The sequence below is a fragment of the Thermobia domestica genome, chromosome 7, assembly GCF_964235325.1.
Source record: "Thermobia domestica chromosome 7, izTheDome1.hap1.1, whole genome shotgun sequence".
Taxonomy (NCBI): Eukaryota; Metazoa; Arthropoda; class Insecta; order Zygentoma; family Lepismatidae; genus Thermobia; species Thermobia domestica.
Window position 1 is genome coordinate 282059340 of NC_137460.1, and position 72089 is coordinate 282131428.

The 72089-nt window shown below is 34.2% G+C and overlaps 1 protein-coding gene across 1 annotated transcript; it reads right to left on the reverse strand.

The window, feature by feature from the left end:
- Positions 1–33116: 33116 nt before the first annotated feature.
- On the reverse strand, positions 33117–37188 carry LOC145689762 (zinc finger MYM-type protein 1-like). The gene is made up of 2 exons (XM_081763965.1): positions 36454–37188; positions 33117–33164 (listed from the first exon to the last, which is right to left on the reverse strand). The coding sequence occupies exons 1-2, from the start codon at positions 37186–37188 to the stop codon at positions 33117–33119; spliced, it is 783 nt and encodes a 260-aa protein (XP_081620091.1).
- Positions 37189–72089: the final 34901 nt, after the last annotated feature.

Consider the following 72089-nt stretch of genomic DNA (forward strand, 5'->3'; position numbering starts at 1 on the left):
TAATTTAGATCTAATACAACTTGTTAAAAAACTTAAGATAAGAAACTTTAGAGGTGTATTTATGAGTGATGAATTGCCTAAACAACGAAGGAAGAATGAGTGTGGTATTGTTAATTTTGATACGTCTAAAAATATAGGAACGCATTGGATTTGTTATTGGAAAAAAGGAAATAGAAAGTGTGTGTTTGATTCATTTGGAGGTAATCCACCAAAAACACTCGTAAAATATCTTGGTCATAATATAAAGTACAATAGCAGCCGTATACAACATTTTAACGAGGTAATTTGTGGTCATTTATGCATTACAGTGTTAAAAATGTTTACAGATGGGTATAGTTTTTCAGAAATTATTAGTCAGGTGAATAGGAATAAGGATATTTGGAGAAGTTATATTTAAGTTTTTATGGGTTTATTTTATGGGCTTAATTCATAAAACGATTATAAATATTTTTTATAATAAAAATGGATAAGATACAATCATATGAATTACAATCCTTTAAACCTAATCAAAAAACAGTTGAGAATTTAAATAAGCCAAACAGGTCTATTGAATTTGATATTGACGTGGGTGATGGATTCATACATCCTTATTATGCTGATATGTATGTAACTTTTGAAATTAGAGGTAGAGATGGTGATGGAGAATATACTACTGGTCAAAATATTAGACTTATTAATAATTTCTTCCCACGTTTGTTTTCTCAAATTCAAATTAGTAAGCATGGTCAGATATTAGATATTATAGATTATCCTGGTTTAACTTCAACAGCTGTAAACACATGTACGATTTCAAAACCAGAGGCAAATCACTATGATGAATGTGGATGGGAAGGAATTACGTGGGCAAGAACAGATGAAGAAATAGTGTTTTTGCTAAGACTTTTACCAGGATTTTGTTCAGATTTTAAAGATATTATGTGGAAAGGAGGTTTGAAATATACATTTAAAAGAAGTGGTTCTGATGATAATGCATTTGCTATTTGGAAAACAAAAAAGCAGGATGGAACATATGAGAATGATCAACCACATCCAGGTAAAATTAAGATTACAAATATGGAGTTAAGAATGCCTATTGTTAATTATGAACCTAACTATGCCACCTTGTTAAGACCTAATATGTTAAAAGAAGGTAAGATTCCTATTTCATTCAATACGTATCAATGTTTGCAGAAATCACTTAGTGGGAAATATTTAGAATTCGATTTAACCACACAATTTAACTCAAGTGAATTTGATATGCCTAATTTTGTGATTGCCTTTTTCCAAACTGATAGAAATGATAATCAAGAAAGAGATTCAAGCTATTTTGATCATTGTAAAGTTCAGAATATTCATTTTCGTAATTCTAGAAATGAATCTTTCCCATTAGAATCTTTAAACTTAGATTTTGCAAAACATAAGTATTTGAAAGTTTATGAAATGTATACGGTATATAAGCGAGCTACAATTGGAAATACTGAGATGTTTTATTATCCTAAGGAATTTTTAGAAAATAGGCCGATGTTCGTAATTAACACAAGCAAGCATAAATCAGTAACTGTAAGTGATAGAACTAATTTGAAACTGACTGTTAATTTTGAAAGTGGTGTACCAGATAAAACAATTTGCTATGTTGTTATGATTGGTAAGAAAAATTTAGAGTATGATGTTGAGAAAGAAAAAATAATTGAGAAGATATAAATCAATTATATGTTTATTAGATTTGTTTAGTTTGTAAGTGTTTTTATGATATTATCATAAAAACTTATTTAATAAAATGACTATTCCAGATAACATTCCACGTGAGAATTTAATTGTGTTAATTGAAGATACTATATTAAATCTTGAGAAGTTATTAATGAAAAACAAAAGGAAGTTCAAGAGAATAAAATGTGTTCATATTACTCTTATTACGTTATCAATTCTATTATCAGCTTCTACAGGGTTCATCAATGTATTTATTCCTGTTACAGTATATTCAATTATTACAACTGCATTTGCTTCGGCTTCTGCTGTTATAACTGGTTTATCTACACGGTTTAATATAGCTTCAAAGAAAGAATATTATAAAAATATGGTGAATCGAATTGGGATGTTTAAAGATGAGCTTAATGTAATTAAGCTCATGAATGGCGAATTAACAGATGAAAATGTAAGAGATATTGTTAACAGAATCAATGACATACTTAACGAAATTCGAGGCTATTAGAAACTGATTTTTAAAAAGTTTTAATATAATAAATACGATGGCGAGTCATATTGAACTTTTAAATAAACTTGGAAGTCTTGAACAAAAACAGGTTATTGGATTAAGAGAATTAGAATTAAATACAGAATATAAGATTGTGAAAATGGAAAAGATTAAAACTAAGTTTGGAAAGAGCATTTTAGTTGAATGTGAAGAGTTTAAGGTATTTCTTCCACCTAGATTTACAAAACACTTAACAGATAAAATGATTGATGAGATCGTTAAAGATGGAATAAAAGTTAATACACTGGTTTAAAAGATAACTATCCAACTGTTGAGTTCTGTATGTGAATCCAAAAAATAATAAAAATGATCAAAAATATGTTGTCAGAAGTAAAAAATGGAGTGAATAGAATGGATCCTCAAAAGAAATTTATACTTACTAATAACTTCAATGTAATTGTGAAAAATGTGCAAACCGAAGTTCAAGTTGTTTTTGATATTAACGGCTGTCTATTCAGTTTGAATTATGATCAGTGGACAGAGTTTAAGAAGTCATTGTTTCCTATAGAGAACGAGGTTAGCAGAAGATTCCATTATCAGTATCCGAACTTGTAACTATTAATATACTAATTTGTAAGTATTATGTAATTATGTAGAATTTAGTTAACTTTTATGGTAAAATCATATAAGTGTTTTATAATTTTATTTTACTAAATTTAGTGATTTTTATAACTAGATTTAGTGATTTTTTTGCTTTTGTAACTAGATTTAGTGATAGAATGCATTAAAAGTTATTATGAGTAAGATAGAAGTTATTTGAGATGTGATAGAATCTATTTGGGAAGTAGGGAGTGCGGTAGAAATTATTAGGGGTAGTTTAGAAGTTATTTGGAGGTAGGGGGATGCGCTATTGTTATTAGGGGTGCGCTATTATTATTGATGGTGTGCTAGATTGTTATTGGAAATGATGAAGTGGCGCAGAATCCCCACCCCACCCCTACTGTTTAGTATTGGGGAGGAGGAAACTAGCAAAAAGTAGGATGATTTACGGAAGAAATGAGTCGAGAGTGGTGTTCAAGTAGTGAAGAAAATATCGAACACAATTATTTTTAGGGCAGTATGGAATTTGTACAAACCATTTATGTGAGAAAAGAACGTGAATTGTTGGTAACGTGCCCTGTGGGGCTCTAACCCGCCTTCACTTTCTTACGCTCGCTGTCTGAATTTAATGTTGGTGACGTAATTTAACGTATGAAACCATACAACCGCATCGGAAAGGAATATCGCAAAAAAGTCGGTGCAAAATCTAGAGCCCCAAAGCTAAACGTAAATGTTGACAAAATGGTGGGACATGTGTCTTCTGGCAGTTACCCAACCTAATTTGTTTATAACAGTTAAAAATTTAATATGTTTATAATATCATTAATAGAGTCAAGTATAGAAAATCCACTTACATATAAATTTAAACCTTTTAGTGGGTTAAAAGTATGTGAACTTACTATACCATTTTTGAAACAAAATTACCTTCATAGAACATATTGTAAATAAATATCCATATAAGAGTACTATATAAATGTAATAAAATATTAATAAAATAGCATAACATCGTTCAGAATATACATTTCAAAGGCTCCTCTGGGGACAACACTAATAATATACTGTTATATAAAAACGAATTCAACTTTGAAATTATAATGTAGCAATAAATTCCCAGAACATTCCAATTTTGGGAATCTTCCCGAATTTTTCCGATAATTTTCCCGAAAAATATCATCCCGGGAATTTACCCATCACTAGGCCATACGCCGAGCAAATGCGGGGATCTGGGGACAGTCCGGTAGCCAGCACAAAATTGTTGGGGGGCGGTAGACGTTAGGGGGCCGATACAACCATATTACAGTTTATCACCATATTATAGTTCAATTACAAGTCTACCGTGAAAATTTTAGGGGGGCAGCAAAAATGTAGGGGAGTCCGGGCTCCAAGACACCCCTTCGATACGGGCCTGTCTGGGGGTGAAGGCCCCAGCTAGCCGAAGGCTAATTCTCAATAAATATAATTATTAACTTAATCATTATGAATGTTGTTTAAGTAAACATATTAATATGATGGGGATTAAAAAAATATCTTATCCTTTTAATTAAGACCTCTACTATGAATAAAGGCGATGACTGTAGCTAGAATTGCGGTTTCGAGAAGAAAGAAGAGGTGGTATGGGACGAGATTAGAAAAGTGTAAGGCGAGAGGTTGGAAGGCACAAAAACTTAGAATTTATGCTATGTGAATTAAGTAAATTCTATGAATCAATAATGCGAAAAAGATAGCTGAAAAATTAAGGACAGGCATTTTGAAGCTAGTCATTGAGTATTAATTACTTCTATATAAAATGAAATGAAGGTTAAAGTTTCGAAATACAATTAAATCAAGAGGAAAATAGAAAAGGAAATTCGTCTCTTTTAAATTAAATGCATGGTCTATGAGTGGAAAAATATCTCAGAATCTTGCAATTCCTTTAAGGTTTTTGGAATCGGATATCAAGAAAAATCACTGCAACTGTTTCACGAAAGATAAATGAGATCCTCGTTGGTATATAAAATAAGATATGTGGCCTTGGTACGCAAGGTCCCAGTTCGATTCCAGCACGTAAAGCATTATAGTGATTCAGACTTCACTTTAACTTTAAAGTCTCGTGTTAGATATCATCGTTAGTGACAAAAGACGTAAATACAAATCAGACTTAGAGATGCGTAGATCAATGAAACATTGGCCCACGACTCACTGAGCAACCACTCTTTGTAATCCACGACCCACCGTGACCCACTGACCCCACCAACCGTGACCCACTCTGATCACCATCACCTATGACCCAGCACCCACCATGACCCAATTTCATTTTATTTGATTTCATTTATTTGCCTGTTTCATTAGCTTACAAAGCATGAGAAATTCTCATGTAAGCATTACAGTTGTGAGAAAGAAAGAAAAAACATACAATATTGTCAAGTACCAGAGGTATACATCATGCATCTTTCTAAAATACAAAACCCCATAATAGAATATATTAAGTATAAAAACATGACAATTTACATCTAATTAGGTAACTGTTTGTACCACACCAGGCATGTACTCACGGGTAAGTATCTGTTACCAACTCTTCAGTTAATGAGTCATTTAAATATTCTTTAATTGTATAATAGCACTTTTCAGTGAGTGGATTATATAAAGTCTTACCAAGAATGGAAGCATTGGTCATACAAATACATAGGAAGTTTATTATACAATCTGACACAGTTCATGTACACGGTTTTGCTTATATGAGCATATTTTTGATGCATCCCAAATATGTCACTACCTTGTCTTGTATTATGGCTATGAACATTTTTGTTAAAGATAAAATGATGCTTGTTTTTCACAGTAAAAAGAATAGATTTATAGATGTATAAGCTGGGGAGTGTTAAAATTTTTGCTTCTCTGAAAACCTTTTTACATGTCGATTTTGTGGGTAACCCAAAATTTATTCTAATCGCTTTTTTTCTTTTTTTCTTTTTTTTTTGCAATCGGAAAGTGCTTAAACTATTTTCAGCAGATCCCCAGTGTATTATGGCGAAGTTAATTAATGAATTAAACTTGGCGTAGTAAAAGCTAAGAAGTGCTTCTCTCGATACAGTACTTTGAAGTTTGTATAAGGCAAAACACACGCTACTTAGTTTCTTGTTTAAAGTGGAGATATGAGCAGACCATGAAAGATCATCACTTATGATTACTCCTAAAAGCTTTGTTATGCAAGAATATTGGAGTAAGTTAGAAGATATTTTTATTCTAAGTGATATACGCGGTTTTCCTGGAAAATGAAAATGTAAGAGAATCGACTTATCATGATTTATAATTAACTTATTCGCTGTTAACCATTTTACTAATTTGTCTGTAAAAATGTCAGATTTCCTCTCAACTTCTATTGATTTTCCTGATATTATCATACTGATGTCATCAGCATATAGAATACATTTTGCTGGATGCATAAATTCTAACAAGTCATTTCTATATATCAGGAAGAGAATAGGACCCAAAATGGAACCTTGAGGAACACCTCTGATTACAGTCGATAAAGACGAACAAGTTGTTTGAAAACCATCTGCAGCTAATTTTGATATTTGTACCGCTTGTTAACTACTGGATAAATAAGAGAGAAACCAGTTGTGAGCTACTCCTCTAATACCATAAGCATACAACTTGCATAAAAGAATAGCATGATCAATTGTATCAAAAGCTTTGGATAAGTCGATGAATAGGCCAACAACATATTTACTGTTTTTTAATTCAAGAGCTATATTGGACATGTAATCAAACAAGGCTGTTTCAATACTTTTCTTATTTTGGAAGCCTTGTTGTGATGGTGATAGTAAGTTACATGACTTCAAAAAATTGCAGAGTCGTGACTTATCACATATTCAAAAATTTTTGAAAACGTTTAAAGAATGGAGACTGGGCGATAATTTCTTACATCATGCATACTCCACTTTTTATGAAGAGGAATTACTTTTGCCACTTTTAACACGGACGGAAAATATCCTTTCTCAAGAGATAGGTTTACTAAATAACAGAGATGATTTACAATGAAAGGAAAACAAAATTTAATAACAGTCACTGCAACTTCATCAAAACCTGAAGATCCCGAATTAGACATCCTACTCAATATTTTCCATAACTCCTCTACTGTTGCTGGAATTAAAAAACTCGTATGTGAATGCATTGGAAATTTCATCGAGTCGTCATAAGTCGCTTGTATGGGGTCAGGTAATGGTACACTATCTAGAAAATAATCATGGAAGACATCTGCAATCCGCTTAGGTTCTTTAATAATTTCGTCCCCAACTTTAACATACTCAAAGTCGCTCTTTTTGTTGTTTGTTCCACCGTTTAAGATTTTCCACATAGTTTTAGCTTTATTAGTAGAATTAAGTATTGTGGAGCTATTTGATAGTAATTGAGCTGTTTTAATTACTCTTCTGTATATTTCCCTGTACTTAAAAATATAATTTCGAAACTTGTGAGGAAGTGATGTATTTATTTTGAGTAATCTATTATATCTAAATAGGTTACTTTTAGAAATTTTAATGCCTTTAGTTAACCACGATTTAGTGGAAGACGTCCGGATTTTACGAGTAACTTTTGGAAACGCCATATTGAAGTAATGTAAGAAAGTTTCAAAGAAGTATTTAAACTTACATTCAGTGTCAGACGTATTATATATGCCATTCCAAGACTCGTGAGAAAGCAAGAAATTTAGATATTCCATATTATGACTTTAGAAAATTCTCTTTGTAACTATGTATACTTTAAACTTAAGAACAGTGGTATTGTTTAAAGTGATTTTTAAAATAATCGCATCATAATCAGAAAAACCGGGATCAAATACTTCAAGGTTATAGGCAAATTGGTTTTTACTAATGATGAACTGATCTAGCGCACTTTTATTATGACGTGTCTGTACATCCACTAGCGCTTGAAGATTGTACACATTCAGCAGATCTCGTAGATGGGATTTCTTTTTTGCTTCCACTATCCAATTTACATTAATATCACCACAGATGATCATTTTTTCAAAGTCTTTTCGTATGAAGTGCAAAAGACTTTCGAGTTTCTTTAAGAAAACAGTAAATATGCCAGATGGCGACCTATAAATGCATATAATACAAGTGTTAACACTTGGTAATGTAATGGCTACAGCTTCAAAGTCAAATTCACAGGTGAATTGTGTAATATCTATTTCAGAAGCTTTTAGACTATTGTGAACAAAGATGTATACACCTCCACGTTCGTGTGAAACGCGAGAGAATTTAGTGATTAGATTAAAGTTTTCAAAATTGACCTCCTTAATAAGTGTATCATTTAGCCAATGTTCACCAAGACAAATAACCTTACATTCTTTCAAATCATCAGCTAAAATCACATCAAAGTATTCGAGTTTATTTTGGATTCCTTGTACATTCTGATGAAAAATACTTATTGTATTAGCTATCTTGGGTTCGGATTTTTCATCTGGTGTGCTAAAAAGTTATATATTTTTCGTTATTTTGTCCGGCTGCAAACGATATTGCTAAGACCTGTACGGGGGAAAGTAAGAGGAATGGGATCCCTGTTCCTGTTCTGAGCCTTAATCATATTACTTAAATTTTCACATACATGACGGTTTCCTAGATTATTCAAATGTAAACCATGATGGGTATGAAATTCTCGTGGAAGACTACATACATCTAATAACTGTACATTTTTAAATCGACTACAAACTTTACTAATGATGCTATTTGTTTTCTGTACTTCTGAGTTAACACAAGAACTCTTCGATATATCATGCCGGTATGGTAGATTAACTACTATTACATTTGTATGAGTAAGAGTGCTGAGTGTAGTCTTCAAAACACGGACATCAACTTCAGACTCATTTTTTGACACTTCATTAGTGCCTCCTATAAGTACAACAGTATCAGTATCTGAGAATGATTTCTGGTCCACACATGAATTTACATCGTTATTTAGTTTTTAAATTTTAAAATAATGTTTTAGTAAAAATAATCCCTTGCTTTTTAGCACAACACAGTATTGATGCATCTCTTAAAAAATCATGTCAAAAAACTGAAAGAAAGAGAGAGAAACACACATCCAGTGGCAAATAGCGTTGCCACTGGATCCATTAGCATTGAGCATACGGCAGAGTTCCTATTTCTTAACATTGGAAAGCATATTTATTCTTGCATCGCTCCTATCCTGTTGTACGGTCTCCATCCAGTTGCGGAGACCTTGGCAACTGCCACTCAGCTTCTGTAATAGTTATGAATTCCTTCACTCACCAGCGATGAAGGCGTGGGTGTTGCGTGGGTCGAGGAAGTTTGGAAGAACAAACCAAAGAACAACAACAACAATAATAATAATAATAATAATAATAATAATAATAATAATAATAGAATAGAATAGAGGGAGTGATATGTAGAGTGTGTCCGAGGTTTTGCTCATAATATTGTTACAATTGAAAATCCTATTGTGCTGTTTTATTGTAAGTGTGTGTTTGAAGAATGTGATGGTGTTTTTGTTCTTAGCCTGTGAGTGATATTATTAATATTAAAATATAACGCTAGTAACAGAAAACGCAAAATGAATTCAGTTTGCAGTCTTCTCAGGACCCCGTTTTCTCGGAGGCCGATGGAGGAGAAGGTTGAAATAAAAAGGTTAGGGCGTCCAACACCAATTTTAACAATCAATCAAACAGTCAAAACAGGTAAAAGACAGTTTCAGCGCTCTTTTAAAATCGAGTATTATAACAACACAGACTGGCTTTGTGGTTGTGAGGGAAAAAATGCTTTATTTTGTTTTCCTTGTTTACTTTTTGGGGGTGAACGTGCTTGGACTGAAATAGGCATAAAATATATTAATCATTTGAGTGAACGAATTAAGGGACACAAAGCTACAAATATCCATATGAAAAATGTATTACAGTTAGCTTTATTTGGTACTGCCAATATAGCTCAGCAGTTAGACAGTGAGTATAGGCGAAATATAGCTTTGCATAACGAAAGAGTGAGACATAATCTTTATATTCTAAATATTATAATTAATTGTGTACGTTTTTGTGGTGCATTTGAATTAGCTTTGCGGGGTCATGACGAGACAGAAGGATCTTCAAACCCAGGTGTTTTCCGTGGCCTCATTGATTTCAGTGCAGAACTTGACACAGCCATGAAAACTCATTTGGAGAAACCTACTGTCTTTAAGGGAACGTCTAAAACGATTCAAAATGAACTTTTAAATATAATGTTAGAAGTTTGCCAGAGCAAAATTTCACAAGAAGTAAAAGAATCAGAATTTTTAGCTGTGATTGCAGACGAAACTAGTGATGTGGCTAATACTTTTCAAATGGCCGTCATTTATCGACATTTAGTGTGTGGAAAACCAGTTGAAAGATTTTGGACTTTCCTCGAACCTCCTAAACACGTTGCAAAAACTTTGGCGTCATGCCTGTTAAAAGAACTTGAAAAACATATGTTAGAGGACACCCCACAGAAATTAATCGCGCAGACGTACGATGGCGCGTCAGTAATGTCCGGAACGTCTGGAGGAGTACAAGCAATTATTAAACAACAGTTTCCAAACGCCGAGTCGTTCATTGTTATGCCCACCAGCTGAATCTAATTATGCTCAATGCTGCTTCAATGGTAAGAAATGTTAGAGTATTTTTTTACACTTTGCAGGGAGTTTGTTCCTTCTTCTCAACAAGTCCACAGCGTACAAAATTACTTGATGATATCGTAAAGAAAAGACTTCCGCGGTCTGTTCCTACGAGATGGAATTTCCAATCACGCGGCGTTAATACAATTTATCTGTACAGAAAAGAAATAATTCAATGTTTGAAACATATTCTAAATAATGAACATATTAAAAATTCGAGCACAATCGAGAAGGCAAGAGCGCACATTGACACGCTTACTAGACACAGCTTTGTGTTTTGGCTAACTCTGTTCCACAAAATTTTACCTCATGTTGACATCTTGTATGGACAGTTCCAAAGAAAGGACATTGATGTGGTAAGTGCTCAAAAGTATGTGTCAGTTTTTGTTGAAAGTGTTGAAAAAATAAGAAACGAAGAAATAGATATTGAGCCTTTAGTTTCGTCGGAGACATCGAAAAGAAGAAAAACTGATAACACACAACTAAACATGGAAGCGAAGGAAGTGTGTGATGGGATTATTAGTAACGTTAAACAAAGATTTAGTTTTACTGGCCATCTTGTGGCGGGCACTTTATTCTGTAATGAAAAGTTTGGAGAATACAGGAAGGAATTTCCAGAACAAATTGTTCAAAACGTTTGCAACTTCTATCCATTTGTCAACGCAAAGCAGCTTCATTTCGAACTTTCCATAATATATAACACTGCCGAGTTTTCATCAATATCTGGACCAGTTAGTTTATTAGAATTTTTCCAGCACAATAACATTGAGAGAAACTTTTCTTAAATAACCAAACTTCTGAAGGTTTTGCTCGTCATTCCAATGACTTCATCGGAGGCAGATAGATGCTTCTCTACCTTAAAGAGAATAAGGACTTTTCTACGGAATACTATGACACAAGAGAGACTATCTGCCCTAGCAATGTTATCTATTGAGAGAGACTTGGTGAACAGCATTCCAGATTTTGACCAACAAGTAATAGAAAAATTTGCAGCTCGAAAACAACGTAGGATGGACTTCCTTTTCAAATAAGGTACGATTTATTTAATTAAATAATTTTGTTTAGCTTTACATATATTCATATTCTTTTTCTTCAATGTTTCCGTAATGCTTTCATGCTGTTTATATTTCCGTGCCTTACAACACATGCTACATTATATTTATCTCTTGTTTAAAAGTGTCGTATATGCATAACGCATAAATGTGCAATGACAGTAATTGTTTACCTTGTTCGGAAGGAAACAGAAAAGATAGGTTAGTTCAGTAATTGTTAATATACAGGTTGGCCCTAAAGTACGTATACACCCCTGCATTGATCAAGTGTAACATTCCAGTTTATGGGATTTATTTGCTTCGACTATTCTGGGATTAAGTTATAAGTAAAAAGACGTTAAGAACAAATAATAAAGGAAACTAAGTCTACCTGTTTGATAACAATAAGAAATGTAATAAAATTCAGTACGGGTCTGTATACCTACTTTTGGGCCACCCTGTACTTAAATCAATAAACATAGCAGTAGAGCTTGGAGGCAAAGACACAAGAGAAGGAAGGTTGGGGGTGGAGTGGAAGTCGCGCGTAAACATGTACCTTTTGATATTGCAACTGCTGGTTTTACAGACCACGAACCGCTACTGAAATTCCGGACTGACACTATTCATTTTAGGAACTCCAAAAACTACAGCGTGGCCCGGAGGCGGGCGTATCCCTAATTGGCATTTTCTAATAGTTTTAGGATTTACCCACATTTGTTCGTTAACATTGCTTGGCATAGTCTGGTAACATTGCTTGGCATTGGCAGGCAATATTGCTATCCATGTGAGCACCGGCGCACTTCGTGATTCACGTGCGCAATTACCTGTATTAGACGTTTCCTGGCCGCTGGATTGGAAGAGGTTTTGCATCTGTACACCAACTCCTTTGCCTGGCCTCCAAGAAGAACCGATCTGACGACAGACTATGTTCTCTGGGGTTTCATAAAACAACAAGTAAGAAACATTCGATATCACCCAACACAGGAATTACGAGTAGCTCTTGAACACGCCTTCAACCTCGTGACAACGGAGTATTTCCGTAAAACATCTCCGAGAACTTGCCGCAGAATTCAGGTGTGTTACGACATGGATGGTGATCATACCATTGTTTATGACTCTTAAGAAGCTTAAGACTAACGGTAACTGTGTACGGACGTTCTACCATAACTAAAACTATACTGTTGAATCTAAAGAGGGGGTACGCCCACTTCCGGACTACCCTGTATGAATTGAACAATAATATCGGTTAATTTAGATATTTTACTTTTCATTTGGTGTGGGCTGAACTTGAAATCCAACAGCTTCGAGATTGTCACTATTCATCTCAGCGTCCCCAAAAACTATCATTCGACCTAATCTAAGTCAATTTAGACATATTGAGCTTTATGCAGAGTCGTTTGGGCGTATAATTAGCATCATACTAAAGGCCTGACTGCTGCGGAAAATGTAGACAAACTCTTTAGTATGGCACTAATCACGCGTGAGAACGACTTTGCATAAGGTCTATTAATTTTATTCCTCTCCCTTCCGAGATGTTGATCGGACCTACCCGTTTTTTCCGGTGTCCTATATTGGAACAATTTTAAGTATGACGCAAATACCGGCTAATTTGGCTACACCGTATCGCAATTAATAATAATAATAATAATAATAATAATAATAATAATAATAATAATAATAATAATAATAATAATAATAATAATAATAATAATAATAATAATAATAATAAATTTTATTGCAGAAACATCTGAGAACATCAGATGTATTACAATCGTCAGAAATAGAAGTTGAAAATTTTAGTTACATATATAACATACCACAATATAAACAAAGATCACTACCTAACAGAAGCGAATATTTTAACTATCAATTTTGAGTTCAAAAAATTCTTCAACACTATATATACAATTATTAATAAGTAATTTCTGTACTTCTTTTTTAAAAGCCCAAAATGGAAGTTCTCTTACAGATATAGGTAGAAAATTATAAAATTTAACTGACATATAGTAAAAGGTCTTTTGTGTCTTACTATATTCACATCTAAATAATCCTAAACAGTTCCTGTTTCTAGTTTGATAAGTATGAGAGTACCCTAACTCATTGTAGATATGTTTGTTTTCCTTAATGTAAAGCAAACATTGGTATATGAAAATTGCAAGTACTGTCATAATTCCTAATTTAACGAAGCTTGACCTACAATGTGCACGACTAGGGAGACCGAGCATTAATCTTACACATATCTTTTGTATTTTCAATAGGCTTTTAATGGAGGACTGAAGACCCCAAAGTATCGTTCCATAACTTAAATGACTGTGAATTTAAGCATAATAAACAGTTTTAAGTACCTTTAAACTTACGCACAATCTCAATCTACGAATAAGATAAACTCCTTTACTAGCTCTAGATTCCACCATAAGGATATGATCGTCCCAGTTCAAATGATTATCAATTAAAAAAACCAAAAAAGAAGCGGAATATTTTTTAAGTTCTGCATTCGAATTTTTGTTATTGTAAGTAAGCACCAAGTCTTTGATCGTATCAGAGTTAATACAAAGCAAGTTGGAAGTACACCAGTCTTTAATAATATCTGAGGTGTTGTTTAATATAGACTGAACTGAGTCTTTTTGTCGTGAGTTAACACAAAATATTGAGATCATCAGCAAATAAATAACTATTAACGAAGGGTGAAGCGACGTTGTATGGGAGGTCATTGATATAAATAATAAAAAGAATCGGACCAAGAATAGATCCCTGAGGTACTCCGTATCTGACAGGCAGCAGATTAGACTCTTCCCCTTCATAAACAACTCTTTGATATCGTCCATTTAAATACGAATGAAGAAGTGACAGAGCTGCATTATCAAAGCCATAGAATTCTAGTTTTTGCAACAAAATATCATGAGACACCGTATCAAATGCTTTTGATAGATCATATAGTTTTACATGAACAAAGTTTTTACTGTCCAACCCAGAAATACAATTTACCAAAAATGAGACAGCAGCCTTAACAGTTCCTAGTCCAGATCTATAACCAAATTGAGAATTACTAAATAAATTATTATGTTCAAAATAGTCAACAATCTGCTCATTCAAAACAATCTCAAAAACTTTAGATATAACTGGAACCAGTGAAATTGGTCTATAGTTATCAAGAGAAGACTTATTTCCTTTCTTCATTATAGGTACTACTTTCACTAATTTAAAGCATTCAGGAAAATGGCAGTCTAATATACAAGAGTTTATAATGTGAGTTAAAGGTTCCTTTATAAAATGTACTCCATATTTTAACATAATAGGACTCAGATTATAAATATCCTCACATCTACTGCTACTCATTTTAATAATCGCTTTCTCAACATCTTTTACTTCAATTGGATGAAAATTAAACGTAGTGATAGGTTTAGACAATTTATTTAAATAAAAATCTGAATCATTATTATGAGGATATGATGAAACTTCCCTCAGTATCTCTTCAATTTTGTTAACAAAAAAGTTATTAAATTCAGAGGCATCCAGCTGGTTATCAGAGATTTTTATGTTATTGTATATAGGATAACTTTCTTTTTTTACGATATTCCACATTGCTTTAGACTTATTGCCAGAGTTGTTGATGGTTTTATCATTAACCTTAATTCTAGTTTCTCTCACTAGTTTATATAATTTTTTCTTACTAATTTTATATAAATTCTTTATGACACTTGAGCCAGTACTACTATAATAGTCATAATAAAATTTACAGTTTGCTTTGAGACTATCAATTTCTTTACTCTTAACTCTAGTAGCTTTCGGTTTAGTCGGCTTGCCAATAACGTATTTTACAGGAAACGCACTTTCAGTTGAGAACGACATTACAGACATAAAAAATTCTAGTTTATCCTTAACATCTTGCAAGGAGCTATACATAAAGTTCCAGTCAACTGATGATAGTACCTCTTGAAATCTTGTTATGTTTTCTTCTCTCATTAAGCCAACCCTTAAGCTGCATTTATTGTTACTAGTCTTACCTGTTACATTGAGAAAATTCACCTCAGATTTAAGTAAAACCGCGCAGTGATCAGAGACAGCAGTTTGAACTATCAATAGACCTGTCGATTACAGTGATTATATTGTCAATACAACTACCACCTCCAAATTTAGGCCTGGTAATATCAGTAGTAACAATAGCTAGATTGAATGAAGAGAACACATTATTTAACGTAATACTTTCTATGTTGTTTTCCAACTTAAAATCAACATTAAAATCCCCACATAAAATAATATTGGAGTTAAAAGTATTTAAATGCTCTAGAAGATTGTTCATTCTGTCAATAAATAACTTTAAATCTTTACATTCAACATTTGGTCTGTATACAGCTGCAACAATAGTGTTAATATCAGGCAAGTATGATGCTGTAACCTCAAAGACCATTTCAATAGACATGGTATTTACACTAAGGTTAGGCCTATGAGAATATATATTTTTAATAAAGATAGCATATCCCCCATGTTTCCTTATGGGTCTACAGTAGCTGTTACTCAATTCATATCCGTTGAGGACATAAAAATTAATTTCCCTAGGATGAAGCCAATGCTCAAAACAAGACATACAAAATCAACATTCAGATTAGAAACATAATCTTCAACTATAGCGAATTTATTAGCTAATCCTTGGATATTCCATGAAAAAGTTACTGCTTCATTAGGCCTACATTGATTAATAATATTACTACTTTCTATATGTACAGACGTATTGAATGAGTTAACATTTTGATCTAGATCTATCCTAAAAAAGAATTGGTTTTAACATTCAGAGGAATAGGGTCAGATTCACATTTGGCAATTTTGTTAACTGCCTCTAAGATCTTATCACTAACAAATCTTTTACCCAATCTATTAAGATGAAATCCGTGGACAGTATGAAATTTGCTCCCCAAGTTACTAATATCTATGTAGGTGACATTTCTAAAGTGTTTACAAATTTTATACATTACATTATTTGCTTTGTCTCCCTCTTTATTGATTATGGACCACGACGGTAAATCGTGCCGTCGAGGCACAGAAAAGACACACACTAGCCTGGCATTTCTAAGTTCATACAATTTCCTTCTCAAAGAAGACAAAAGATCCTTAGTTTCATTTTTAGCAACGTCGTTGGTTCCTGCAAGTAGAACTGGAATATCCGTTACATTCTGTACCAACACATCTGCTGTCACATCGGAGAATTTAGCCCCGGTTGATGACTATGTGTTAAGATATTGGAGTAAACACCTCTTCCTTGACTGTCAGAATATAAACAGATTTTCATAGGTCGAGTTTCGCAGTTTGACTACATCTTCTTAATCTCACTACTTGGCCGTCGTACCGTATTTCCATCTTCTTCTGCTTCAGTAGGCAAATCTGATAATGGGTCAAATCTATTTTTTAAGGGTGGGAAGTTGACACTATTAACCTTAAATTTAGTGTTTTTTGAGGCTTTGTAAGGGACAGTTTCCCATCGTCTAGGGTTTACTGACTTTTGGTGTGCAGTCATGTTTTCACTCCTTTCTTCAGATATACATATTGTATTCTTCCTTAACTCTTCATTCTCATTTTTCAGAACTCTTATGTCATTTTCTAATATCTCAATAATTTTCAGGAGAGATGCTTCACTATTCTTATTAGTATCGTCCGCCACCAACCCATAATTTTGAGCTTCCGTCTTACACTTTGGACAAAACCACTGCTCATTTTCAGCTGGTAAATCATTTTCATCAACTCCGGCACAACGAAAATGATTCCATTTATCACAAATGATACCATTCCTTACTATTCTACAACACTTCGCACACTTAATATCTAAAACAATTCGACTCTTAGGAGATAGTGAACAAGACGTGTCTTGACTAATAGGGGCCATATTAGTAGGTTCTGGCTACCTGTATTCACTGTAAACTAGGCAAAAAGCATAACAGTACACATTTAAGATTTAAGATCCTTTATCTTGGGAACCACTAAATTGGATTTTAATGAAACCTCTTTTATTTTGGAGTTTAAAAGCGGCAGACTTCACTCAATTTTTCCCATATTTTTTCAATAGTAAACTTTTAGTACTGTAACACTTCAAAAATTATAATGTTATTCTTACGAGATAAACACTTATCAACAAAATTATACCGTATTTATAGGAAACAATGTCGTTTCTTTCCAAAATTGCGGATAATATCCACTGAGTGCTCGTACACAATATACCAAGTTTTCATTTCGATTCATATTCAGTTAACTTAAAAAAAATCACCGCTCACAAATGTAAACAATGGGTCTGCGTCATCCACCCAATCAGCTTAATTACTACACCGAAGCACCACACCTTCACATACTGGCCGCCATTAGTTGGGAAAGCGCCAACTGCATTCACAAGGGATATAATGAAGAGGTGATGTAATTGTTTCCTGCTCTATTAGTTTTTGCATTTGGCGATGGTGACGTCATTCTCAAAGAAATTTTTACATGCACCATGGGGGAAATAAAGTAAATAAAATATTCATTATTTTTATATTTTTGTATGTTTGTTGCCTTAAATAACTTGATTAATAGTTGCTTCCAGTCATATTGAAAGCTATAAGGAAAGTAATAGTTATAACTTCTACAGTGTAATCTAAATTACAATGTTCACATAATGGAACACCAGGAGAGAATGTGTCCATTAATTTCATTATTGTAAAATTTTATTTCTGTATCAACTAGGAATGTATTTTACTGTTTTATTCAAATATAAAAGCCTTTGTTTTCTTGCTTTATGTACGGTTTCTTAGTTTATATTAATTTTAGTGATGGGCAGTGGGAATATTTCTGGTGGGAAGGAATTTAGAAATGGGAATATTCCCGGGTTTTTTCCTTGACCTATAAATTCCCGGGAAGGAATTTATTTCGAACTTTTTACTTTATCTTCCAAATTATAAGAACCATATGACTAATTACTTTACTTTACTATATGATTATTTACTTCTAGGTTTTAAAGAATTTGTAGGTTAAAAATTTAACATTCTTTGACTGTACTTTATATAACTAATAATATGATTTTTTAAGTTCCATTTGAATTTGCACTAAAAAGTAAGCTAATTGTTAATATTGTGGGGCCAAAACTAGCAAATAGTACAAACCGTAAAGATAAGTGCAAGTGATTTAGTGAGAAAAGAAAGTGCATTGTTGGTTACAAAGATATAAAACAACGTGCCGTGCGGAGCTCTAACCCGCCTTCACTCGCCAACGCTCGCTCTGTAATGCCGTCTGAATTTAATGTTGGTAAGTTAATTTAACGTACGAAACCATAAAAGAACCGCATCGGAATAGAATATCGCAAAAAAGTAGGTGCAAAAGCTGGCCCTTAATGCTAGACAATAGCCAAAATCAGCAAAGTACTAATTTACAAATGATGAAAAGGAACCATTAAGTAAACTTAGAATTAAGTAAACTTATGTAGAAATAGAGATGAAGTACTATTAATAAACCCTGAACCACCGTTAGTAATAGACGTCGGTCTGTCTCCTCTCTCTGACTCGAATTTCTGAAGAGGTACTCGGACTTCTCTTACATGTGAATTAACGCACGGAATTTCGAGAAATGGGCAGGAGGAAAGGTCGTGTGTGGTAATGTAACATGCAAAACTATAAAGATAAGAAAGCATCTTGCAAATATTGTGAACATACATATTTATGCGCAAATGTTGACCAAATTGTTTATAGCATTTAAAAATTTAATATGTTTATAATATCAGTAGTAGAGTCAAGTTTAGCAAATCCACTTAGATATAAATTTAAACTGTTTAGCGGTTTAAAAGTATTAGGACTTACCATATAAGTTTTTCACACATATTTAATTGATAGAACATGTTGTAAATAAATATACATTTATGCGTACTCTCTAAATATAATAAAGTGTTAATAAAGTAACATAGTACGGTTTAGAATACACATTTTAAAGAATCCTCTGTGGACAATAGTAATAATATGCTGTGATATAAAAATTAATTCCACTTTGAAATCAATATAGTAATAGAATGCAATTTTCTTTCTGATTACACATAAATTCCCGAATAAGTTCCCATTTTGGGAATCTTCCCAGGAATATTCCCAGGGAATATTCCTGAAAAATATCTTCCCGGGAATTTACCCATCACTAATTAATTTCCTTTCAATGTACAGCGGCGCAAACACTGATAACGGGGAGGGATGAAGTATAGCTTTGGGTGTGAGAATGTGTTAAATTGACCTTATGCGAGGTCAGTTGTTCGCTTCAAACGACATATTTCTGACTTTCCCATGCTGGTATAATGACTTATATAATATGTTTTGGTACATATTACGGGCACGACACGAAAAATGAAATCTTAATACAGTAGCAACATTATAAAGTTTTGTTGCAAGATCTAATTTGTGACGAATCTGACGAATATTGTCCGTGAATTCCGATTTGTAAGTGATACGTTTACCGCTTGCGGTTTCAACATAAGAATAAGGAGCGGAGATGGAACCCATGCTTGGAACGCTGAATCTATATCAACAAATAATTTCTTGTTATCGCTTACCGTTTTGCTCTATGTAAATTGGATGTGTGATAAGGAGCAATGCAGAATGACTGGATGAAGTAGCTACAATCATTGGCATAAGTCACTGTTCAATCTGTAATATTATCCACGCTGTACTCAGATTTCGGAATGTATGTGCCAGGATGGTATCACGCCAGTTGATAGACGAACTCAAGCAGCGATGTGTTGATGTGTCACGATATTTTGCTACGAGGTAAACGAGAAGGTAGTGACTTTCAGAAGAGATTCGTTACTGGGTATGAAACATGGGTGCACTACTACACTACTACGGAAGTAAGAAAGCGAGCATGCAATGGCAGTATCCATTATCGGACACAACCATCTACAGGGAAGTTAGTACTTTCTTCTGGAACCAAACAGGTGACATTTTGGAGCGTTACAGCATAGGGAACGCATAGTCAATAATATCCTTTATTCCGATCTCCAAAAAGGTCCTAAACTTATTATACGAAGTAATACGGACTTCTGAAAAAAATTTCCTCTATAACATAACAATACTCGGCCTCATACTACTGCCTGTGCAATGGCTGCGATCATTGAAAATATTCATTTCATCCTCTTTCGTACGGAATCTCGCCTCAGTGGTGAAAGGCACTAAAGGTAAAGAAGTTGCAATCTGATGAAGAGGTGCAACGAATGGTGTATGACTGATTGCGTATCCAATCAAAAAAAAAAAAAAAGATCTTTAGAGGCATTGGGACACTTTGGAAGTAATGGGAAACTTATATTGAGCGTAGAGTGGATTATGTAGAAAAATAAAATTCATTTGTTCCATGCTCTCTCAGTATTTTCATTTTTTAAAAAAATTTTAAAGGTTTTTTGACACCTCGTAACACTAGAAAATTGTTGTTTCCGTAAGTACCGGATATGAAAGTGGAGATACGATTTTAACAACCGGTTCCAAGAACCTGAGAAATTTTAATAACCGGTTCGGGCGAACTAGGTGAATGACACCATTGAGTAAAACAATAGACCCGTACGCTCTGTCAACGATCAGGCTATGAGCGTCCGCAGTGGAGGCAAGGGGACAATCGCTTTACCCTGAATTTTCGAAAGGTATTTGGTTGTTTCAAAACGCTTTTACCCAGAAACACACATGAAGGAACATTATATTTGGTTACACCTGCTAGAATATTTAATATAGACCTATTTATTGTAGTCCACAAAGATATGCAATATGCCTGAATAATAACTGTTTTGCATCATTCGTTATGCGCATCAATGTATGTTGATCTTTTGCCCCTTTCCCGGCCTTGGGAAAATCCTGCGGGTGTTTCTAGATAAAAGTGTTCTTATTCTAGACTGTTATTATCTTCAGGTGTGCATAGTATCAAGTATGAACCAGTACTAAAAGATAGCGTGACATTGTTTTGAATATATGCCACTATAAACAAGAATCACAGAATTCATACTTGAGCTTATTATTGTTGAAGATCATGTGATATATGAAGTACAGCAATCAAGGTTTAAAAGCAAATACTTGCAAAACACATGGAGAAATGAAGTAGGTTAAATATACTAGTAGATTTTAATAAAATTAGCTGTAAATAGCTTCGTAGGTAGATCACCTCTGGCGCACAAGATCGCTGGTTCGATCCCACTTTTCGCCAGGAAGACTTTCTGTAGGACCCATAGTGTGCGTGGATTTTCTCGGTGTTTTCCCACTTCCTTCAGTCCACCATTTCGATAATCATCATCACTGCTCCTTTTAGATTCAGACTATATATAATCGTGGAATATTAAACTAGAAAATTTCAAATAGCGCCTTCGGCACCCTAACACCCGTACTAATCGCGTAGTTTTACTCGCTGCGAGAACTTATGCAGAGTCATTCTGACGCGTGATTACTAAAGAGTTCGACTAACATATGTTTCGTACAGTAGTCAGGCCTTTAGTATGACGCTAATCATACATCAAAACGACTCTGCATAAAGCCCTATCTCAGTTTCCTTATTCCACCTGGATTGTGGAACAAATCTGTATGTAAGTAAGCAACCTAGTAAAAGTTGGTGATAGTTTTCATTTAACATAGCCATGTTTGGTCCAGAAAACTCTGGAATTTTAGCCCTACCTCAGTTTCCTCATTCCACCTGGATTGTGGAACATATCTGTATGTAAGTAAGCAACCTAGTAAAAGTTGGTGATAGTTTTCATTTAATGTGGCCATGTTTAGTCCAGAAAACTCTGGAAGTTTATCCATAATCCGGTAGCCACTCCAAAATTGTAGAGGGGCTCGGCTAAAGCTAAAGGGTGCTCGATCCATCAATATTATAATTCATTTGCAAGCCTACGGTGAAAATGTTAGGGGGGCCCGGTCCGCCTAGACCCCCCTGGATACGGGCCTGATGATTATGTCATCTAAAGTAAAGTTACACTAAGGCATTCAACTTACAAAATATATTTCCTGGGGAACACAACTTACAAAATGCTTGCACGGGAATACAACTGACAAAATACCACGCTTGAAGGAACTAAGTCTGTTTTGTTGAAAATATCGGATTTGTTTAATGGTTTTGTATTTGGATACTTATTATTGTATGTGGACATCTAGTTATAGATAAACATATATCTTTGTAATTTGCAAAGAAAATTTTACCATGCAAGTAGTTTTCGTTACCCTAAATGCAGTTTGAGTCGAATTTTGCCCAAAAAACGCTGGAATGTTAGCCATGATATTTAAGCCCTTAAAGTAAAACTGCTCTAAGGATTGCAACTTCGCCTATAAAATAACATTTTTGAACCTACTAAGAATATGTTTTGTCCTATCTACCTAGGTAATGATTTTGTATTTGTACACGTATCCTTAATCTGCACCGTAAAGGCATCTAATTACAAATAAATGTATAACGTTTAACTGCCGTTTTTTAAGAAACTATTACCATAGAAATGATATGATTTCCCCCTAAATGCAAACTGAGATGCTCTTTGACCAAAAAAACAAGAGAATTTTAGCCATGATATATTAAATCTCTAAAGTAGAGAAATGTTTTACACCAAGGATCACAACTAGGCTTATAAAACACCATTTTTGAGCGTACTGAGAGTCTGTTTTGTCCAAAATATGAAATTTATGTAATGATTTTGTATTAGTATAGGCATTCTTAATCTGCACCGTAAAGACATCTAGTTTGAGAGATACACATAACGTTTCATAAGTTAAAAATCACTTTTTATCAAAGAATATAATTAATTCATATTTTAAAGGAGGCAGTATTGAGTAAAATGGAAATAAAAGCTCTCATTTCTCTTTGTTGTAAATCATGTATAAAATGCGGCCGTGTCTAAACACTTTTCTATCCGTAACTCATGTGGCAACATCGCATGTATCGCAATGAGCTTTGCCATCTAGTGAGAAAGTTTTACCCTAAAGGTGTCTAGCGATCCAGCTTAATACTCTTAGAAAGATATCAGTGTTTGCGCCGCTGTACATTGGAAGCAAATTAATATAAACTGAGAAACCGTACATAAAGCAAGGAAACAAAGGTATTTATATTTGAGTAAAACAGTAAAATACATTCCTAGTTGATACAGAAATAAAATTTTACAATAATGAAATTAATGGACCCATTCTCTCCTGGTGTTCCATTATTTGAACATTGTAATTTAGATTACACTGTACAAGTTATAACTATTATTAATACTTTCCTTATAGCTTTCAATATGACTGGAAGCAACTATTAATCAAGTTATTTAAGGCAACAAACAAACAAAAATATAAAAATAATGAATATTTTATTTAATTTATTTCCTCCATGGTGCATGTAAAAATTTCTTTGAGAATGACGTCACCATCGCCAGATGCAAAAACTAATAGAGCAGGAAACAATCACCTTTTCATTACATCCCTTCTGAATGCAGTTGACCCTTTCTGAACTAATTGTGATACGGTGTAGCCAGATCATCCGGTATTTGCGACATACTGAAAATTGTTCCAATACAGGAACACCGGGAAAAAACGGGTAGGTCCGATCAACGTCTCGGAAGGGAGAGGAATAAAATTAATAGGCCTTATGCAGAGTTGTTCTCACGCGTGATTAGTGCCATACTAAAGAGTTTGTCTACGTTTTCTGCAGCAGTCAGGCCTTTAGTATGTTGCTAATTATACGCCCAAACGACTCTGCATAAAGCTCAATATGTCTAAATTGACTTAGATTAGGTCGAATGATAGTTTTCGGGGACGCTGAGATGAATAATGACAATCTCGAGCTGTTGGAGTTCAAGTTCAGCCCACTCCAAGCGAAAAGTAAAATATCCAAATTAACCGATATTATTGTTCAATTCATACAGGGTAGTCCGGAAGTGGGCGTACCCTCTCTTTAGATTCAACAGTATTGCGTTAGTTATGGTAGAATGTCTGTACACAGTTACCATAAGTTTTAAGCGTCTTAAGAGTTATAAACATCGGTATGACCACCATCCATGTCGTAACACACCTGAATTCTGCGCCAAGTTCTTGGGGATGTTTTGCAGAGATACTCCGTAGTCACGAGGGTGAAGACGTATTCAAGAGCTGCTCGTAATTCCTGCGTTGTGTGATATCGAGTGTTTCTTGCTTGTTGCTTTGTGAACCCCAGAGAACATTGTCTGGTGTCGAACAGATCGGTACTTCTTGGAGGCCAGGCAAAGGGAGTTGGTGTACGGATGCAAAACCTCTTCCAATCCAGCGGCAAGGAAACATCTGATACAGGTAATTGCGCACGTGGATCACGAAGTCCGCTCGTGCTCACATGGATAGCAATGTTGCTAGACAATGCCAAGCAATGTTAACGAACAAATGTGGGTAAATCCTAAAACTATTAGAAAAGACCAATTAGGGATAAGCCCACCTCCGGACTACGCTGTAGTTTTTGGAGTCCCTAAAATGAATAGTGTCAGTCCCGAATTTGTTCAGTCATTTAACTCTCATACTGTTTCGTTTAATTTAATGTTATTTGTTTGTCTTTAAAACCAGTGGTCGAAGGGAGAAGGTATGCAGTGGTATGCCATATCGCCTCTGGTTTTTCATTAATGAAGATATACCGTCTCTGGTTTTTCAGTGATCAAGTGACAAATATTCTGGTTTACTAACAGCGTTAAATAGCCGGTTAAGTTCGTGATCCCTGGATCTACTACATATTAATTTAATTGAAGGTCAAAACTATTTTTCGAGATCACCTAGTATTAGTATTTTCAACATGGTAGGAAGTTAGTATTTTTATCTAATGCCTACTTTTTTCTATCTATCCTGAGTTACCCTTAGTGTTTTGCAACAAACATCCTGATTGAATTATGGAACATTTTCGTATCACTCTTAAAAGATTGGTCAGAATTTAGAGAATTTATTGACGAAAACTTTCAGTTTTATTTGCTGATCTGAAATATCATCTACCAATTAAGTGGATAACTAGGTTGGGTGGTCCGGGTCAGCCACAATTGAAAGAAAATTAATTGAGAAACTGAAACTACAGTGCATCGCATTTCATCCACTATTTTCTTTTATAATAATTGCTGAAGCTTGTGTTTATTACGTGGAACGTTCAGAACACAAAGCACCAAGCCATAGAGTTCCCAAAAAATAGAGATATAATTTGTACTGTAAGCTTCATTACTTTGAAGTTTTAAGTTTGTTCGTTTCCCTTTATGAAATGAATATTTTACAGTTTCCTTCCCTTTATGTTGGGGTAGTTTACGTTAATTTGGAACTTTCAAACTTCATCCTTTTTTCCACTGAAAAGTTTTGCAATTCAACAGAGAAATAATTACGTGTGATAATTAAATTGAATAATTTGGTCCGTGAAAACCACTTTATCATTTTTTTATCGTAAAGGTCTCATCCACCGGTATTGTAACAAAGGGTGTTTGAACGACTGACCGCAGAAATTCAAACTCCGTCAAATGATAATTTCATAGCCATGCTTTATTAAAGCGTAAACTCTTTAGTCAGTGGAGAGAATTGGGTGATGGGTCAGAGTAGGTGATGGTGATCAGAGTGGGTCACGGTTGGTGGTGAGTCAGTGAGTCACGGTTGGGGGTGAGTCAGTGGGTGACGGTGGGTCGCGGGGCAAGTGGGTCGTGGGTCACAATGAGCGGGTGCTCAGTGGGTGGTGGGAAAATGTTTCATTGATCTACGCACCTCTGATTCTGATTTGTATTTACGTCTTTTGTCACTGACGATGATATCTAACACGAGACTTTAAAGTTAAAGTGAAGTCTGAATCACTATAATGGTTTACGTGCTGGAATAGAACCGGGACCTTGCGTACCAAGACCACATATCTAATTTATATACATACGTGGATCTCATTTATCTTTCGTGAAACAGTTGCAGTGATTTTTCTTGATATCCGATTCCAAAAACCTTAAAGAAATTGCAGGATTCTGAGATATTTTTCCACTTATAGACCATCCATTTAATTGAAAAGAGACGAATTTCCTTTTCTATTTTCCTCTTGATTTAATTGTATTTCGAAACTTTAACCTTCATTTCATTTTATATAGAAGTAATTAATACTCAATGACTAGCTTCAAAATGCCTGTCCTTAATTTTTCAGCTATCTTTTTCGCATTATTGATTCATAGAATTTACTTAATTCACATAGCATAAATTCTAAGTTTTTGTGCCTTCCAACCTCTCGCCTTACACTTTTCTAATCTCGTCCCATACCACCTCTTCTTTCTTCTCGAAACGGCAATTCTAGCTACAGTCATTGCCTTTATTCATAGTAGAGGTCTTAATTAAAAGGATAAGATATCCTTTTAATCTCCATCATATTAATATGTTTACTTAAACAACTTTCAGAATAATTATATTTATTGAGAACTATCCTTCAGCTAGCTAAGGACCTTCACCACAGACAAGCCCGTATCGACGGGGTGTCTTGGAGCCCGAACTCCCCTACATTTTTGCTGCACCCCTAAAATTTTCACGGTAGACTTGCAAATGAACTATAATATGGTGATAAACTGTAATATGGTTGTATCGGCCTCCTAACTTCTACCGCCCCCCAACATTTTTGGGCTGGCTGCCGGACTGCCCCCAGATCCCCGGATTTGCTCGGCGTATGGCCTAGTGATGGGTAAATTCCCGGGAAGATATTTTTCGGGAATATTCCCGGGAAGATTACCAAAGTGGGAATTTATCCGGGAATTTATGTCCAATCAGAAAGAACATTGCATTTTATTATTATATTACGATTTCAAAGTTGAATTAATTTTTATATCACAGCATATGATTACTGTTGTCCACAGAGCATTCTTTAAAATGTATATTCTGAACGGTAAAATGTTACTTTATTAACACTTTATTACATTTAGAGAGTACGCATAAATGTATATTTATTTACAATATGTTCTATCAATTAAATATGTTTGAAAAAAATATATACTAACAGTTTAAATTTATATCTAAGTATTTTTGCTCAACTTGACTCTATTACTGATATTATAAACATGTTAAATTTATAAATGTTATAAACCAATTTGATTGGGTAAATGGTAGAAGATACATGTCTCACCAATTTATCAACATTTGCTCATACATATTTATGGTCACAAAATTTCCAAGATACTTACTTATCTTTATATTTTAGCACGAAACTATGCCATACACGACCTTTTATTTTACCCATTTCTCGAAATTCCATGAGTTAATTCACATGTAAAAGAAGTCCGAGTACCTCTTTAGAAATTCGAGTCAGAGAGAGGAGACAGACAGACGTCCATTACTAATGGTGGTTCAGGGTTTATTAACAGTACTTCCATCTCTATTTCTACATAATTCTAAATTACTTTACAAAATGGTTCCTTTTCATCATTTGTAAATTAGTACTTTGCTAATTTGGCTGTTCTTTAGCATTGGAGAGCAGCTTTTGCACCTACTTTTTGCGATATTCTATTCCGATGCTGTTGTTTTATGGTTTCATACGTTAAGTTACGTTACCAACATTAAGTTCAGACAGCGTTGCAGAGCGAGCGTTAGCGAATGAAGACGGGTGAGAGCCCCCCATGGCACGTTGTTTTCTATCTTCGTTACCAGCAATTCACTTTCTTTTCTCATATAAAACACTTCCAGTTACCTTTCCGTTTTGTATAAATCCCCTACTGCCCTAAAAAAATGTGTTCGATACATTCTTGACTACTTGAACTTCACTATCAATTCATTTCTTCCGTAAATCATCCTACCTTTTCCTAGTTTTGCCCCCCTCAATTCTAAACAATTACCTTACTTTTTAGTGCAAATGAAATGGAACTTAAAAATCATATTATTAGTTATATAAAGTACCTTCAAATAATTTTAAATTTTTTAACCTGCAAATTCTTTAAAACCTAGAAGCAGGGCCGGATTTAATATTTTGGCGCCCCTAGGCCCAATAATTTTTTTCCGCCCCCTAGTCTGGTTAAAGTTACTTTCCTAAAAACCTTTATTAAAAATATATCAGGTCTATATGTTAATTGCATAAACACCAATCCACGATGCAAATAGTTTAACTTTACCAACAATTATTTGTTCCAATGAACTTCAAAATCAGAATGCTTTATTAGCCTGATATTTTAAAATCAATTCAAAAAATATGTTAAGTTATGGCAATTTATTTTTATTTCTAGTTATTTTATTTTTTTTCTCTCGGCCGTTCGCCCCCTGGGAGCTTGCGCCCACAGGCCCGGGCCTATTGGGAAATCCGGCCCTGCCTAGAAGTAAACCATAATATATTAAAATAAAGTAATTAGTCATATGGTTCTTATAATTTAGAAGATAAAATTAAGAAATGAAAATAAATTCCTTCCCGGGAATTTATAGGCCAGGGAAAAAACCCGGGAATATTCCCACTGCCCATCACTAGTATGGCATAGTGATGGGTAAATTTTCGGGAAGATATTTTTCGGGGAAATTCCCTGGGAATATTTCTGGAAAGTTCCCAAAGTGGGAATTTATGTACAATCACAAAGAAAATTGCATTTTATTACTATATTATAATTTCAAAGTTGAATTCGTTTTTATATAACAGTATATTACATTAGTTAAGAAAGGTTTTGTTACATAAAAGGAAATACCTGTTCTTAAAGGAACTTTTTGCGCTGAATTCGAATTTGCACTCGGTTTTTCTCCATCACGTACGATTTTCCCGTAACAGAGGGATTTTCGGGAAAATCCCTCAAAAATTTCCCTTTTCGTTTATTTTACACCCCAAGATCTTGTCCCCTTGCATATACTAACATAGAAATTATACCTAAGTATACTTTGATTCATATTTAACAAACCCTCCAAGTTTCGTAATAATCGCTTTATTCTTTCTAGAGAAATAAATATGTTTGTATGTATACTGTGTGTACTGTTCATTGCACCTTATAGTAATGCTTTCAGATCTCTTAAGGGGACATTTGCCATTTTGAGATTTACTAATATTAATGCATTACTCATGTTCTGTCTGCATGAAAACACGATTTCATTGACTATATGTTGATTAAAAGTGATTTTATACAAAATTAAATCTTAAATCTTAAATCTTAAATGTGTACTGTTATGCTTTTTGCCTAGTTTACAGTGAATACAGGTAGCCAGAACCTACTAATATGGCCCCCATTAGTCAAGACACGTCTTGTTCACTATCGAATTGAGTCGAATTGTTTTAGATATTAAGTGTGCGAAGTGTTGTAGAATAGTAAGGAATGGTATCATTTGTGATAATTGTGATAAATGGAATCATTTTCGTTGTGCCAGAGTTGATGAAAATGATTTACCAGCTGAAAATGAGCAGTGGTTTTGTCCAAAGTGTAAGACGGAAGCTCAAAATTATGGGTTGGTGACGGACGATACTAATAAGAATAGTGAAGCATCTCTCCTGAAAATTATTGAGATATTAGAAAATGACATAAGAGTTCTGAAAAATGAGAATGAAGAGTTAAGGAAGAATACAATATGTATATCTGAAGAAAGGAATGAAAGCATGACTGCACACCAAAAGTCAGTAAACCCTAGACGATGGGAAACTGTCCCTTACAAAGAATCAAAAAACACTAAATTTAAGGTTAATAGTGTCAACTTCCCACCCTTAAAAAATAGATTTGACCCATTATCAGATTTGCCTACTGAAGCAGAAGAAGATGGAAATACGGTACGACGGCCAAGTAGTGAGATTAAGAAGATGTAGTCAAACTGCGAAACTCGACCTATGAAAATCTGTTTATATTCTGACAGTCAGGGAAGAGGTGTTTACTCCAATATCTTAACACATAGTCATCAACCGGGGCTAAATTCTCCGATGTGACAGCAGATGTGTTGGTACAGAATGTAACGGATATTCCAGTTCTACTTGCAGGAACCAACGACGTTGCTAAAAATGAAACTAAGGATCTTTTGCCTTCTTTGAGAAGGAAATTGTATGAACTTAGAAATGCCAGGCTAGTGTGTGTCTTTTCTATGCCTCGACGGCACGATTTACCGTCGTGGTCCATAATCAATAAAGAGGGAGACAAAGCAAATAATGAAATGTATAAAATTTGTAAACACTTTAGAAATGTCACCTACATAGATATTAGTAACTTGGGGAGCAAATTTCATACTGTCCACGGATTTCATCTTAATAGATTGGGTAAAAGATTTGTTAGTAATAAGATTTTAGAGGGAGTTAACAAAATTGCCTAATGTGAATCTGACCCTATTCCTCTGAATGTTAAAACCAATTCTTTTTTAGGATAGATCTAGATCAAAATGTTAACTCATTCAATACGTCTGTACATATAGAAAGTAGTAATATTATTAATCAATGTAGGCCTAATGAAGCAGTAACTTTTTCATGGAATATCCAAGGATTAGCTAATAAATTCGCTATAGTTGAAGATTATGTTTCTAATCTGAATGTTGATTTTGTATGTCTTGTTGAGCATTGGCTTCATCCTAGGGAAATTAATTTTTATGTCCTCAAGGGATATGAATTGAGTAACAGCTACTGTAGACCCATAAGGAAACATGGGGGATATGCTATCTTTATTAAAAATATATATTCTCATAGGCCTATCCTTAGTGTAAATACCATGTCTATTGAAATGGTCTTTGAGGTTACAGCATCATACTTGCCTGATATTAACACTATTGTTGCAGCTGTATACAGACCAAATGTTGAATGTAAAGATTTTAAGTTATTTATTGACAGAATGAACAATCTTCTAGAGCATTTAAATACCTTTAACTCCAATATTATTTTATGTGGGAATTTTAATGTTGATTTTAAGTTGGAAAACAACATAGAAAGTATTACGTTAAATAATGTGTTCTCTTCATTCAATCTAGCTATTGTTACTACTGATATTACCAGGCCTAAATTTGGAGGTAGTAGTTGTATTGACAATATAATCACTGTAATCGACAGGTCTATTGATAGTTCAATCGTAAAAACTGCTGTCTCTGATCACTGGGCGGTTTTACTTAAATCTGAGGTGAATTTTCTCAATGTAACAGATAAGACTAGTAACAATAAATGCAGGTTAAGGGTTGGCTTAATGAGAGAAGAAAACATAACAAGATTTCAAGAGGTACTATCATCAGTTGATTGGAACTTTATGTATAGCTCCTTGCAAGATGTTAAGGATAAACTAGAATTTTTTATGTCTGTAATGTCGTTCTCAACTGAAAGTGCGTTTCCTGTAAAATACGTTATTGGCAAGCCGACTAAACCGAAAGCTACTAGAGTTAAGAGTAAAGAAATTGATAGTCTCAAAGCAAAATGTAAATTTTATTATGACTATTATAGTAGTACTGGCTCAAGTGTCATAAAGAATTTATATAAAATTAGTAAGAAAAAGTTATATAAACTAGTGAGAGAAACTAGAATTAAGGTTAATGATAAAACCATCAACAACTCTGGCAATAAGTCTAAAGCAATGTGGAATATCGTAAAAAAAGAAATTTATCCTATATACAATAACATAAAAATCTCTGATAACCAGCTGGATGCCTCTGAATTTAATAACTTTTTTGTTAACAAAATTGAAGAGATACTGAGGGAAGTTTCATCATATCCTCATAATAATGATTCAGATTTTTATTTAAATAAATTGTCTAAACCTATCACTACGTTTAATTTTCATCCAATTGAAGTAAAAGATGTTGAGAAAGCGATTATTAAAATGAGTAGCAGTAGATGTGAGGATATTTATAATCTGAGTCCTATTATGTTAAAATATGGAGTACATTTTATAAAGGAACCTTTAACTCACATTATAAACTCTTGTATATTAGACTGCCATTTTCCTGAATGCTTTAAATTAGTGAAAGTAGTACCTATAATGAAGAAAGGAAATAAGTCTTCTCTTGATAACTATAGACCAATTTCACTGGTTCCAGTTATATCTAAAGTTTTTGAGATTGTTTTGAATGAGCAGATTGTTGACTATTTTGAACATAATAATTTATTTAGTAATTCTCAATTTGGTTATAGATCTGGACTAGGAACTGTTAAGGCTGCTGTCTCATTTTTGGTAAATTGTATTTCTGGGTTGGACAGTAAAAACTTTGTTCATGTAAAACTATATGATCTATCAAAAGCATTTGATACGGTGTCTCATGATATTTTGTTGCAAAAACTAGAATTCTATGGTTTTGATAATGCAGCTCTGTCACTTCTTCATTCGTATTTAAATGGACGATATCAAAGAGTTGTTTATGAAGGGGAAGAGTCTAATCTGCTGCCTGTCAGATACGGAGTACCTCAGGGATCTATTCTTGGTCCGATTCTTTTTATTATTTATATCAATGACCTCCCATACAACGTCGCTTCACCCTTCGTTAATAGTTATTTATTTGCTGATGATCTCAATATTTTGTGTTAACTCACGACAAAAAGACTCAGTTCAGTCTATATTAAACAACACCTCAGATATTATTAAAGACTGGTGTACTTCCAACTTGCTTTGTATTAACTCTGATACGATCAAAGACTTGGTGCTTACTTACAATAACAAAAATTCGAATGCAGAACTTAAAAAATATTCCGCTTCTTTTTTGGTTTTTTTAATTGATAATCATTTGAACTGGGACGATCATATCCTTATGGTGGAATCTAGAGCTAGTAAAGGAGTTTATCTTATTCGTAGATTGAGATTGTGCGTAAGTTTAAAGGTACTTAAAACTGTTTATTATGCTTAAATTCACAGTCATTTAAGTTATGGAACGATACTTTGGGGTCATCAGTCCTCCATTAAAAGCCTATTGAAAATACAAAAGATATGTGTAAGATTAATGCTCGGTCTCCCTAGTCGTGCACATTGTAGGTCAAGCTTCGTTAAATTAGGAATTATGACAGTACTTGCAATTTTCATATACCAATGTTTGCTTTACATTAAGGAAAACAAACATATCTACAATGAGTTAGGGTACTCTCATACTTATCAAACTAGAAACAGGAACTGTTTAGGATTATTTAGATGTGAATATAGTAAGACACAAAAGACCTTTTACTATATGTCAGTTAAATTTTATAATTTTCTACCTATATCTGTAAGAGAACTTCCATTTTGGGCTTTTAAAAAAGAAGTACAGAAATTACTTATTAATAATTGTATATATAGTGTTGAAGAATTTTTTGAACTCAAAATTGATAGTTAAAATATTCGCTTCTGTTAGGTAGTGATCTTTGTTTATATTGTGGTATGTTATATATGTAACTAAAATTTTCAACTTCTATTTCTGACGATTGTAATACATCTGATGTTCTCAGATGTTTCTGCAATAAAATTTATTATTATTATTATTATTATTATTATTATTATTATTATTATTATTATTATTATTATTATTATTATTATTATTATTATTATTATTATTATTATTATTATTAATTGCGATACGGTGTAGCCAAATTAGCCGGTATTTGCGTCATACTTAAAATTGTTCCAATATAGGACACCGGGAAAAAACGGGTAGGTCCGACCAACATCTCGGAAGGGAGAGAAATAAAATTAATAGGCCTTATGCAGAGTCGTTCTCACGCGTGATTAGTGCCATACTAAAGAGTTTGTCTACGTTTTCCGCAGTAGTCAGGCATTTAGTATGATGCTAATTATATGTCCAAATGACTGCATAAGGCTCAATATGTCTAAATTGACTTAGATTAGGTCGAATGATAGTTTTCGGGGACGCTGAGATGAATAGTGACAATCTCGATGCTGTTGAAGTTCAAGTTCAGCCCACACCAAATGAAAAGTAAAATATCTAAATTAACCGATATCATTGTTCAATTCATACAGGGTAGTCCGGAAGTGGGCGTAACCCCCTTTAGTTTCAACAGTATAGTGTTAGTTATGGTAGAACGTCCGTACACAGTTACCGTTAGTCTTAAGCTTCTTAAGAGTCATAAACAATGGTATGATCACCATCCATGTCGTAACACACCTGAATTCTGCGGCAAGTTCTCGGAGATGTTTTACGGAAATACTCCGTTGTCACGAGGTTGAAGGCGTGTTCAAGAGCTACTCGTAATTCCTGTGTTGGGTGATATCGAATGTTTCTTACTTGTTGTTTTATGAAACCCCAGAGAACATAGTCTGTCGTCAGATCGGTTCTTCTTGGAGGCCACGCAAAGGAGTTGGTGTACAGATGCAAAACCTCTTCCAATCCAGCGGCCAGGAAACGTCTAATACAGGTAATTGCGCACGTGAATCACGAAGTGCGCCGGTGCTCACATGGATAGCAATATTGCCTGCCAATGCCAAGCAATGTTACCAGACTATGCCAAGCAATGTTAACGAACAAATGTGGGTAAATCCTAAAACTATTAGAAAATGCCAATTAGGGATACGCCCGCCTCCGGGCCACGCTGTAGTTTTTGGAGTTCCTAAAATGAATAGTGTCAGTCCGGAATTTCAGTAGCCGTTCGTGGTCTGTAAAACCAGCAGTTGCAATATCAAAAGGTACATGTTTACGCGCGACTTCCACTCCACCCCCAACCTTCCTTCTCTTGTGTCTTTGCCTCCAAGCTCTACTGCTATGTTTATTGATTTAAGTACAGGGTGGCCCAAAAGTAGGTATACAGACCCGTACTGAATTTTATTACATTTCTTATTGTTATCAAACAGGTAGACTTAGTTTCCTTTATTATTTGTTCTTAACGTCTTTTTACTTATAACTTAAGCCCAGAATAGTCGAAGCAAATAAATCCATAAACTGGAATGTTACACTTGATCAATGCAGGGGTGTATACGTACTTTAGGGCCAACCTGTATATTAACAATTACTGAACTAACCTATCTTTTCTGTTTCCTTCCGAACAAGGTAAACAATTACTGTCATTGCAGATTTATACGTTATGCATATACGACACTTTTAAACAAGAGATAAATATAATGTAGCATGTGTTGTAAGGCACGGAAATATAAACAGCATGAAAGCATTACGGAAACATTGAAGAAAAAGAATATGAATATATGTAAAGCTAAACAAAATTATTTAATTAAATAAATCGTACCTTATTTGAAAAGGAAGTCCATCCTACGTTGTTTCGAGCTGCAAATTTTTCTATTACTTGTTGGTCAAAATCTGGAATGCTGTTCACCAAGTCTCTCTCAATAGATAACATTGCTAGGGCAGATAGTCTCTCTTGTGTCATAGTATTCCGTAGAAAAGTCCTTATTCTCTTTAGGGTAGAGAAGCATCTCTCTGCCTCCGATGAAGTCATTGGAATAACGAGCAAAACCTTCAGAAAATTGCTTATTTAAGAAAAGTTTCTCTCAATGTTATTGTGCTGGAAAAATTCTAATGAACTAACTGGTGCAGATATTGATGAAAACTCGGCAGTGTTATATATTATGGAAAGTTCGAAATGAAGCTGCTTTGCATAGAAGTTGCAAACGTTTTGAACAATTTGTTCTGGAAATTCCTTCCTGTATTCTCCAAACTTTTCATTACAGAATAAAGTGCCCGCCACAAAATGGCCAGTAAAACTAAATCTGTGTTTAACGTTACTAATAATCCCATCACACACTTCCTTCGCTTCCATGTTTAGTTGTGTGTTATCAGTTTCTCTTCTTTTCGATGTCTCCGATGAAACTAAAGGCTCAATATCTATTTCTTCGTTTCTTATTTTTTCAACACTTTCAACAAAAACTGACACATACTTTTGAGCACTTACCACATCAATGTCCTTTCTTTGGAACTGTCCATACAAGATGTCAACACGAGGTAAAATTTTGTGGAACAGAGTTAGCCAAAGCACAAAGCTGTGTCTAGTAAGCGTGTCAATGTGCGCTCTTGCCTTCTCGATTGTGCTCGAATTTTTAATATGTTCATTATTTAGAATATGTTTCAAACATTGAATAATTTCTTTTCTGTACAGATAAATTGTATTAACGCCGCGTGATTGGAAATTCCATCTCGTAGGAACAGACCGGGGAAGTCTTTTCTTTACGATATCATCAAGTAATTTTGTACGCTGTGGACTTGTTGAGAAGAAGGAACAAACTCCCTGCAAAGTGTCAAAAAATACTCTAACATTTCTTACCACTGAAGCAGCATTGAGCATAATTAGATTCAACTGGTGGGCATAACAATGAACGTACTCGGCGTTTGGAAACTGTTGTTTAATAATTGCTTGTACTCCTCCAGACGTTCCGGACATTACTGACGCGCCATCGTACGTCTGCGCGATTAATTTCTGTGGGGTCTCCTCTAACCTATGTTTTTCAAGTTCTTTTAACAGGCATGACGCCAAAGTTTTTGCAACGTGTTTAGGAGGTTCGAGGAAAGTCCAAAATCTTTCAACTGGTTTTCCATTTACTACATGTCGATAAATGACGGCCATTTGAAAAGTATTAGCCACATCACTAGTTTGGTCTGCAATCATAGCTAAAAATTCTGATTCTTTTACTTCTTGTGAGATTTTGTTCTGGCAAACTTCTAACATTATATTTAAAAGTTCATTTTGAATCGTTTTAGATGTTCCCTTAAAGACAGTAGCTTTCTCCAAATGAGTTTTCACGGCTGTGTCAAGTTCTGCACTGAAATCAATGAGGCCACGGAAAACACCTGGGTTTGAAGATACTTCTGTCTCGTCATGACCCCGCAACGCTAATTCAAATTCACCACAGAAACGTACACAATTAATTATAATATTTAGAATATAAAGATTATGTCTTACTCTTTCGTTATGCAAAGCTATATTTCGCCTATACTCACTGTCTAACTGCTGAGCTATATTGGCTGTACCAAATAAAGCTAACTGTAATACATTTTTCATATGGATATTTGTAGCTTTGTGTCCCTTAATTCGTTCACTCAAATGATTAATATCTTTTATGCCTATTTCAGTCCAAGCACGTTCACCCCCAAAAAGTAAACAAGGAAAACAAAATAAAGCATTTTTTTCCCTCACAACCACAAAGCCAGTCTGTGTTGTTATAATACTCGATTTTGAAAGAGCGCTGAAACTGTCTCTTACCTGTTTTGACTGTTTGATTGATTGTTAAAATTGGTGTTGGACGCCCTAACCTTTTTATTTCAACCTTCTCCTCCATCAGCCTACGAGAAAACGGGGTCCTGAGAAGACTGCAAACTGAATTCATTTTGAGTTTTCTGTTACTAGCGTTATATTTTAATATTAATAATATCACTCACAGGATAAGAACAAAAACACCATCACATTCTTCAAACACACACTTACATTAAAACAGCACAATAGGATTTTCAATTGTAACAATATTATGAGCAAACCCTCGGACACACTCTACATATCACTCCCTCTATTCTATTATTATTATTATTATTATTATTATTATTATTATTATTATTATTATTATTATTATTATCATTATTATTATTATTATTGTTGTTCTTTGGTTTGTTCTTCCAAACTGCCTCGACCCACGCAACACCCACGCCTTCATCGCTGGTGAGTGAAGGAATTATAACTATTACAGAAGCTGAGTGGCAGTTGCCAAGGTCTCCGCAACTGGATGGAGACCGTACAACAGGATAGGAGCGATGCAAGAATAAATATGCTTTCCAATGTTAAGAAATAGGAACTCTGCCGTATGCTCAATGCTAATGGATCCAGTGGCAACGCTATTTGCCACTGGATGTGTGTTTCTCTCTCTTTCTTTCAGTTTTTTGACATGATTTTTTAAGAGATGCATCAATACTGTGTTGTGCTAAAAAGCAAGGGATTATTTTTTACGAAAACATTATTTTAAAATTAAAAAAAAATCTTTGGAGGTAAAAATCATTTACAGTTGCACAACCGTGCAACATATAGTACCAGCTGCCACTGCCGAATTCGTTCAGTCGTTTAGCTCTCATACTGTTTCGTTTAATTTAGTGTTATTTATTTGTCTTTAAAAGCAGTTGTCGAAGGGAGAAGGTATGCGATGGTATGCCATATCGCCTCTGGTTTTTCAGTAATTAGGACATACCGTCTCTGGTTTTTCAGTTATCAAGTGACAAATTTTCTGATTTACTAACAGCGTTTAATAACGGGTTAAGTTCGTGATCCCTGGATCCACTACATATTAATTTTATTGAAAGTCAGAAATATTTTTCGAGATCATCTAGTATTAGTATTTTCAACATGGTAGGAAGTTAGTATTTTTATCTAATGCCTACTTTTTTTAACAATCTTGAGTTACTCTTAGTGTTTTGCAACAAACATCCTGATTGAATTATGGAACATTTTTGTATCACTCTTAAAAGATTGGTCAGAATTTAAAGAATTTATTGACGAAAACTTTCCGTTCTATTTGCTGATCTGAAATATCATCTACCAATTAAATGGATAACTAGGTTGGGTTGTCTGGATCAGCCACATTTGAAATAGAATTAATTAAGAAACTGAAACTACAGTGCATCGCATTTTATCCACTAAATTCTTTTATAATTGCTGAAGCTTCTGTTTATTACATGGAACGTTCAGAGCACAAAGCATCAAGCCATAGAGTTCCTAGAAAATAGGGATATAATTTGTACTGTAAGCTTCAATACTTAGAAATTTTAAGTTTATTCGTTTAGTTTAATGAAATGAATATTTTTACAGTTTTCTTCCCTTTATGTTGGGCTAGTTTACGTAGATTTGGAACTTTCAAACTTCATCCTTTTTTCCACTGAAAAGTTTTGCAATTCAACAGGGAGATAATTACGTGGGATAATTAGATTGAATAATTTGGTCCGTGACAACCACTTTATCATTTTTTTTTTTATCGTAAAGGTCTCATCCACCGGTATTGTAACAAAGGGTGTTTGAACGACTGACCGCAGAAATTCAAACTCCGTCAAATGATAATTTCATAGCCATGTTTTATTAAAGCATAAACTCTTTAGTCAGTGGAGAGAATTGCTTGAATCTTAGGTCAGAGTTGATGACGTTGGATTTTGGTGGGTAGTAAATTGGATAGTCAAGGTGGCGGACAGTGTTTTGGACAGTATAAATGGGTCCCATATGTCAGGTAATTTTACAGTTAATACTAAATATAGTAAATGAAAAAGAGTATTGAAAAACGGCATAAAGTGTGAAAGATGCAAGGAGTTCTTTCATTTTGGCAAGTGCAGTTCAGTTGACAAATATTCCAATATTGTAAGCTGGTCTTGCATGTCGTGTGGTAGCTGTGAAAAAACAAATGACAATCAACTTAGTGAGGTATCAATTTCAGCTGAGTTTGTTTCAAATCTTCTTGAGGAACTACATTCATTACGTAAAGTTGTCGAACTCTTAGTGCAAGATATCCAGCAACTGCAACGCCAAGATCAATTTCAACAATTGGGTCAAGAATCGTTTAGTACAAGGCAAAATAGAAAGACCTGGAGCGACATCGTAAGGATTACGGCCAAAGTCCTAAATGCTACTAGTGAACCTAATAACAGCGCGAAGATACCATCTTTTTCCAGTTGGAAATCACAATATAGTGGAAATACTAGCCCTCCGAAAATCATTTGTAGCCCTACCCACAACGCAAGTGCAAGACCAAATTGCCAATGGAGTGTCAAAGCTGCAGAAAGACACGACACTGTGTGAACTCAAATACTATGGGTAAACTACTGGGTAATAAAGTGTCAGGTCTTCAATACGATTATAATATTGAAACAAAAAACAGATTCAGTGAGTTAAGTGGCCAGTGTGATAGTGTAAAGCAAGTTAGCCTAGGAAATAGGCCTATTCAAGTGCGACGTGTAGATCGTTTAAACCAGCAGGATCGCCCAAGATTTCCGTCACAGGATTCAAGCAGTAAGCCATGTTTTGGTGTTGAAAATGGAAACTCAATTTCAGTAAATCGGGTAAAAAAAAAAAGTGCAAGGGAAGGTGTTCATTGTCGGAGATAGTCACGGTCGTGGTCTTGCTTCCAGATTAATGCAGAAGTGTGATGATATGAACGTAGTAGGTATTGTTAAGCCTGGTGCAAAACTAAAAATGAAATTAAATCTTTGAGTTTTACGTCCCACGGTTATGCCGGTTAGGCTAAAGGAGACGGTGATGATGAGAGATGAGTGGAATGGTGGAATGAAGAAAGTGGGAGGAAACGGGAGAACCCCGAGAAAACCCACGAGCACGGTGTTTGTCCACCACAAAGTTCACTTGGCGGGGGCTGGGATCGAACCCGGGACCCCAAGCACCAGAGGTGAACGCTCTACCACTGAGCCACCGCGCCCCCATGGTGCAAAACTAAATAACGTTGTAAATTCATGTGTGGACCAGAAATCATTCTCAGATACTGATACTGTTGTACTTATAGGAGGCACTAATGATGTGTCAAAAAATGAGTCTGAAGATGCTGTCCGTGTTTTGAAGACTACACTCAGCACTCTTACTCATACAAATGTAATAGTAGTTAATCTACCATACCGGCATGATATATCGAAGAATTCTTGTGTTAACTCAGAAGTACATAAAACAAATAGCATCATTAGTAAAGTTTGTAGTCGATTTATAAATGTACAGTTATTAGATGTATGTAGTCTTCCACGAGAATTTCATACCCATCATGGTTTACATTTGAATAATCTAGGAAACCGTCATGTATGTGAAAATTTAAGTAATATGATTAAGGCTTAGAACAGGAACAGGGATCCCATTCCTCTTACTTTCCCCCGTACAGGTCTTAGCAATGATAATACAGTATCGTTTGCAGCCGGAAAAAATAACGAAAAATATATAACTTTTTTAGCACACCAGATGAAAAATCCGAACCCAAGATAGCTAATACAGTAAGTATTTTTCATCAGAATGTAAAAGGGATCCAGAATAAACTCGAATAGTTTGATGTGCTTTTAGCTGATGATTTGAAAGAATGTAAGGTTATTTGTCTTGGTGAACATTGGCTAAATGATACACTTATTAAGGAGGTCAATTTTGAAAACTTTAATCTTATCACTAAATTCTCTCGCGTTTCACACGAACGTGGAGGTGTATACATCTTTGTTCACAATAGTCTAAAAGCTTCTGAAATAGATATTACAAAATTCACCTGTGAATTTGGCTTTGAAGCTGTAGCCATTACATTACCAAGTGTTAACATTTGTATTATATGCATTTATAGGTCGCCATCCGGCATATTTACTGTTTTCTTAAAGAAACTCGAAAGTCTTTTGCACTTCATACTAAAAGACTTTGAAAAAATGATCATCTGTGGTGATATTAATGTAAATTGGATAGTGGAAGCAAAAAAGAAGTCCGATCTACGAGATCTGCTGAATGTGTACAATCTCCAAGCGCTAGTGGATGTATCGACACGTCATAATAAAAGTGCGCTAGATCAGTTCATCATTAGTAAAAACCAATTTGCCTATAACCTTGAAGTATTTGATCCCGGTTTCTCTGATCATGATGCGATTATTTTAAAAATCACTTTAAACAATACCACTGTTCTTAAGTTTAAAGTATACATAGTTACAAAGAGAATTTTCTCCAGTCATAATATGGAATATCTAAATTTCTTGCTTTCTCACGAGTCTTGGAATGGCATATATAATACGTCTGACACTGAATGTAAGTTTAAATACTTCTTTGAAACTTTCTTACATTACTTCAATATGGCGTTTCCAAAAGTTACTCGTAAAATCCGGACGTCTTCCACTAAATCGTGGTTAACTAAAGGCATTAAAATTTCTAAAAGTAACCTATTTAGATATAATAGATTACTCAAAATAAATACATCACTTCCTCACAAGTTTCGAAATTATATTTTTAAGTACAGGGAAATATACAGAAGAGTAATTAAAACAGCTCAATTACTATCAAATAGCTCCACAATACTTAATTCTACTAATAAAGCTAAAACTATGTGGAAAATCTTAAACGGTGGAACAAACAACAAAAAGAGCGACTTTGAGTATGTTAAAGTTGGGGACGAAATTATTAAAGAACCTAAGCGGATTGCAGATGTCTTCCATGATTATTTTCTAGATAGTGTACCATTACCTGACCCCATACAAGCGACTTATGACGACTCGATGAAATTTCCAATGCATTCACATACGAGTTTTTTAATTCCAGCAACAGTAGAGGAGTTATGGAAAATATTGAGTAGGATGTCTAATTCGGGATCTTCAGGTTTTGATGAAGTTGCAGTGACTGTTATTAAATTTTGTTTTCCTTTCATTGTAAATCATCTCTGTTATTTAGTAAACCTATCTCTTGAGAAAGGATATTTTCCGTTCGTGTTAAAAGTGGCAAAAGTAATTCCTCTCCATAAAAAGGGGAGTATGCATGATGTAAGAAATTATCGCCCAGTCTCCATTCTTTCCACGTTTTCAAAAATTTTTGAATATGTGATAAGCCACGACTCTGCAATTTTTTGAAGTCATGTAACTTACTATCACCATCACAACAAGGCTTCCAAAATAAGAAAAGTATTGAAACAGCCTTGTTTGATTACATGTCCAATATAGCTCTTGAATTAAAAAACAGTAAATATGTTGTTGGCCTATTCATCGACTTATCCAAAGCTTTTGATACAATTGATTATGCTATTCTTTTAAGCAAGTTGTATGCTTATGGTATTAGAGGAGTAGCTCACAACTGGTTTCTCTCTTATTTATCCAGTAGGCAACAAGCGGTACAAATATCAAAATTAGCTGCAGATGGTTTTCAAACAACTTGTTCGTCTTTATCGACTGTAATCAGAGGTGTTCCTCAAGGTTCCATTTTGGGCCCTATTCTCTTCCTGATATATAGAAATGACTTGTTAGAATTTATGCATCCAGCAAAATGTATTCTATATGCTGATGACATCAGTATGATAATATCAGGAAAATCAATAGAAGAAGTTGAGAGGAAATCTGACATTTTTACAGACAAATTAGTAAAATGGTTAACAGCGAATAAGTTAATTATAAATCATGATAAGTCGATTCTCTTACATTTTCATTTTCCAGGAAAACCGCGTATATCACTTAGAATAAAAATATCTTCTAACTTACTCCAATATTCTTGCATAACAAAGCTTTTAGGTGTAATCATAAGTGATGATCTTTCATGGTCTGCTCATATCTCCACTTTAAACAAGAAACTAAGTAGCGTGTGTTTTGCCTTATACAAACTTCAAAGTACTGTATCGAGAGAAGCACTTCTTAGCTTTTACTACGTCAAGTTTAATTCATTAATTAACTTCGGCATAATACAATGGGGATCTGCTGAAAATAGTTTAAGCACTTTCCGATTGCAAAAAAAAAAAAAAAAAAAAAAAAAGCGATTAGAATAAATTTTGGGTTACCCACAAAATCGACATGTAAAAAGGTTTTCAGAGAAGCAAAAATTTTAACACTCCCCAGCTTATACATCTATAAATCTATTCTTTTTACTGTGAAAAACAAGCATCATTTTATCTTTAACAAAAATGTTCATAGCCATAATACAAGACAAGGTAGTGACATATTTGGGATGCATCAAAAATATGCTCATATAAGCAAAACCGTGTACATGAATTGTGTCAGATTGTATAATAAACTTCCTATGTACTTGTATGACCAATGTTTCCATTCTTGGTAAGAGTTTATATAATCTACTCACTGAAAAGTGCTATTATACAGTTAAAGAATATTTAAATGACTCATTAACTGAAGAGTTGGTAACAGATACCCGTGAGTACCCGTGAGTACATGCCTTGTGTGGTACAAACAGTTACCTAATTAGATGTAAATTGTCATGTTTTTATACTTAATATATTCTATTATGTGGTTTTGTATTTTAGAAAGATGCATGATATATACCTCTGGTACTTGACAATATTGTATGTTTTTTTCTTTCTTTCTCACAACTGTAATGCTTACATGAGAATTTCTCATGCTTTGTAAGCTAATGAAACAGGCAAATAAATGAAATCAAATGAAATGAAATTGGGTCATTGTAGGTGCTGGGTCATAGTAGGTGATGGTGATCAGAGTGGGTCACGGTTGGTGGGGTCAGTGGGTCACGGTGGGTCGTGGATTACAAAGAGTGGTTGCTCAGTGAGTCGTGGGCCAATGTTTCATTGATCTACGCATCTCTGAGTCTGATTTGTATTTACGTCTTTTGTCACTAACGATGATATCTAACACGAGATTTTAAAGTTAAAGTGAAGTCTGAACCACTATAATGCTTTACGTGCTGGAATCGAACTGGGACCTTGCGTACCAAGGCCACATATTTTATTTTATATACCAACGAGGATCTCATTTATCTTTCGTGAAACAGTTGCAGTGATTTTTCTTGATATCCGATTCCAAAAACCTTAAAGGAATTGCAAGATTCTGAGTTATTTTTCCACTCATAGACCATGCATTTAATTGAAAAGAGACGAATTTCCTTTTCTATTTTCCTCTTGATTTAATTGTATTTCGAAACTTTAACCTTCATTTCATTTTATACAGAAGTAATTAATACTCAATGACTAGCTTCAAAATGCCTGTCCTTAATTTTTCAGCTATCTTTTTCGCATTATTGATTCATAGAACTTACTTAATTCACATAGCATAAATTCTAAGTTTTTGTGCCTTCCAACCTCTCGCCTTACACTTTTCTAATCTCGTCCCATACCACCTCTTCTTTCTTCTCGAAACCGCAATTCTAGCTACAGTCATTGCCATTATTCATAGTAGAGGTCTTAATTAAAAGGATAAGATATCCTTTTAATCCCCATCATATTAATATGTTTACTTAAACAACATTCATAATGATTAAGTTAATAATTATATTTATTGAGAATTAGCCTTCGGCTAGCTGGGGCCTTCACCCCCAGACAGGCCCGTATCGAAGGGGTGTCTTGGAGCCCGGACTCCCCTACATTTTTGCTGCCCCCTAAAATTTTCACGGTAGACTTGTAATTGAACTATAACATGGTGATAAACTGTAATAAAGTTGTATCGGCCCCCTAACTTCTACCGCCCCCCAACATTTTTGTGCTGGCTACCGAACTGTCCTCAGATCCGCGCATTTGCTCGGCGTATGGCCTAGTGATGGGTAAATTCCCGGGAAGATATTTTTCGGGAAAATTATCGGAAAAATTCGGGAAGATTCCCCAAATGGGAATGTTCTGGGAATTTATTACTACATTATAATTTCAAAGTTGAATTCGTTTTTATATAACAGTATATTATTAGTGTTGTCCCCAGAGGAGCCTTTAAAATGTATATTCTGAACGATGTTATGCTATTTTATTAATATTTTATTACATTTATATAGTACTCATATATGGATATTTATTTACAATATGTTCTATGAAGGTAATTTTGTTTCAAAAATGGTGTAGTAAGTTCACATACTTTTAACCCACTAAAAGGTTTAAATTTATATGTAAGTGGATTTTCTATACTTGACTCTATTAATGATATTATAAACATATTAAATTTTTAAATGTTATAAACAAATTAGGTTGGGTAACTGCCAGAAGACACGTCTCACCATTTTGTCAACATTTACGTTTAGCTTTGGGGCTCTAGATTTTGCACCGACTTTTTTGCGATATTCTTTTCCGATGCGGTTGTATGGTTTCATACGTTAAATTACGTCACCAACATTAAATTCGGACAGCGAGCGTAAGAAAGTGAAGGCGGGTTAGAGCCCCACAGGGCACGTTACCAACAATTCACGTTCTTTTCTCACATAAATCATTTCCACTTACCTTTATGGTTTGTACAAATTCCCTACTGCCCTAAAAAGAATTGTGTTCGATATTTTCTTCACTACTTGAACACCACTCTCGACACATTTCTTCCGTAAATCATCCTACTTTTTGCTAGTTTCCTCCTCCCCAATACTAAACAATTACCCTACTTTAGTGCAAATGGAAATGGAACTTAAAAAATCACATTATTAGTTATATAAGTATACTCAAAGAATTATAAATTTTTTAACCTCCAAATTCTTTAAAGCCTAGAAGTAAATCATAATATATTAAAATAAGATAATTAGTCATATGGTTCTTATACTTTGGAAGATAACATGAAGAAATGGAAATAAATACCTTCCCGGGAATTTATAGGCCAGGAAAAAACACAGGAATATTCTCATTTTTTAAATTTTTCCTCCCATCGGGAGTATTTCCAGTGCCCATCACTAATATGGCCTAGCTCCTATTAACTCTATCATATCTCTAATCTTAAGGAATTTGAAACAAGGCCATATTGTTATTACAATATCAATCTCGACCCATATTTCTTCTGTTCAAATAGAAACCGAAAAACGCTGAAACAAACATTTAACTAACATGTCTCTACCCTTAAGTGTTTTCGAGATATGGCCGGGTTATTTTAACAATTACAACTCTCATCTTTCTTCTACTCGCCTTTTTCTTCCCTAGTAAGGGAAATGATGGAACACGTCTTTAATTATTTCAGCCTTAATACCTGCACCATATTATACTAATTAATAGTAATTTTAGCTGCTTTAATTGCTGCTTAACTATTAAAAAGCTATAATTGCGTTGTGAACTTAAATTTGTTTAATAGTCAATCCCACGTCCATTTAGACAGCCACTCCACCTTTTCAGACTCAATCGGAAATGGTCTTAAGTTTTTTACATCGTTTGTACAGAAATATGCAGGCGAAAGTTTCGTTTGTAGACAATTAGGGGCGCTGCCAGAACGAAAACAAAGTGGGTGGCTGTCTCAATGGTAGCCCCCCAAATCCCAATTCAGTCACAAATTGTCGCAATCGTTTGTACACCGTTTGTACAGAAATGTGCAGGCGAAAGTTTCGGTTGTACACAATTAGGGGCGCCGCCACGACGAAAACAAAGTGGGGGCTGTCTGAATCGTAGCCCCTCCATCATGTTCAATTAAATCACAAATTGTTGCAATCGCTTGTACGTCATTTGTAGAGAAATGTGCAGGCGAAAATTTTGTTTGTACACAATTAGGGACGTCCCCAGAATGAAAACAAAGTGGGTGGCTGTCTGAATGGTAGCTCCCTCGCCATGTCCAATTCAATCACAAATTGTCACAATCGTTTGTACACCGTTTGTACAGAAATGTGCAGGCAAAAGTTTCGTTTGTACACAATTAGGAGCGGCGCCAGAATGAAAACAATCCGGGGACTGTTTAAATGGTAGAAACATTAAGAAAATGTGTCACATTCTTTGGAGTATTTACTAACAAGACTTTGTACACACTATTGTGTCGATTGGTATGTTTACACTATCGTGTGATTCACTAATGGATCTTATTTTAATAATGATGGAATCTAATTTTTTCTTTAGTTTGTACACAATTAGGGGCGCCACTAGAAGTAAAACAAAGAGAGGGGCTGTCTAAATGGTAGCCAGCCCACCATGTCCAATTCAATCCCAAATTTTCGTAATCGTTTCTACATTGTTTGTACAGAAATGTGCAGCCGAAATTTTTGTTTGTACACAATTAGGGCAGGGTCATTAAAGTCTTGTTAGGAAGGGCAGGGAGGGGCATTCCCCCCCCCCCCCGAGTTTGAGATGTATATAGATTTTATCAATAGAATAGTAGTAAATCAGTGAAAAACGCGAAATTTTACTTATATCGAGTGGTTTTGGCCCCCCCAAGCAAAATCAGAAATGACGCTCCTGAATAAGGGGCGCCGACAGAACTAAAAACAAAGTTGGGGCCCTCCAAATGGTAGCCCGCCTACATGTACAATTCAATCATAAATTGTCGTATTCGTTTGTACATCGTTTGTACAGAAATGTGCAGGCGAAATTTTCGTTTGTACACAATTAAGAGCGCCGCCAGAATGAAAACAATCCGGGGACTGTTTAAATGGTAGAAACATTAAAAAAATGTGTCACATTCTTTGGAGTATTTACTAACAAGACTTTGTACACACTATTGTGTCGATTGGTATGTTCACACTATCGTGTGATTCACTAAATGGATCTTATTTTAACGATGGTGGAATCTAAAGTTTTTTCTTTTTATATTTATATTTATTCTTACAATCATTATTTGTGAATTAGTTTATCACTCCTCAGCTCTTATTATTAAACTTATTCATTATTTCTTACGTGAGCTGAATCCTTATGAGAAAAAATGCAAGTTTTAATTTCTAACTTGAGCAGAAACCTCTATCCTCATCTCGTACAGAAAATTGGTAATTGGAAGATATAACAAATTCACAAAGTAGACTTTTAAAGAGAAAATTATAAGACAGTATCTTGTTTTATTTGAACATCTTGATTAAACTCATTTTGCAAAAACTATAGAATGCATGGTGAAGTATTTTGGTGCATTCAGCATTATGATTTACGAGTACGGTTGCCAACTGGCCGGTATTTCACCCGCCTAGCCGGGAATATTGCTGTGATTTTGATTAAGGGCGTTGGCACTCTACTCAGAATTACTAAAGAACGCAATTTAACGAAATGGTTTGAGTATATAACATTATAGCAATATATTTAGTAGCAGTAATGATAAATTTTATGTTTATATAATCAATATGCGCTTATATAATTAATTAAAGTTTGTTCTAATATAGTGAAATAATTAATAAAAATTTCGTTCCGAAACTTGAATATGTTATTCCCTTATTATTATTGATTAGAATCAAATGGTATTAATTTTTTCTTGAAGCTTGATTTGTTTTTAATTATCTTAAGAACTAGATTTTGGAATGCTAAATTCCACTAAACTGCACACCACAGCGCAAATCCGTTTTTTGATTACTTATATTTGTCGAAAGACGCCAGCAATCTTCAACATCTATATATCATTCTAAACACTAAAATGTCTTCTTCCTTTCGATATTATACATCATCATGTATTACCAACGTACTTTATGTATTTCGAGAATAAATGCGCAAAGTGTTAACATTTTAACCCTTAAACGGTCAACGTGAGTCCAATGGACTCATTGCGTATAATTTTTATCGAGCTGCGATTTATTTCTTACTCAATAGATGTTTCTTTTTAGATATACTATCGGTAGGTAATGTAAAGTGTGAATACAATTTGGAATTAAAAAAATATACATTATGGTAGGTTTTAAAAATATATTTCTAATTTTGTAACACAAAAGGCCAACATGAGTTCAATGGACTGATTACTAAATTGCTTCATATATATGGGTTCCCAGTGGTGATATAGGTAATTGTCTTTAAATTATTAATTATATGACACATTTGTATCAGTTGATTCTTGTTGTGGTGCAGATTGTGGAAGTGTTAGTTTATGTTAGTGCTAATGGAAGTGCATAAATGGCTGCTTCTTCAAATATTGTATAAGTAAATCGCCAGTTCTTGGGGATGAAAACGAAGACATCATGTGCAGTGAACTTAAATATAGCGGAAGTGATTGCAAAAGTGAAGCATTAGAAGTTTCTGATACGATTGGTAATTCTGAGCTTGAAGATGTTGGTAATCGGTGCCAAAGTAATGAAAAGGTTTTATATGTAAAGGACGGAACCACATAATATTCTGAACCTTCTTGACCACAGAGGACGAAATCTCAGAACATCATCAGGAACGAGTAAATAAGGTTCCTTTTTCCAAATAAAATAATCGAAGATCCCTTAGATGCTCTGTTATTATTTATTCAAGACGATATGTGAAGACTATCGTTCGGTATACCCATGAAGAAGCAACATGCAGAATCAGTGGAAGCCAGAATGAGAAAGAATTGAAGTATTTACTTGGACTTTTGTATACTTGAAGTATACTACTCGTCTCAAAGCCAAAGATAGAACTGCTATGGGACAAAAAGTATGGACCACCAATATTTCGCGGTGCGATGAGTAAAAACAGGTTCAAGTACTTGTGCATATTTATCCTATTTGATGACAAAACAACAAGAAGTGACAGAAGAAATAAAGATAAACTGGCGTCAATACGGGAAGTTTGGGAAAGAATGAACCAATGCTTGAAAACCCTGGGAAAAATTTGAATCTTGACGAACAGCTTGTTCCATTCGCAGGTAGATGTCTATTTACGCAATATATGCCGTTGAAACCAGGTAAGTGTGGGATGAAGGTATGATGAAAAGCAGATTCCAAAACACACTATCCTTTCATGGTACACTTTACGTTAGGAAAGAAAATAACAACCAAAACCTTGGGACAAAACGCGGTCTTGCATTTGGCGGAGTCTCCTCTGGGAGTAAAAAAAATATCACATGCAATAATTATTTCACACATTTTGATCTCGCCAACACAGTGCTTTGTAATGGCCTTACACTAGTGGCAACACCGAAAAACAAAAGACGTTCGTTCCACCCGAATTCTTACCAAACTGAAGGAAGGAAGAGACCAATTGGCCCATGAATATCCATGGCAAAGAAAGACTAATATATTACCATTTATTTTTTATGAATATGCTTGATGTATGCGCTGTTGCAGCCTATTCGTCTGGAGTTGCAGCCTATCCTGATCGGGAGACTTCTAGAAAGAATATTCTTACTGCAATAGCAGAAAGTCTCATCCAGCCACATATTGGCAATAGACGTGCTGTAGGTTTTGACAAATCAATCCATTCTGTGGCTGCCGAGTTCGAAACTATTGATATAGGCTACTGCATGTTACCAACATAATGTTGGAGAAAGAAAGAAGAAAATATTTTTTTACTTGAGTGATGCGCGAAAAGCACAATTGCAAAGGCAAACATGCAGGACCTGCCAAAAGCATGTGTGTCCTGAAGATTCGGTTGTTCTTAGATACTGCAAAAAACGTAAATCAACAAACAAGTAAAAAGAAGCATGTTCATCAGTAGTTCCAGGAAATTACTAGAACATTCAAAACCAGCAATTGAAGAGCTCAATTCCAAAAGAGCCTAAGTCAAGAAAGTAAACTTTTCAGGAGACGATATTTTGGGAGCTTCCAACATTCTATTTCCCTGAAAGAGAAGTAATCTACGTAAAAGAAAATATTAATACTCTACGTTTTGTAAGGTAACGGTGAAGTTATAATATATATCAAGAGTTTTATAAGTGTTTGTAGGCATGAGTCCAAAATAACTTCAGAGAATGCTGTTGACTAAGGACATTTTATGCAATAACTCAGTTTTCTTTTGCCTACAACTAATTTGATTTATGTAGTTTTGGAACCCACCCCTTCAATTGCATTACTTATATTGTTTCTAATAACTTACAGTACTTTGTGAAAAGTGTTTCTTCAAAGTCTAGTAGTTAGCAAAAGTTGTTTCAACTAAAATTTATAATTACACTACTTTTTAAACAATACAAGAAAAATAATTTTAATTTCCAAGAAAATTTTACAGCAGATGGCAACACTGAGGAGCTTGTAAACACTATAAGAATACCTGGTTGCTATACTTGCATGTTCCGTCGAAAATACTTTAAAATATTATACGAAATAACACTCAATAACACAATATAAGGTCTGATAACACGATATCAACAGTGTGAGTCCATTGGACTCACCTTGGCTGTTTAAGTTAGGAAAATAGGTTGGCCGTTGTAGGGTTAAAAGAAACATCTGTACGCTAGCGCCACTCGCATTTTCGACGGGATGTTCTACAACTACAAGGTCCTATTATCACCTATTTCGCAGTGTAGCTAACGAGTTGAAGGTGTTACCAATCAGGCATGAACTAATATACTGCAAATACATAATGGCTCGTAAATGACCTTTAACAAAAAACAGAAAACGAAATAAGCGCTCAAAATCTGCTCGAGGCGCCGCTAAACGTCGCAAAACTGAAATTGTTGTTTCTGTTGATGATTCTTCTCCATGTTATCAAGAACAAGGAACTGCTGAAGATTCAAGACAGCATGATGAAAGGTAAGATTATGTATATATATAAGTTTCGTGTTACTGGAGTATGTTAGTAGATAACTCTTTATATTCGTTTCACTTATTATTTAATGTACGTATATTTACATTATTTTTGTCTCTCTTGTTTTTTAATTGTTTTGTTTTCGTTGTTTAGCATCTGTTCTCAGTACCTACCAGTTTCTATATACAATCTGTAATATATTGACTCACTATTTAGACTGGGACGGAATATTGTACTACATTTAATACTCTCTCACTGCAAACCAAACAAGGGTACCAGTGTATTGTAAGTTATTTCAATAAATTAGAGTGCTAAGAACAGTGGCTCGCAAGGATACCCGTGAACCGTAAGTCATACCAGGGGGGTCTATGGTTTATCTTCGAAATCTTGGTTTACGTAGGTACAATATTTGTCAATTGGGATCGGACAGTAAGCAAGATATAAATAATGTTGACGATTAAATAATATAATAATATTCACATGTGAGAATCATTTTCGTTCTGAAATATTCCATGGTACGTATAAAATTTGTGTGTGTCATTTTGTTCGATCTTTAGCACAATATAATAAAAATTTAATGTTAATGGACTATAGATTTTGTGGAATTAATTATGATGATGATACATATCATGACAAAGAGCGATGTATATGAATATCATGTTGATTAAAGAGAAGAAGTACGATTATAATTACTAGACACTTGGTCCTCAAACATATTTGTCAAATAAAATATTTACTTTTGCAAAACTGAGATAGGCAGCTTCAGAACTGCGTAAACTGACTAGCAACTAGTTATATAATGCAGTATAACTATATGGATATTGTTCATGGGTGAACAACTTGACACTATCCCTCCTCTCCCTAATTTATTTCTAGTATAAAAGAACTCTTTCGAAAATAATAATTTTAACAACTAACCTAAACTAACGGTTTGAGGTGAAAAATCTTAAAATCGGACGGGTAAGTGTGAAGTTGTCCCGCCCCTTATTCCATTAGTTTTCATAATTAAAAGTATGTTTATTAGAAGCAAACAGCAATACAGCCACAAGTGCCCCTTACAAGAAAGAAAAAAATTACATAGGGCTCATGCAAATAGAATAACATAATACAACTGATTGTACAAAAATGAATAAAAAAGAAAATATTTATTGAAAACAAAACATAAAACATGCAGTATCTTTTACAAACTGGAAATAAAAAAAACAGTAATGAAAAAAGAAGCATGATTAACATGCATATATATAAAAAAGGTATAGCATATAGGATTATACAAAGTAAAATTCAAAATTGGATTATTATTAACCATGTAGTTTTAGCTGTTTACAAAATAATAAAAGAAAAAAATAAAAATACACTTTGTAGCTGTTAATACAATATGAAAATAAATATTTCTAAATTAAACGCTTCGGTAAAATACATAGATTAACAAGGCTAATAATAATAATAATGACACAAATACAAAATCCATGATCAAGTTTCTTTATTATTATTATTTCATACAATATACATAGTAAAGAAGGAATTAAACATAGAAAAAAAGAAAAGATGATAGGGAAATGAAAACGAGAAAACAAAACAAAACTTACAAAAATAAATAAAAAAATATTTCAAATGGCACCTACAAACTTACTGAATGACATCCAGAAATATAAAAAATACGAATCGTGTGTATCTGTTTATAATTAAAAAATTCTTACAATTTGGCTTTAAAAAATACTATATATATATATATATATATATATATATATATATATATATATAACAAATCCACACAATATTTAAAAGAATACAAAACCGAATTAACCCTTTTACAGAGGAAGTCGACTTTTGTCGACAGAACCAAATTTCCTTAACATGCGAATGTCGACTATAGTCGACGTGTTAAAATTTGTTTGTCCGTATCTTGGCTTTGTCGAGAGTAGTCGCCAAGGTTGTACCGTTCATTTTTGTTTGTGTTCTATTGTTTTCGATAAACAATAGAAATCACACAGAAATCCTTTGGCGACTACAATCGACAAACCCAAGATACAGACAAATTTTAACACGTCGACTATAATCGACATTCGCAGGTTAGGGAATTTTTTTTCCGTCGCCTTCCACAGTGAAAGGGTTAAGAGAATTAGTTGCAAGCCTAAAGACGTTAAGACATTTCGTAATTTATTTAAAAAATTAAAAAAATAATTCGCGCACCTTCTTGAATTTCTTATGAAACAAATCTAGAACTGGATAAAAGTTATTAGCTGTTTCTATACTTTTATATATAGAAGACCTAGTTAGATATTTACTAGTAAACGGAACAAACTTCCTAATATTTCTGTGAGCAGTGCCGCTCACAGAGGGGATGTATGGCGCAAGCTGCGCCATTGAGAAAAATTTTGGGGGGGGATTTTACTCTACTTTCGAACTAGCAATTTTACTGTCGGAATAGCATTAAAACATGATTTTGAGAAGCTAATTTTCAAAAATTTTCCGGGGTAAACCCCCGTTCCCCCTGCTTCGATACTCGATGAATGAAGTACCGCGAAAGTAGCCGTATGAAAGGAAAGGTTGGTTCGTTTTAAGAGAGAAGGGCCGCCCACAGGTTTGTTGAATATGTCTGGTTTTCCATACCTAACAATATTATACCAGATACTTCTGTCATTACAAGCAACGAGTTGCTCAGCAGAGAGGATTATGAGTAAAGTAAAGATTGTAAAAAATAGACTAAGAAGCAGCATGGGAGATGTATGGCTCTCCGACATGCTTATCCTTTCTTCCGAAAAAGACATTTTAGAATGCATTCCCAACAGCGATATTATAGACAAATTTGCTTTGTCGAGTGAGGAATGAAAAAAAATATTACTCTATAAAGGACATCAGGGGTAGGTTAATGTCACCACCACGACCAGTAATAATTTAATTTAACAAAATCTTTCCTGTAAAAAAACAAGTATGAGCGGCCTCAAAAAGAAGTGAAATCACAAAAATGAGCGCCAAGTTCTGGTGAACAACAGTTACAAACACTCAAGGAATCACTTTAAAATTTAGATTTGAAACTTGCCTATGTTGTCTGTTGAAAATTATAAAGTAGTTTGACATAATTGTGAGCTAGTGGTAACCATACAGACAACAACCAAGTTTCAAATCTAAATTTGAAGTGAGCCAGTGAGTGTTTGTAACTGTTGTCCACCAGAACTTGGCGCCTATTTTTGTGATTTCAATTCTTTTTAAGGCCACTCGTACTTGGCTCTTTTACAGGAATGTTTTTTGTTGGATATCACTTCTTTTTGTAGGCTAATTTCGAGGATAACATTTTCTTTTGGTATCAAACTCAATAACTTGTAACTTGCGTCTTACTTTTCATGTACAAGGCAATTATATCAATATTTTGTAAAGAAAAAAATAATACTACTAATTGTAAAAAAATACCTGTGCCATACACAGTGTGTAGAAGTTTTTATACCCTTCAATATCCTTATAGAACATATTTAGTATTGTACACTACCGACACTACTAATGAAAGTAATGCCATTTTTATAATTACTACTACCCCTACTACTACTACAAGCATTTTATAATACTACTACAGGAAATAAAAACAACAACAAAAATAACAATTACTAGTACTATAAAAACTACTGCTACACTGGGCAATTGTTTTTAGAGGACTTGAGTTTTAAGGAGGGAAGAGATTATTAGTTTTGGGGGGAGTGCGCCATAAGCTTTGGGGGGGATGGGCATCCCTGTCTATGAGAAATTTTTAAAGAAAAAATTCTCCAGAACAAAATCTCCATGCAGAATTACATGAATATAATAATAATAATAATAATAATAATAATAATAATAATAATAATAATAATAATAATAATAATAATAATAATAATAATAATAATAATAATAATAATAATAATAATAATAATAATAATAATAATAATAATAATAATAATAATAATAATAATCTCATCTATCAGTTATGAGTACATCCTATCTCGCAAAACGGTGGGGCAAGCAGATGAACCAAGAATTTCTCTGCTTTGCACATCACGTGACTGACTAGCTTCGGGTTAGGATTCCAAGAATTGAGAAGAAGCAAGCAAACGAGGGAATCGGGGAAACGAGCAATTTGTGTTTCACAGAGGGTTTTCACATTGGAATTGGCATGTCATTTCTACTCCCCCTCCTGCCGGATTGGTTTTCCTCATTCTTGCTCCGCCAAAATGTTTCTAAGTATTGACTCAGCCGCGGGCATTTCAGGTGCCATAGTAGGGTATTTGTTTCGCTTTCTTTCTTTCTTTCAAGGCATGCTAAAAACGCCAGAGTCACCACGAAAAGTAGTGCATTTCATATATTGTAGCTACAAATGAGTGTATTCTCCATGTTAGCATGCGTCTCTATCCTCTCATCTGTTTTATAGTTTTAGTCGTCTTGATCCACCATTTTATTTTCAACGTCGACCAAGTGTTCACATCGGGAATCATATTCACAAGACCCCGCATCGTAGGCTATGACTTGAATGATTTTTTTTCCTAAAATTTATTTACATGTTGTACTATAGCAAGCAATTTATGCAGCTATTTAATTCACTTGGGTACTTTCTAGCGGAAAAAAGTTGTGAAGAAGCCAAGGATGTAGCTAGGGGGAACACGGGGTCCAAATCTTGACTTGCCTTCCAAATATTTAAACTAGTACATAAATACTAGTTTGCTAATTATACTACTAGTTTAGTATATATGCCCCCCACCCAAATCAGAACTCTGGCTTCGTTCCTGGTAGAAACTAAAAAAAATGTAATTGTTGAGCATTTTGAACGTCCGAAAACGTGATTCACAAAAAAAAAAAAAAAAAAAAAAATTGACGCGCAGTTACCAGCTCTGATGATAATTGTATCACAAAAGTGGTATAATAGAAGAAAAAATTCATTTCTCAGTGGGATCCAACTTTTCCAACTTCTAAAACGTGGAATTTGCTATTTATTTTTCCATAGGAGTATTTTTTTTTTCATTTCCTCAGAATTTTCTGGGATTGGTTGGGTATGAACCATAAGACCCCCGTCCATCTGCACGTCTCTATATATATCACGTAGCTATCATTGTATCACAGTGATGCCTCTGAAACTTCTGGATTAATTTTAGACTTCCAAACTATGTTATACATAAGAAATTGAAGTCCTTTAGAATGGCTGTGTCCGTCCGTCTGTCTATCTGTCTGTCTGTCAACAGGTATCATAGCAAAAACGGTAAGAGCTATTTTCATACAATTTAAGCGGTAAAATCTATCGATAAGTGGTTTTCGGAAATCGATTCAGCTTCCCATGAACAGATTCCATCTCCTTCAACAACCTCCTACTTAATCCGGAAGTGGTCGATTTTTACCACTTCCTGTTTCAACAGTAATAGTCATAACCCAGAAACCATAATAGCTAGCGTCAAATGGTTCTCAGAAATCGATTCAAAGTGTAAAGGAAACAAAACACTTCGACTTCTGTATTTCCACTAAAACCGGAAGTGGTAGAAATTCACTACTACTTCCGGTTTCAATATTGATTTTCATTGATATAAAACTGTGAGTTATCGACAAGCAGTTTTCAGAAATCGATTCAGCATCCTAAGAATATGTCCTATCTCCTTCACCAATCTTCAAGTTAAACCGGAAGCTATACAAATCGGCCACTTCCGGTTTCAATAGTATTTGTCATAACTCAAAAACGGTTAGAGGTATCGACAAGAGGTTTCTAAGAATCGATTCATCGTTCCAAGAATAGGTACAATCTCCTTCGACAATCTTCTATTTAAACCAGAAGTGGTAGAAATTAACTACTTCCGGTCTCTACTATTTCCAGTTTTACTATGTAATTTGTATAGTTTGGAAGTCTACCGTAGTTTCACACTGTGGAACGATACTCCCTTGTTTCTTCTTTTTCAGAGACGATCATGAATCGCAGAATTGATATGTCATGTTCCACTAATTGAAATCAAGCTAAATTCTTTTAAAATTCTTATAATTTATGTGTGGATGGATACACATTAAGTAAGTAGAGAAAATTACGAGAATTTCTGGGAGGCTATCAGTTCTGTGGATTCATGTAATTATAAAATATGTTTCAACTCTACGATTCCAGGTTGTATCGAAACTACGTTTTTACATATTTCGCAAACATATACCTCGACAAAGATAATTTTGAAGGATATGTTTAATGAACATTCCTTTTAATGTTTGTAGGAAAAGTAGCTATTTGTGCTTACAAATTTCAGTTCACCCTGTCCTGTTTCAAGAATTCTTTACATTATTTTTCGTATTAGGTCAGTTCAGATGAAAGAACTTCAATTGATGTATCCTCCCGCGGACAACATGGAAATTCGACTTATGAAGAACATCGCCGCAACCGTCTAACGTCATCCATCTTCCATAAAGTTGTGAAATGTAAAGATCACACTTCGTGCCATGTGTTGGTGTAAGACATTTTACACAAGAGAAATTTATCGACACCATCAATAGAATACGGAAGAAATCATGAAGATGTTGCTCCACGAAAGTTTGCGGAGGAGAAGAATGTGACAGTAGAGAAATGAGGATTATATATTGATTCTAAGTATAGTTTCTTAGCTTCTAGTCCAGATGGTAAGAAATATTTTTCAACTTCTTTGTTGATATAATATAATAAGTGTTTAAGTCTAATAAGTGCTGTTTGTTCAGTGTGCTATAATTAGAGGTATAATTAGAGGACTGAATCTGAACGAAACCAAACCACTTCCTTTTGGAAAAGGGACAGACAGATTATTATATTACTTTTTTTTAAAAAAAAAATCTATTTTCATTCTTGTCTATCAATTAATTCTCTTCTAATCATATTTCAGGATATGTAGTAGAAGATGATGCGCCAGTGGAAGTAAAGTGTGTTCCTTCACTCAGAAATAAGGATGTCACTGAAGAGAAAGAAAAAGACAGGGGCATTTTTTCTTAGAGCCATTCCAGACGGAACTATAGGACTAAATACTAACAGCGACTACTACTATCAAATTCAGGGCCAGTTAAATATTACCAAATTAGACAAATGCTTTTTAGTTGTATACATTGATGATAAATCACCTTTACACATTGTGGAAGTAAGAAGAGATGAAGAATTATGGGGAAATGTAATGCTACCGAAACTTACAGGTTTTTTAAAGAGGATATGCTTCCTGAGATAGTAGATTCTATGGTACAACGTGGGATGCCCTATAGAGACCCGGAATGTATCCTAAGTGCTTAAAGCAAGATCGCCAAGAAAAAAGACAATGATCGAGCAAAGATGAAATAGGTGTAATAATGTACATACTTACTGCAACGAATTTGTGTTCTAAATAATCGTGTTTAGCATGTGTATATGATTATTGTTACTATTATTGTATATTTGCAGTTCGTTAATTACTGTTGTGATGTTTTATAATACTGCTTCTATCGTGTTATTCGAAATGCTGGAAAATGCCATGATTTATTGGATCATGGTTAGGAAATATATAAATATTGTAAATATTTTCTTAATAATGTAAACTTGTATTGTGTTTATTTGTTGTTCTTTGTATTATAGTTGCGCTGTGTATGTATTTGAATTTGTTCATGTTGATGTACTTGTTAATATTGAATAAAGTAACTTAGGGTATTATTATATGACATAAAGACTCAAAATAGAGAACTAAGAATGATCTAAATAGTGTAAATAATTTATAAAATGAAAATTACCATTGCAATACTTTATTTTTACTCAAATATTCTGTTACATATTTTTTATTCATATAGACTCTTATGTACTTATGTTACACTCAAATAACTGCTTAACATTACTTAAATTTCCAAGTTCCAAGTTTTTAAATGTAGTTTATAATGTAGTAACAGTATTCTTGTGCTGAATAACCAAACAATCATAACATTATTTGTATTTTAGCATAAATAAAGAAATCGCTAATCTGACCAGCCCCAAGCAAGTCTGGAAAAGCAGCCAACAAGACATTGTACCAGTGTTTCTCAAACTGTGTGGTAACAACTCCCAAAATCGGTAAAATATCAAGGAGTTTGTAAGTTTAAAAATATTCATTCGTAAATGACTTTGTGACATTAGTGTTATACAAAGAGGAGACGTCGTAACTTTTACTGACTTCTAAAGATGATCTAGAGATAAATTGTTTGAGAATCACTGTGTTACACATTCTTGACGGTCACAAGCCCGGTGAATGCTGAGGGACAGTTGCCGATTGCTTTTCCTGTCATTTGTATTTTGTGTATATCTTTATGTAGAGAGGATAGAAGGGTAGTAGCGAGCGCGAGGTACGTACGTCAAGGAAGAATGAACATCTCCGCTCTATAGGACGAGTTTTCTGGAGTGAGTGACAGCTTCTACACGGGGAGGGACCGCGTGTTGAACAGAAGGATGGGTAGATCACCATTGAAAGAACTCCCCCGCAGGGGTTAGTGCTATAGATATAGACTGCTGCTGCTACAAAAGTATTCTTCTAATTACTTGGTTCTCAAGACAAGTTTTTGGGCCATTCTTTTTCCCTGAAATCCCATCCTTTCAATTCGTATTTGATGCTTTTGTATTTCAAGGCGACAGAAGAGGTTTCTATGGCTTTTTTTATATTGTCGTTTTAAAATTTTATTAAATTTGATAAATAATAACAAATGATATATATAAAACCGGAGTAAACAGACAACGGTGTATGGCCAGCACCGGCCCCAACCATGGGTTTTCTCAGAATTTTGTCTGGGATTCTGTATTTTTGCTGGGGGAGTTTGGATATTGATGCATGTAGCAACAACATAACGTAAACGAAATTACATGTGTGATAAAATAAGGCCAAAAAAATCTCTAACAAGTAAACCTTCTCCAAAAAATACTTTTCATGGCGTGATCGAGGGCTATTTCAGAATTGACTATCTCTACAGTGTACCCCTGTAGTTTTCAATTAAAGTTTCTAACATTTCTTCATACATTTACCCAGGGACGTACGCAGAGGGTGGGTTCTGGGGGTCCGGACCCCCCCCCCCGAAATTCTGTCTTTTTTCTAAATTTAGTCTAACTTTAGGGGCAATTTTACACATTTTAATATAATTTAACCTCGGACCTCCCGAAATGGTTTGGACCCCTCCGAAAATAAATTCCTGCTTACGTCTCTGAGGCCAAAACATTAGCAAATACAGATACTTTATCTTTAAGGGTGATATAAAAGGTTATATATTTTTCTCTGTATCCATCGATGAATTATGGCAACAACCGTTGAAACTATTGAAAGAGATCAACGTGAAGTTTCCACCACAGCAAGCATATATAGCAGGCACGTATCCAGGGGGGGCCTGGGGGCTCATGTCCCCTCCGAAACTGAAGCACGTTTTTAATAAACATACTTTTACGCTTTTGAGATTCTTTTGTTTCAAATTACTTCGAGTCTGTCAAAATTTTGGGCAATGTGTTTCGTCTTCTTTTAAGTCTAAGAACATACCGTGATGCCATTGCCCCTTGGTGGAATAAAAAAACACTTTTAAATAGGATTAAAATTTCGTTTCTGTTCTGTTTACAAATTTAAATGTAATGGAACTAAACACTCAGTGTTTTCTTATTATTGTTATATGCTAGAGCAGACATTTTCCTTAGTTACATATCTCTCGGAAATATTTGTTTGACTTTCTTTGTGCCACAATACAGTTCCTTCAAACTAAACTGGTTCTTATAATGAAAAGTAAGGAAAAGTTTAAGCAAGAATAGAACTCTTGCATTATATTATTATTATTATTATTATTTTGAAAACAAATTGATATTTCAAAACATTAGAATTACGTGCTTACGAGACTTCCCCTTGTCACCCCCTCCCCAGCGAAAAGAAAACCTGGATAAGTGCTTAATATATAGTGATTAAATTCCCATCAAATCAAATAAGTTCTCATGTATCTGACCTTGATACATGGATACATGTATTCAAACTGCAGACCAGGAGAGCATAACGTGTTCTACAAGATAAAATTTTGAGATGACCAATTTGACATCACATCACAAACTCAGGATTGTGAAGACAAGGGACGTACGTAGGGAGTGAGTGCTGGGGGTTCGGACCCCCAATATCCCGACACTTTTGTAAATTTAGTCTAATTTTAGGGGCAAATTTACAAAGTTTAATATAATTATTATCCGTTAACATAATTATTATATTTTCCGTACGGTAATCGGGTTTGGATGTACATCTGCGGACAGCCAAATTACTGTACAATTTCCATCTCCAAATCGAACAAAATCTGTTTTTAAATACTTTAGTATTTTATTTCGTAACAGAAGAAAAGACTTGATGGGTTGAAAATATATAAATATTGGAAACAGAAGGAAGAAGTTAAAGGGTTACTTACAAAAATAAAAATAAAAATAACGTATTACGCTCATTGGTACGCGTTTTCGTGCACACAGAAATAATAATAATAATAATAATAATAATAATAATAATAATAATAATAAAACGTATCAGATACTCCAGAGAAACACATTATATACCAAGCAATGCAGAACAAGTAATCATTTCAAGACTTCAGTGTCTTTTAAGGCAAGTTCTGCATACAGAGGCCAATTAACCAGAATAAACACCTTTGTTCAGGCTTTTGATTCAAATGAAGGGAGAAGCCGCGGGTGCTCAGAGATAGAGCGTTCACCTCTGGTGAATGGGGTCCCTGGTTCGATCCCAACTCGCGCCATATGAACTTTGTGGTGGACAAACACAGTGTGCATGTTTTTCTCGGGGTTCTTCCACTTTCTTCATTCCACCATTTCATTCATTTCTCATCATCATCGTCTCCTTTAGCCTAACCGGCATAACCGTAGGACGCAAAACTCAAAGATTTCCAAATGAAGGCACTATCGAAGAAATGTGTGCACGCTTAAAACATCTAAATAGCATCTGGTCAAAGCAGGAGGAGGTGCAAGATACTATTGAGACTAATCAAATTGAACCCGGAGCAGAAGAAAACGTCCGTGCAGTGATTGAAAATACTGTATATATTGTATTTTTCTTTAAAGACCTCAATACAAGCACTTGTTTCAAAGCATGAAAATAAATTCTACTGTTTTGCAAAATTTGATCCGCCATATTGGATCCACTATTTTGAAGATTTCAATTAGGATATCAAGTTCGTGATCAGTGAGGTCAAAAACCACAGCATGCCCATTTTTGCACACACTGAAAGTGATTTTGAATTTTGGCCACGTTTTTAGCATTTCGTAGCACTTGCGTCTTCGCAACACACAGGACAGCTCTTTAAAAACAGTACTGTATTGCGAAAATTAGTACGTCTGGTCACCCTATGCTAGTCAGACGAATTTCGTAACGGAGAATTTGGTGCAATCATTGAAACTCAAATAGTATATACAATATATTCCAATTCGAGGTATAAATCAAGCAATATCTAATAGAAAGTCCTCTGTGACATTCATATGTTAACACATTTTCATTGAATATAAATTGTTCAGTTTTCCCTCATATTAGCGGTAAAAGTGTGCTGGAACACAAGAGGACGCCGTCCCCAACCTCCAAAAAATATGTACGGCGTCCCCCAGTTCCTAAAAAATTACAATGGGTTAAGATAATCAGGGCTTGTCCATCACAAAGTTCACATGGCGATGGCTGGGATCGAACCAGGGACCCCAAGCTCAAGAGGTGGGGTCCGATAGTTATGCCTCTGGGCCTGTTCCATACATGACAAGTTAATTAAGGGACAATATTGACATATCTCAAAGCCGTACGAATAAATATAACTTCTAGGGCAACTACTAATACGGAGTTTTTTTAAACTGAAATTGGCCCACGACTCATTTTTGTTTGTGCTGTTTATGTAATATAATGAACCTGCTTGATACTTCATTTATAATTTCATGTTCGTATCGTATATGGTTGAAAAATATATTGTCTTCAATTGTATCCCCCTCGAACGGCGGGGAGCTACCCTGGGGAGAAGTTGCCCTCCTGTCCTCCACAAGTTAAGACCCTAATAGAATCCACTACTTATGAACATTGTTTCTAGCATTTTCATTTTATTTAGTGAAGATATATCGAACCTGAGACCTCTACCACTAAGCCACTGCGCTCCCTACAATCGTAATCGAGTTCTTGATATACATTAGGGGGTCGGTGAAAGTAAGCAGAAGGGTAACAAATAGAATCGAAGTTAATAAACAGGTTGGGCTAGGTAGCACCATTTAAATCACTTTCTTTGATGCCCCCTCGTAATTTTACATGCCGGAGACGCCAGTGCGCGGGAACATACTATAACCGCATCTTTTTCACGCGCAGCAACAACTAACATATGTAACACAACATATAGAATTTATGACAATTTGAAATGTATATGAATAGTATTATATTAACTCACCACATGTATATAGCTCTTCCACTTCTAAGGCCACGATTCTTCATGTTGCACATGGAATACTATTAGCTGGTTAATATTTAGTTTATTCGTCGTCTTCCCCACAATGAACACTTACAAATCATGTTTTCGTGATATTTGCAACTGTACTAGCAACTTGGTACAGTTGCCAATTAATGAATATTTTTATCACAAACATTTTTCCCCAATTGTAAACTCACCTTCACTTGACTATAAGAATCAACGAACTTATTCCACATTGCATCACCATATGACAAATGAAGGACGCGAACCGAACATACATGCAGCGAGACCAGACTACGATTTCTCCAATGAGGCTCTTCATCGGCAAAGGCGGCTCGGCGTCTGCCCAAGCACCTTTCCAAGGTCGGTCCGTCTGCTTTTTTCAGACCTTCTTTCGACTCCTTTACTTGTCGGCACGCCGACAGCGTTTCGGCGCCTTTCCGACAACATTTGCCCAGGTCGCCCGTCCGATGTTTGCCGTCTTATTCCAAAATGTTTGTCAACGATCCTCTCGTACTTGTAATTTAATTTTAAAAATTTACTTCTCATATACCGTTTACGTGCAGTCCCTTTACTACATTTCTTTTCATACATTTACCTTTTTTATGGTCGGCACGCCGTCAACGTTTCGACGTCTTTACAACCATCATTTGTAGTGGTCGTTCCGTTCGCTGTATGCCGACTATCTGCAGACTCCGTTTTCACAATTCATATTTTATGGAATTAGTGCCCACTCAAGGGAAAAACCTTCGGACAGTTTCAATTTTTACTTCATCTTTAACATCTACGGACCAGCATTTTTCAATGCTCGAAAAAATTATTTCTGAATATTTTCTAGTTAGTACACTGTATACTCAAAGCTGCCATATGATGGACCCAGAGTGGACTAAATGTATTCTCGAATGAGTACTTGAGTAGCAAAACTTGTAACGATGCAATTGACATGAAACGACATACGTTTACGTAATATTAAAATGAATGTACTCAAATGAGCACTGGGGTCCGTAGAGGCTAATGAAAATACAGGCTTTATTCATTTTCCAAAATTCGACTCGTTGCCACTTTTACGCGATATTGAAACATTCTCCGACGTCTTTTTTTTTAAAGAAATTGCCGGCAGTGCCTTTTTGCAGTCGTCATCCTACTGGCTGCCGACAGTTTCGAGAAAGCTTTATACGAGGGAAATATAAGCCCTAATTCGTATTTTAAAGCTACAAATTACCTTCTAACTCTCTTTGTTTCTTTTGGTGAACGAATCTCTTTTTGCTCGTCGCGTTCGAAAATCGCGCGGAAAAACGCCGGTGTCCTCAGTAGGGACATGCAAGATTGAACTATGTTCTGTTAATTAATGTGAAATTTGGCGTAATTGTAGCAAAAGACTATGTGCTTTTCAAATCTGAAATGTTATTTTGGTAATACACCGTCTTAGGGGGCGAAGCTCAGAAGATGGATCTTTATAAAAATTCAAAATTTTGTTCCCGAAATGCAAGCGAGCGTCAGATTATCCACAAATATCATATAATCAATATTTGAATGCTCCTTCCTGTGCCAGTGATTTATATGGGGCTATAGCTCCCTTTCAGAAATAAAAGAGTCACCATAAATATCCTTAGTACGAACATACGAGAAGAATGTATTTCTTGTCAATTGATGTGAAATTTAGCGTCATTGTAACAAAAAGGATGTGCTTATCAAATCTTGAATGTTATGTCGGTAACGCACCGCCTTAGGGGGACACTGGGGGTGAAGCGTATGTTACTGGATCTATATATATAAAAAAATAAATTTTATTTTGGAAATCCAGTGAGTGTCAAGTTGATCACAAATGATACGAAATTAACATTCTGATGCTCCTTTTATGAGCCAGTGACTGATATTGGGCTACAGCCCCCTTCAAAAATCACATTAAAATTCATGGTAAATATCCTAAGCAGGGATATGCGCAAGAAGCTATTGGTTGTCAATTAATATGAAATTTGTCGTTATGTTAGTAAATATCTGGAATGTTATTTTGGTAACAGAGGGCACACAGTACACAGGGTAAATTAGTAGAGATATCTTCGGCAATCACAGGGGGAGGGGAAATAAAAATTCCAAATTTTATTTTGGGAGTGCTCATGAGTTTCAAATTACTTGCAAGATGCGCAGAATTAATGATCCAAGTAGAGGATACATGTATGTTTTAGGACACTTTCCCCCTTCCACCCCTAACTATCAAAAAATTATGAAGCCACCCCTGACTATATTGTACTTTAACACAGACGGATACCCCAAAGTGAGATTGAATATGCTTTTATGACTTTTAAAATCATAAAAACTTACATCTAAAAACTTATAACTAACTTACATCTAAAACTTATAACTAAAACTACAACTATTCCTCTTCTATCCCATAATGACCCCAAGCTAATGTATTTACACCATCTCTTAATATGTATCTTTTATCATCTGATGAATCTAATGCTAGCTTATGAACGGTTATACTATATATATCGTGCTTATAACTTCTAATGAGGTTTATATCTTTATACGTTTTAACATTTTTAAATAAACTTTCTTTATAATCATCAAACTGCAACTCCTTGGCAACTACGCATTTAGTTACTCCTTTAGCTTTTTTCTCTTCTTTATTTTCTACTCTATAAGCATACATCTTTGATCTCAATCCAATAAACTCCGTCATTATCTTACCTTTATTCTCATCTTTCATCTTACCTATTACTTTTTTGTTTATTAGTGGCAGTCCATATATGTTATTTTCCTTGTATTCACTCGTGTCAAACTGGTCAACTATTTCTGCTATATCTTTGTAAAAGTCTTCAGTCTCAATCTCATATATAAAGCTATCGGTATCCATATAACATAAATCTATATTGTTTCCATATTTCGGCTTCATCGTGTTATAGTGAAAATCATACATTAATAGCTTCGATAGTTCTAACACACTCATACCAACATATATTGGCTTATTAAACGTTAATCGCTCTTTTTTCATATGTATAGCACACAAGTTCTCACTAAATATTGTTCTGTAATCTAAGTTAGGTTTAGCAATTAATGCTTCTACCCTCTTAGGATCACATTCTAATTGTATGGGCTGTCTTTTTCGAATATTTTCCATTGTTTTCCCGAATACTGAGTTATTCATGAGCTTATAAAAATCTTCTTCAAACTTGTTTTTAGCTTGCGTTCTCATCTCTGTATTTAAATCAATGTATTTCTTTTATAGCCAGTTTGATTGTTTGAATTCTAATACCCTATGCACTTTCTTCAATCTCATTCCAAGTGGCATATAAAGTTTTAAGTTTCTATAGTGAATTACATATCTTTCCTTATTGTAAAGCGTTGTTAATAATTTCGATTGTTTTGAGCCAGGTGGACACATGTTCTCTGGAGCTAATGGTAAATCAGAATGTTTGTTATGTAAATGCTTTGGATATTCTAAATCTACTTCTAATATGTAGCCAGTTTCTGAGTCATCTGGAATGTTCTTTATATCTATGTAAGGTTTAACCCACTTAAAGTCTTTATAAGGCATGTATTGACTCATAGCCCATCCATATAAGTTGTTTGCGTCTAGATATGCTAGGTATGTTGAACATTCATCCTTATTATAATCTTGCATATATTTGTTGTTAGCTTTTACATATCTTTTACTACACTGTGAGATTCCTCCTCTTATACCCTTTTCTAACATTAGTATTTTATCATAATCAGTTAACAATTCCAAATTAATTTTAGTCATCTTTAACATTGCGTCCCACGATAGGCCTGGTGCTGTATAATACCAAGCAGGATCTAATCCATATGCCTTTAAACACACATCTCTAAAGTTTTCAAATATATCTGTTAATTGAAGGACATCTGTTTTGTTATAATGTTCAGTTAAGTCCTCCAATAACTTTAGATTGAATTCTTTACAAACTCGTACATGAAGCTTATGACGTTCAGGACTCATTTTTTCTCCTGTTAATCTGTTTGTAAATTTGTCTGGAGATAACGGAACAGGTTCTTTCAATTTTTCAAATGAATCAACATAATCAAATGGATAATCACCTTTAGTATTAACTAGATCAAGTTTATCAATCGGGAAAAACTTTAATGTTTCTCGAAATTGTTCTGGCTTTAAATTCTTTGTTAACTCTGCTAAACTCTTTGACATAAATCTAAATGAATCAACAAATCTTAAATTTATTCCATCTTTTTTTGATCCTGCTTTTACATATTTTTCATATGTTATGTACCTTTCTTCATTGTTTGCAATCAGTTTAATTTTCTGCGTATCATAAGCTAACTCCTTAATAAACAAATGCGTATCATAGCCAGTTAAGTTGTGAAGAAATACAGGAACAAAGTTGGGATTTTTATAGTTTAAATTGCAATAACTGTGAGCTGCACCTCTAAACTTCCCAGTTAAATGATCATGATCTCTTACTTTTGCTTTATTTTTATTTATCTTATACAAACACTTTTTTAAGTCATGCTTCCATTCTTCTATTTTTTCACTCATATCATCTTTATCCTTGTAGAACTGTATTTTCTTCTTCAGGATATTTATTTTTTTCTCAACAGCTGGTGGTAAGTAATTCAAGTTTTTTTCACATATATGACAAGTATCCGAATTGTTATAAACTTCTATTTCCTTCTCACTAAGCGGGATCATATCAACTACCCTTTTATATATTTCCATAATTTCTATTGCTTCTTTTTGTAACATTTCAATAAATACTTTCGCAGCATCTGGACCTATATAACTAACAGGAGCTTTATAGTCCCCATTTGAATATTTGACATAGTAACAAAAATTCATTGGCTTATGCTTTTGATATTTTACTGTTTTACTACAATTATGCTCTATTTTTAACTTACATAAGATGCATTCAAAGTCAGCAATTATCGTAAATGGAACTCTTAATGATCGATTATAGTTTTGAAACTTTATTTGATTGTCATATGGTTTAGGAAGTTCTATTCTAACAGCCTCATGCTCTTTACAATATAGCTCATGGTTTTGCAACTGCTTCTCATTTCGAAAGTGTCTTGTTAAACATCTATCACAAAAGTATAACTTTTCAGTATGTTTTGTCACTTGACTTCTTATTAATCGTGATAAGTCTTTTATCCAACAAAAATGACTGTTTTTTTCATCTTTTACATATAATAAATTGATATGAGTTTCCTGCTTATTTTTTGTGATTTGAAGTGGATATACATTATAGTTTTTGTCATAGCTGTAAACATTGATAAAAATATTACTTCTTCTTTCAAATTTTGGAATATCTTTTAATTGTACAGGAAATTCAATGTTATCACAATACTTCTTTTGCAACTCATTAACAGGCTGTTTATAGTGTGAAGGTCTTTCAGGATGTATTTCAACAGGTTTTAAGTAACTTGCAATAGAATATAAGAAACATTTATTGTCTTCATTTTTAACATTAATCACTGCTTTCTTATCTTTAATCTGCTTTGGAAGTTCAATATAGGAAGAAGCTCTTAATGGTACATACTTATTTAATCTGATTTCTAGGTGTTTAATTTGATGTAACGTCCATCCTGATCCTCGGCCTTGAAATTCTTCCATTTCTCTACGAAGTTTTTGTTTGGCATAAGATATATATTCACTTAAGTCAGTTGATTCTAATATTCTCTCGTTTGATGTTTTGAAATTGCGTTCTTGTATTTCTTTATCTTTTATATAATCACAAATGAGAACAAGGTTTACTTTAACTGGATGAAATTTTAATTCCTCTTTGATTTTGTTAATAGCAACTCTTCCACTTGTATCTAAAAATTTTATTGGGTCTTTATATCCTCCTGTGTTTTCAACTTTAACGGTTTGTAAGCGCTTCTTGAATGCTGTTTCTTCTAATTCTACTTTTATAGGTATACGTGCTGGTTTCGGTTCTTCAATTACTTCTTCTTTAAATGGGAATATATCTCTAATCTGCCTTCTGCTTTGTTCATCATTATATTGTTTAAGAAGGTTTATTAGTTCTGCTTTTCTTAATCGGGAATATCTTCTGATTTCCTTTTCTTTACATTGTTGCCTTAACTCTACTACAGTAAATCTATTATAATTACTCATCTTATTTATTATATAGAAAATTCTACTACTCAATTTTTATCTTCGCCGGATTATTTCGGTTCATTTTTTGTACTATTTTTAGTTCCATATATCCTAATACAACGCTTAACATTGTACACTCCTGCCATTGTCTACATATTATACGTTGTATTAGAACACGACTTTGATGAGAATACCCCATCAAAGTCACATATACACATATTAAAATTAAATCATTATTGTAAGCTTACTCATCATCATCATCATAATCATTATTACCATATTTGTATTCATCATCACTACTCAAATCAGATGTTTTTTGTTGCATTACTAATAACTCTTTTTCCTTTAACAGTATTTGCTTCTCTAGTAGTGTTGCTAAGAGTTTAAGATCATGATGAATAAGTTTAAGTCCATCATGTAATAAATCAAATTCTTTCTCCATATTTGTTATATAGAAAACCAACAAAAATGAAATAAATTTAAAATCTAAGAATAAAAACAAACATGACTAGTGCTAAGGAAATATTATCTTACAAACCTGTATTTGATTGTGTATGTAAATATTTAGATATTGGTGGTTATAATGATGAAGACAAAATAAATTTTAGCGTGTCCATAGGTATGTTAGATCATTTGTTCAAGAAAGCCACTAAAGAAAACAACTCATTTCTTACACAAAACATTCTCTATGCAAATGTTATGAATTTGTCTGATGAGATATTAGATTCACTGACTAATGAACAATGGTTATCTTTAGGTTATGATGATTATGAGGAGGAATATAACTATGATCACATTACAGAAGATTTCATACGGAAATATCTGCAGAAAGTTAATTTGAGCGAAATATGTTTATGAAAAAAGTTATCGGAAGGGTTTATAAGAAAATTAGCTGATAAACTTGATTAGGAGATTATTTTAGGAAGCCAAGACTTATCAGAAGACTTTATAAGAGAATTTGCAGATAGAGTTGATTGGAAAGAAGTATCGTATAATCAAAAGCTATCTGAAGAATTTATTAATGAGTTTATAGACAAAGTTGATTTTGATGCTATATCTTATGGAAGCAAACTCTCTGAAGCCTTTATACGAAAACATGCAGATAAAGTTTCTTGGTGGCGCTTATCTGGAACTCATCAATTATCAGAAAACCTTATAAGACATTACGCTGACAAAGTAGATTGGGAAATAATTTCATTGTTTCAAAATTTAACAGAAGGATTTATTGCAGAGTTCAAAGACAAAGTTCATTGGCATAACATTTCAATTTTTCAACACCTCTCTATAGAGTTTATATATTTATTTAGACATTATGTAGATTGGAGAGTTATAATAAGAAAATACCGTAATAATCCTGATTTAGGTGGTATATTGAATTTAGCATTCGATGTTACAACAGATCGTTTGTTTAATGTTTAACTAATTACCTTTTATAACTATTATATCATAAAAATCGTAACCTTAATTATCTTTTATGATTATTATATCATAAAAGTTGTAACTTTAATTATTTAATATTAACCTTAATTATCAGATAATAAC

Bases quoted from the DNA above. Each gene is read 5' to 3' on its own strand.
- LOC145689762 (XM_081763965.1), bottom strand. From the start codon at position 37,188: ATGAAAAATGTATTACAGTTAGCTTTATTTGGTACAGCCAATATAGCT. The intron at 33,165-36,453 runs GTAAGAAATGTT...TATTTTCAATAG, and splicing joins TGCTCAATGCTGCTTCAGTG to GCTTTTAATGGAGGACTGAT.